Source organism: Nicotiana tomentosiformis, chromosome 1 (assembly GCF_000390325.3).
Source record: "Nicotiana tomentosiformis chromosome 1, ASM39032v3, whole genome shotgun sequence".
NCBI classification, from domain to species: domain Eukaryota; kingdom Viridiplantae; phylum Streptophyta; class Magnoliopsida; order Solanales; family Solanaceae; genus Nicotiana; species Nicotiana tomentosiformis.
This window is the reverse complement of record NC_090812.1, coordinates 40556881-40628969: the sequence shown is the minus strand read 5'-3', so window position 1 is coordinate 40628969 and position 72089 is coordinate 40556881. Positions and strand designations below refer to the sequence as shown.

The 72089-nt window shown below is 38.8% G+C and overlaps 2 protein-coding genes across 5 annotated transcripts; one reads left to right on the top strand and one right to left on the bottom strand.

Annotated features, from left to right (window-relative positions):
• Window positions 1-22794: 22794 nt before the first annotated feature.
• On the top strand, window positions 22795-26011 carry LOC104101448 (uncharacterized). 3 transcript variants are annotated; one of them, XR_011409853.1, is made up of 6 exons: window positions 22815-23075; window positions 23188-23285; window positions 23395-23494; window positions 24675-24899; window positions 25038-25230; window positions 25724-26011. XR_011409853.1 is itself a non-coding variant. In XM_009608889.4 (5 exons), exons 1-5 carry the CDS (start codon window positions 23019-23021, stop codon window positions 25844-25846), a joined length of 561 nt encoding a protein of 186 aa, XP_009607184.1. In that variant the 5' UTR covers window positions 22795-23018; the 3' UTR covers window positions 25847-26011. The 3 variants fall into 3 exon arrangements, 1 of the variants encoding a protein (XP_009607184.1); XR_001970277.3 differs by having other exon boundaries at window positions 22817-23075; window positions 24675-24857; XM_009608889.4 differs by lacking the exon at window positions 25038-25230 and having other exon boundaries at window positions 22795-23075; window positions 24675-24857.
• Window positions 26012-27069: 1058 nt separating this feature from the next.
• LOC104101449 (protein unc-13 homolog) lies at window positions 27070-52417 on the bottom strand. Of its 2 annotated transcripts, XM_009608890.4 has the most exons (27): window positions 52160-52417; window positions 52024-52056; window positions 51656-51831; window positions 51471-51535; window positions 50836-51178; window positions 49557-49623; window positions 49329-49482; window positions 48016-48183; window positions 47740-47850; window positions 46195-46404; window positions 43185-43286; window positions 38737-38967; window positions 37019-37093; window positions 36762-36842; window positions 35121-35306; window positions 34864-35019; window positions 34489-34581; window positions 33484-33555; window positions 32381-32498; window positions 31624-31802; window positions 31291-31372; window positions 29498-29599; window positions 29224-29330; window positions 28440-28517; window positions 28264-28359; window positions 28023-28118; window positions 27070-27565 (listed from the first exon to the last, which is right to left on the bottom strand). In XM_009608890.4, exons 2-27 carry the CDS (start codon window positions 52029-52031, stop codon window positions 27392-27394), a joined length of 3330 nt encoding a protein of 1109 aa, XP_009607185.1. In that variant the 5' UTR covers window positions 52032-52056; window positions 52160-52417; the 3' UTR covers window positions 27070-27391. The 2 variants fall into 2 exon arrangements, with proteins under 2 accessions (XP_009607185.1, XP_009607186.1); XM_009608891.4 differs by lacking the exons at window positions 51656-51831; window positions 52024-52056; window positions 52160-52417 and having other exon boundaries at window positions 50836-51168; window positions 51471-51528.
• Between the last annotated feature and the right edge of the window lie 19672 nt (window positions 52418-72089).

Genomic DNA, 72089 nt, shown 5'->3' with positions numbered 1-72089 from the left:
GAAGTATGGCATCAAGTAAAGGGAAGTGTGTGTTGAAGGCATATGCTAAAGTCTAATTGTTGCTATCAACCATAGTCATAAATATGGTGTGTTTCGGATGTGCTAAAAGAAAATAAAGTACTCTAGGTTAATGTGAATTGGTGCTTGACTCGACGACGAGCAACATTTAAATGTGAGGTGGTAATGTTCGGCCAAAATGCTATACTTTTAGTACATTACTCGCCCTATATTTTGTTGGTTTAGGGATTAATTGTGCGACATTTGAGCTAAATTGTGTTGCTTTATGTGTAGGGGCATCGTAAGAAAGAGTCGAATAAAAAGAGGACAAAAATGCAAGAAAAGAGAACAAAATCACCAAGTACCCAAGCCGTGCTACAGGCCAAGCATAGACAGCTCTATAGCCTGCTTTACCGTGCTACAGACCAAGTATATCCAGTTTGACCGCGCTATAGGCCAGGCGTAGCCAGCTCTGTAGCCAGGCCGACCACGCTATAAGCCTGGCCTCGCTAGGTCTATAGTCCGGTGATTAAAAGTTGCGGGTTAAAAGACTCCAACTCGGATTTGGACTGAGCGATTTCGACTCTAACATATAAATACTCCCCAAACGAGTTGAGAAAGGGTTGGACACTATTTTTGGAGAAGAAAAAGGCTACAGAGCACTGTGCAGCAAAAATCAATCGAGTTTCCCTCCGTTTATCTCTTTACTTTGTAGTTTAATGTCTTTGAACATCATGATGATTGTTTATACATTTATGAGTAGTTAAACTCTCTCATCTACGGTTTGATGGAACCTATTAAAGGATGATTTTTCACTACGTTTAATATAAATTTGCGGTTGATCTTTTTCTACTTGTTCAACTATATTTTCGTCGTTGTTGATTGAAGAGCTCTCAATTGACTCTGCCTATTTAGTGTGTATATTGCTCGAGAGAGAGTACACATTTAGGTAGTTGTCGAACAACACCACTCCTAACATATGTGAGATATCAATACGGGTGGTTTAAAAGCGAGATTAGAGATAACGAAACCTTGATACGATCGTAGTGGGCGATGAATTAGTACCAACTAGCGTAGTTCGAGAGAATATATCTAGTAAATTATGATAGTTTCTCAAGAGAGAGCTATAACACCTGATCACGCCCAACTATGCCTTATAAAAATGACTAAGCGGTCGTTGCAAATATAATCCGGTTTACAAGTCCGGAGTCGAATCCCACAGAGAACTAAGGCTTAGCTACAGTTGTTCAATATTGCTAAGAAACACAAGTCCAAACAATTTCCTAGTTATAAAGATTTGATTTTTATTTCTACTAATTAACTAACAAATATTATAAAGTAGTAAAATTATCAACTAACAATGATGAAATTGGAGACAAGCCTAAGGAGGTCTAGAGTTATAATTTCCTCAATTGTCGGAATCCTTCCCGCTACGCCTTCTATAATTTCGCCTAAGTATTCTCTAATGATCGTGAGTACTTTGGGTGTAGTAGCTCTCTCTCTAGAGCAACTACCATAATTTACTAGACATATTCTCTCGAACTATGCTAGCTGGCATTAATTCACTGATCACTACGATCGCACCAAAGTTTCGTTATCTCTAATCCCACCTTTAAACCCTCTGTATTGATCTCTCACATACATTAGGAGTGATGTTGTTCAACAACTACCTAAATGCGTACTCTCTCTCTCTCGAGCAATATACACACTAAATAGGCACAGTTAATTGATGGTCATTCAATCAACAATAATAAACACGTAGTTGAACAAGTAGAGGAATCCAACGGATCAATTATATAAAAACATAACAAGAATTTATCCTACAAAAGGTTCTATCAAAACTCTAGATAATAAATTAGCTATTCATAATAGTATGCAAAACTACAATACTAGAATTCATAACCAATAATGAAAATAGGAAGTATGAAGTGAAAAACTCATAGAAGAATTCGCCTTCTTGCATCCTTAGGCCGAATCCCATCTCCAAAAACGTCATCCTTGGTGGAGTCTGACCCTAAAAAACGCCTCTCCTGTGTTTGGTAGCCTTTTTATTCTCCAAAATCATGTCCAACCCTAGAATAACTCATTTGGGGAGAATGTATGTCAATCCCCCGGTCCAAATTCGGGTTTGGATCTTTTAACCCGCGACTTTTAATTACCATGCTATAGACCTCGTGAAACCTGGTCTGTAGCGCTGTCTAAACCTCGCGAAGCCTGGTCTATAGCGCGGTCAACCTGGCTATAGACCTCGTGAAGCCTGGTCTATAGCGCGGTCAACCTGGCTATAGACCTCGCGAAGCCTGGTCTATAGCACGGTCAACCTGGCTATAGACCTTGCAAAGCCTGGTCTGTAGCACGGTTTGGATACTTGATACTTTTGTGCTCTTTTCTTGTATTTTTGTCCTTTTTTGTGCAATTTTTATTTGATGATTCCTTTCGATGTTCCTACACATAAAACAACACAATTTAGCTCAATATCGCACAATAAATCATTAGACCAAGGAAATAAAGGGCGAGTAATGTGCTAAAAGTATAGAGTTTTGGCATCACATCACCACCCCACACTTAAATGTTGTTCGTCCTCGAGTCAACCACCAATTTCTAGAGCACTTTTATTTTCTTTTAGCACATCTGAAGCACACCATACCTATGACTATGGTTGATAGCAACAATTAAACTTTATCATATGTCTTCGACACACATTTCCCTTTACTTTATGCCATACTTCAAATCTTTATTCAATAAAAGGACAACATGTTTCTAACAATCCTAACCTCACAAACCGACTCAATATCACAATGCATTCATGGCTTGAACACTTAACATCATAGAGAAATCTAATAATATCTCCTATCTTGTCACGTCCCAAACCTAGGGAGGCGTGGCTGGCACCCGGAGCCGTACTGGCCCGAGCGAACCACTCTGTAACCTTTTTTTTCTTCTACTATCGTGGGCCAACATGGCCAAAACTCGTAACGTATAACTATAAGTGGGCAAGCGTTGTATCAATGAACCATCGTTCTTAAAACATGAATACATATGGGCCATCAAGGCCTCTGACATACTGTACAAAATGAACCTCTATCTACAAAGCCTCTAAGATTATGCGACATCAAATGGGACAAGGTACTGGCCTACCCATAAGTCTTTAGCAAAATTCTGACACGATGACTCATAGACTCGGCTACACTTCGAATGAGGTGGAGTCTTACCGATCCTTCGCTGAATTCCAATCTCGTCTACTATGAGGGCTCGTCAAACTGATTATCTATACCTGCAGGCATGAATGCAGTGTCCCCAACAAAAGGACATCAGTACGAATAATGTATTGAGTATGTAAGGCAGAACTGAAACATAACAATAAGTCAACATTTATTAAAGACATATAAGAATCAACCTGAATCTCTGAAGTGCCACCGTATATGCATACTTATTATACTCATATATATACAATGCTTCTCATTAATACTATTATCCATATCGTATGATGCATGACTGCCCAACTGATTAGTGGTAACTACCCGACCGGCCGTAGCTCGGTGGTAAATGCATAACTGTCCAACCGGTGGTAAATAATAATACATAACTGCCCAACCGGTGGTAACTGCCCGAGCGGCCGTAGCGCGGTAGTAAATATATAATTGACCAACCGGCCGTAGCACGGTGGTAAATATGTAACTGCCCAACCGGTGATAACTGCCCGACCAGCCGTAGCGCGATGGTAAATGTATAACTGCCCAACCGGCCGTAGCACGGTGGTAAATATGTAACTGCCCTATCGGCCGTAGCACGGTGGTAAATTAAGATGCATTTATCACAATACTATTAATATTAACATCTTTATCAAATACCTCAACAGGAAACTAGAAACATGCTCAGACATGCTTGAATATCGCTTTACAGAAATGAATAAGGTAGACATCCTTAACTGCTAAGAGTAGAAACACTTATGAAATAGCATTACGTTTACGTATCGTTACTTGGATCATGCCAAAATTAAGGATTAGCCTTAACATACCCGGAGTAGGGAAAAATCCGTATGATATTCTTGGAAGAGGTTGCATCGTACTCCTATAGAACTGCAAAATTCCGTTGCTACTATGCAGTATAATTTCATATGAAATTTTTTCTTAAGATCGTTACTTTACTGAATTCCTATCCATCTCTCTTAATTCTATATGGAATCAGCATCACTCGTGGTATGGTTTTACATTTCATTTTTACTTCTTGAATGCAAGTATTGTAGTTGCTCTTCATCAATGCAACCATGTGCAGAAGAGGGATAGTTACAATTCAGCATTTTGCTAGTGATTGTTAATTCCATAATAATATAGAGAATATTGGTATGTAATATGTAGGAACAAAAATAGGATCTTTTTAAGTCTTGAATTAGGAAGAAGGTATAAGATCTCTCACTTGATTACTTTAAGTCAAAATGAAGCCAAACATCTACGTAAGTGTCATATCTACATTACTTTAGATGGCAACCTAATAAAAAGGGAGTAAGAGTCATTTCTTTGGTTTAGTGGCTTGCTGCCACGTGGGGGTGGGGTGGGGATATTAATCTTATCCAATAATTAATTAATTAATTAATTAGGTAATATCCCGCTATCCGGTAATTAACCAATTACCCACATAATTAAGAACTATCTCAAATTACTTAAAATACTACCCACTTTTAAGACACTTTATATATACCCTACTATCGTGGTCATGTGATACCATATAAAATCAATACATACACTATTATTTTATTAAAACATCCATGTAACAATACATATATTTTCTCAACTTCTAATTTTTCTAATCTCATAGAAAGAGTACAAATTTTCGTACGCTTAATTCTTAAAATGGTAAAAAGATAACCTCCTTTTCTTGTGAAAAAAAAAATTCTATCTTTACAATAAAGAAAATCTCATAAACTTTCTCATATTAGGTGTATAATTTATCATATCCGAAAATAGTAATAATAGTAACTATCCAAATTTATACTTATAAAACTTTTACTAAAATACTTCACTTAAAAGAAAATAAAACACTAACATAATATCTAACGGCATCAAGGTTGTAAACTTATAGGGTCTCATAATAATAATGTCTTAAACCCTCTACAACCTCCTAATAGACATAATCCCTTCGAACTTATGTGGATTTACTACGGCACATCCTAATGCTAAGGTACGGGATATAACATATCCCTTGCAAAATCATGTGCCCTCACAACAAGAACAATAGAGTAAGTTGAATCCACACATTCGAATCAAATGCTCAAATATATTTTAAGGATTCTCATATATTAAAGAAATTCCTCACTCTCACAAAAAAGTCACATGCATGCACAAAGTACCATAGGCTTGCCCATTTGTAATGACCCGGCCGGTCGTTTCGAGAGTTATAGCCATGTTCCCCCATTTCCTGCTTCTTTTTGTGTACTTCAGCTATATTATGATATACCGGGATAGTTGATTTGGGTTTGGAGTGGTTTCGGAGTGAATTGAGACACTTAGTCTCTTTATTAGAAACCTAAGTTGGAAAAGTTAATCGGATGTTGACTTATGTGTAAACGATCTCGAATTTAAACTTTGATAGCTCTGTTAGCTTCGTTAGGTGATTGTGGACTTAGGAGCGCATCCGGAATGTGATTTGGAAGTCCGTGATAGAATTAGGCATGAAATGGCGAAAATTAGAATTTTTGAGATTTTGGTCGGCAGTGAAAATTTTGATATCAGAGTCGGATTGGATTTTTGGAAGTTGGAGTAGGTTCATGGTGTCATTTCTAACTTGTGTGCAAAATTTAAGGTCATCCGGACGTGGTTTGGTAGGTTTTGACATCGTTTGTGGAATTCGGAAGTTTAGAAGTTCTTAGGCTTGAATCCGGGCGTAATTTAGTGTTTTGATGTTGATTTGAGTGATCCGAAGGTTCGATTAAGTTTGTATGAGCTTATAGGATATGTTGGTATATTTGGTTGTGGTCCCGAAGGCCTAGGGGTGATTCCGGGTGGTTAACGGAAGGTTTGGAGTTGGAAAAGTGTAGCGGAAGCTGCTGCTACTAATGCTTTCCGTACCTACGGAGTGGGAACCGCAGGTGCGAGGTCGCAGGAGCGAAGGAAGAGCCGCAGGTGCGGCTAAGGAAGACCTGGGCTCAGACCGCAGGTGCGATGGAAATCCCACACCTGCGGTGGTCACAGAAGTAGTTTGGCAGACGCAGGTGCGATTTGGGTCCCGCATCTGTGATGACTGCAGATGCGGTCATGTGATCACAGGAGCGGAGTCAGGCTTTTAATGAATTTTCGCAGAAGCGGAGCCTGGTTCACAGATGCGGTTCCGCAGGTGCGGAACTAGGACCGCAGGTGCGGTTTTAACTGGTCAGAAAACCCCAGCTCGAGGCTTTGTCTTCCATTTTAAATTTTAGACTTGGGGAGCTCGGGAGAGGCGAATTTTTGAAGGTTTTCAAGGAGGACATTGGAGTAAGTGATTCTAACCCGTATTGGTCTAATTTCCGTGAATCTATGGCTTTGTTCATCATTTAATTAGTGATCGGAATTGGAAATTTGGGGATTTAGGGCTTGGGAATAGGAAAGTGAACTTTGGGATTTTGGAGTGGCAATTGAGGTCGAATTTTGGTAAATTTGGTATGACTAGACTCGTGAGTGAATGGGCTTTCGGGTTTTGTGATTTTTGTTGGATTTCAAGATGTGGGCCCAGGGGGGCAGGTTTGAGTCGATTTCGGATTTTGGCTATAATTTGGTTTTTTTTTTCTTGTGGAATTGATTCCTTTAGCCTATATTGATCGTATTGTATTACTTGTGACTAGATTCGGGACGTTCGGAGGGCAAATTGAGAGGTAAGGGCATTCCAGAGTAGGACTTTGCTTGGTTTAAGGTAAGTAACATTTTCAAACTTAGTTCTGAGGGTTCAAAACCCCAAGTTATGTGTTATGTGATTGGTATTGAGGTGACGCACATGCCAAGTGACGGGCGTGCACCGTGAGAATTGCGACCTGGGTGATTCCGTGGCACCATTTAGTGACTCTATCCTGTTGATATCCATGTTTTCATCATGTGATAAAGTAGTTGAGCTGTAAATCATGCTACATATCGTGTTTAGGCTTTGTGCCGGTATTGTTTGGACCCTTAACGGTCGTTTTTTCCTATCATCTCACTAGTTTTCATTTAATATTCTATCCTCAATCATGATCATGCATTTTTTATATCATATCTCGGTCTAAGTTATTTATTGATTCATCAAATCATTGTTCTGGGTTATTTTCATGACATTGTGAGCCCGTGGTGAGACTGGAGAGGTTGATGACTGAGTGAGGTCGAGAGCCTGGTTATGAGTGACAGTTATGAGATCAGGTTGCATGCTGCAGCGGTTATATTGATGATTATGATAGCTCTTGGGCTGTAGGAGCCCCTCCGGAGTCTGTAACACACCCCCAGTGAGTGCGGATGATATTATTGAGGGATTAATTTCCTTGGACATGGATTTGTCCAAAGTACTTGATACCTAGAGATGGATTTCTCCACAGAGTTGGATTTCCATTTTTCCTCGGTACTGGTGACTTATATTCAGTGTTGTATATGTTCCGGGGTGGATTTCCCTGGGCCGGATGGACATATACAGTACCGAGTGGTTGAATACTTGAGAGTGGAGCACATGGTGCATTTCATACAGTCTGTGCATTAGCATGTAAAGATAGCTGAGTTGTAGATCTTACACTGTTCAGATCTGTATTTCCTTTACTGTTTGAGCTGTATATTTGATTTGAAAGCATGCCTACGTTTCTGCACATTTATTTATGTTATACCTGTTGAGTTTGAGTTTGTCACTACCTTTCAGCCAAAAGTTTGGACTTGTTACTTATTGAGTTGGTGTACTCATGTTACTCTCTGTACCTCGTGTGCAGATCTAGGCGATACCGATCGTAGAGGCGATTACTGATTGAGGATCCTAGAGTTTTGGAGATTATCAAGGTAATTGCACTGCGTTCGCGGGCCTTGACTCTCCTTCTTTATCTTTGTCGTACTTTTAATTTATATCTCTAGACACTGTAGTAGACTGTATTTCTGATCTAGATACTCATGTACTCAGTGACACCCTGGTTTTGGGCTGGATTGTATCACTTTGGGATTTTCTTAAGTTTCAAACAGTTTTTCTTTAAAGTTAAATGCTTCTGTTAACGTTTTCAAACTTATTGTTGTTGGTGTTGGGTTGTTGAGTTGAGGCTGGCCTAGTTCCACAATAGGCGCCATCACGACGGTTGATTTTGGGTCGTGACAATTAGGTATCAGAGCCTAGGTTACATAGGTCTCACGAGTCATGATCGGGTTTAGTAGAGTCTTGCGGATCGGTACAGAAATATCTGTACTTATCTTCGAGAGGCTACAGAACCCTTAGGAAACTCCACATTCTTAAATTCTTGTCGTGTGAATCTGTTGATTCTAGTAACTAAGCATCTGTTGTTTCATTCTCTCACAGATGGTGAGGACTTGTACTACCGGGCAGGATGGACAGCCACCAGTACCACCAGCCAGGGCATGGTAGGGGCAGAGGTGCAGTCCGCACAGCAGCTGGGGCATTACCTGCAGATCCACCAGTTGCCCCATATCAGGACCAGATTCTAGTTGTTGATGCACCAGCTCAGGCACCACTTGTGCCTATTATGATCCTAGGCCTTAGTTCAGATTCTGACCACGTGTACCAGTCTTGCTCAGGCGGTCTCTGTTCCGGCCGGGGGAGGTGCTCAGACTCCCGCTGACCGTACACCAGAGCAGGTGGTGCATGGATTTCAGACACCGGGGGCACCACCAGCCCAGCCGGTTACAACTACTCAGGACTATGTAGTTCCTGCTATGCCTGAGGATGAGCAACGTATATTAGAGAGGTTTGGGAGACTTCAGCCTCCATTTTCCAGTGGTGCAGAGGGAGAAGATGCACATGGTTTCTTGGACAGGTGTTAGAGGATACTCCGTACAGCAAGTATTCTGGAGACCAGTGGGGTCTCGTTCACTACCTTTCAGTTCTCTGGGGCTGCATTCAATTGGTGGGAGGCTTACGAGAGGCGTAGGCCAGTCGACGCAGTGCCCCTTACCTGGCAGTAGTTCTCCTTTAACTTTCTGGAGAAGTTCTCCTTTAACTTTCTGGAGAAGTTCGTGCCTCAGTCCCGTAGAGAGGAGTTGCGCAGACATTTGAGCAGCTTCGTCAGGGTGATATGTCAGTGATGCAGTATGAGATGCGATTCTCGGAGTTGTCCCGTCATGCTATCTGGTTGGTTCTCATAGATAGGGAGAGGATCAGGAGGTTTATAGATGGCCTCACTTATCAGCTATGATTGCTTATGACCAGAGAGAGAGTGTCGGGTGCTACTTTTGATGAGGTTGTCGACATTGCTCGTCAGATTGAGATGGTTTGCAGTCAGGAGAGGGTTGAGAGGGAGGGAAAGAGGCCTCGTGGACAGGGAGGATTTAGTGGTGCTCCTTCTAGGGTCAGTTATAGCACGGTAGAGGTCGTCCTTTCAGGCATGCTCAAACGGCTCGCCCAGTGCACCGAGGTGCATCATCCAGTCATGGGCCCCATGGTTATCAGCAGGGCCAGACATCATTCAATGCGCTACCAGTTCAAAGATCATCGCATGCACCATCAGCTCAGGGTTCATCTTTGTCAGGACCTTCTAGCGGTTATTCTAGTGCTCGGGATTCCCTTTAGTCACCAGTGGCCGGTAGAGGTTGCTTTGAGATGGGCATTTGGGTCATATCAAGAGGTTTTCTCCCCGCATGATGGGAGGTTCATCTCAGAAGAGGAGTCAGCCTTCGACTTCAGCCCTAGTTCCTCCACCACCCGCCCAGCTAGCTAGGGGTGGAGCTCAGTTAGCTAGGGGCCGTCCGAGAGGGGGAGGCCGATCAGGGGGCGGCCAGGCCCGTTTCTATGCCCTTCCAGCCAGACCAGATGCCATTGCTTCAGATGCTGTGATTACAGGTATTGTTTCAGTTTGCCACCGAGATGCCTCAGTATTATTTGACCCTAGGTCCACTTATTCATATGTTTCCTCGTATTTTGCTCATTTTTTGGATATGCCCTGTGAGTCTTTAGTTTCATCTATTCATATATCTACTCCTCTGGGTGATACTATTATTGTGGACCGTATATATCGGTCATGTGTGGTGACCATTGGGGGTCTGGAGACCAGAGTGGATCTTTTGCTGCTCAGTATGGTCGATTTTGATATGATATTGGGAATAGATTGGTTGTCTCCATGTCATGCTGTTCTATATTATGACGCTAAGATCGTGACATTGGCGATGCCGGGGTTGCCGAGGGTTGGGTGGAGCAATTCTATAGACTATGTTCCCAGTAGAGTGATTTCATACTTGAAGGCTCGGCGGATGGTTGAGAAGGGTTGCCTATCTTATTTGGCTTTTGTGAGGGATGTTAGTGTAGAGGTCCCTGCTATTGATTATGTTCCTGTGGTACGTGATTTTCCGGATATGTTTCCTGTAGATCTATCGGGCATGCTGCCTGACAGGGATATTGACTTTGGTATTGATTTGGTGCCGGGCACTCAGCCCATTTCTATCCCACCGTATCGTATGGCACCGGCAGAGTTGAAGGAGTTGAAAGGATAGCTTCAAGAACTCCTTGATAAGGGGTTTATTTGGCCTAGTATGTCACCTTGGGTGCACCAGTTCTATTTGTGAAGAAGAAGGATGCTTCCATGAGGATGTACATTGATTACAAGCAGTTAAACAAGGTCACGGTCAAGAACAAGTATACTTTGCCTCGTATTGATGATCTATTTGACAAGCTTCAGGGGCGAGGGTGTTCTCCAAGATTGACTTGAGGTCTAGGTATCACCAGCTGAAGATTCGAGATTCGGATATTCTTAAGATAATTTTCAGGACTCGATATGGCCATTATGAGTTCTTAGTGATGTCTTTTGGGCTGACCAATGCCCCAGCAGCGTTCATGCATTTGATGAACAGTGTATTCCAGCCCTATTTGGACTCATTCGTTATTGTATTCATTGATGAAATTCTGGTGTACTCTCGTAGCCAGGAGGAGCATGCCCAGCACCTGAGGATTGTGTTACAGAGATTGAGGGAGGAGAAGCTTTATGCAAAGTTCTCCAAGTTTGAGTTTTGGCTCGGTTCAGTTGTGTTCTTGGGGCACGTGGTGTCCAGCGAGAGTATTCAGGTGGATCCGAAGAAGATAGAGACGGTGCAGAGTTAGCCCAGACCATCCTCAGTCACGGAGATTAGGAGCTTCCTTGGTTTGGCGGGCTATTACCGTCACTTTGTGGAGGGGTTTTTATCTATTGCATCGCCCTTTGACCAAATTGACCCAAAAGGATGCTCCATTCAGGTGGTCGGATGAGTGTGAGAGAGCTTCCAGAAGCTCAAGACTGCTTGACCACAACTCCAGTTCTAGTTCTGCCATCAACTTCAGGTTCTTACACCATATATTGTGATGCTTCGAGGATAGGTATTGGATGTGTTCTGATGAAGGAGAGTAGGGTGATTGCCTATGCCTCGCGCCAGTTAAAGACCCATGAGAAGAACTATCTTGTCCATGATCTTGAGTTAGCAGCTATTGTTCACGCCTTGAAGATTTGGCGGCACTATCTGTACGGGTTCATTGTGAGATTTACACTGATCATCGGAGTTTACAGCATCTGTTCAAATAGAAGAATCTTAACTTGCGTCAGCGGAGGTGGTTGGAGCTTCTCAAGGATTATGATATCACTATTTTGTACCATCCGGGGAAGGCCAATGTGGTGGTCGATGCTTTGAGTCTCCAGTGGAGAGTTTGGGGAGTTTAGCATATCGTCCAGCAGCAGAGAGACCTTTGGCATTAGATTTTTAGGCCTTAGCTGGCCAACTTGTCAGATTGGATATTTCGGAGCAGAGTCGGGTATTGGCTTGTGTGGTCTCCAGGTCTTCTCTTTATGACCGTATCAGGGAGCGTCAGTATGATGACCCCCACCTGCTCGTTCTTCAGGACAGGGTTCAGCGAGGTGATGCTAAAGATGTGACTATTGGTGATGATGGCGTGTTGAGGATGCAGGGCCTGATATGTGTACCTAATGTGGATGGGCTTCGAGAGTTGATTCTTTAGGAGGCCCACAGATCGCGGTATTCCATCCATCCGAGTGCCGCGAAGATGTACTAGGATTTGAGACAGCACTACTGGTGGAGGCGGATGAAGAAGGATATATTTGGGTTTGTGGCTCGGTGTCTCAATTGTCAGCAGGTTAAGTATGAACATCAAAGACCGGGTGGTCTACTTCAGAGGTTAGAGATCCCAGAGTGAAAGTGGGAGCGGATCACCATGGACTTCGTAGTTGGGCTCCCACAGACTTCGAGGAAGTTCGATGCTATTTGGGTTATTGTGGATCGGCTGACCAAGTCCGCGCACTTCATTCCAGTTGGTACTACTTACTCTTCAGAGCGGTTGGCTGAGATTTACATCCGAGAGATTGTTAGCCTGCATGGTGTCCCAATTTCCATCATTTTAGATAGGGGCACTCAGTTTACATCGCAGATTTGGAGGGCCGTGCAATGAGAGTTGGGTACTCAGGTTGAGTTGAGCACACCCTTTCACCCTCAGACGGACGGACAGTCCGAGCGAACTATTCAGATATTGGAGGACATGCTACGTGCTTGTGTCATCGATTTTGGGGGTTCATGGGACCAGTTTCTGTCACTCACGGAGTTTGCATATAACAACAGTTATCAGTCGAGCATTCAAATGGCTCCGTACGAGGCTTTATATGAAAGGAGGTGTAGATCTCCAGTAGGATGGTTTGAGTCGGGTGAGGCTAGGCTCTTGGGTACAGACTTGGTCCAGGATGCGTTAGACAAGGTGAAATTGATTCAAGGGCGGCTTCGCACGGCGCAGTCTAAGAAGAAGAGCTATGTGGACAGGAAGGTCTGTGATGTGTCTTTCATGGCTGGAGAGAAGGTTTTGCTGAAGGTATCACCCATGAAGGGTGTTATGAGGTGTGGGAAGAGGGGCAAGTTGAGCCCCCGGTTCATTGGGCCTTTTGAGGTGCTTCAGAGAATAGGGGAGGTGGCTTATAAGCTTGCCTTGCCACCCAGGTTGTCGAGTGTGCATCTAGTGTTTCACGTTTCTAAGAAGTATATTGGTGATCCGTCCCATGTTTTGGACTACAGCATGGTTCAGTTGGATAATGATATGACTTATGATGTGGAGCCGGTGGCCATTTTAGAGCAGCATGTTCGAAAGTTGAGGTCAAAATATATAGCTTCAGTGAAGGTACAGTGGAGAGGTCAGCCTGTGGAGGAGGCCACCTGGGAGACCGAGCAGGAGATGTAGAGCAGATATCCATACATATTTGAGGCTCCAGGTATGTTTCTAGACTCGTTCGAGGATGAACGTTTGTTTAAGAAGGGGGATGTAACGACCGGGCAGGTCGTTTCGAGAGTTATAGCCCCATTCCCCTATTTCCTGCTTCTTTTTGTGTTCTTCAGCTATATTATGATATGCCGGGGTAGTTAGTTCGAGTTCGGGGTGGTTTCGGAGTGAATTGAGACACTTAGTCTCTTTATTAGAAGCTTAAGTTGAAAATGTCAACTGGATGTTGACTTATGTGTAAACGATCTCGGATTTGAATTTTGATGGTTCTTTTAGCTCTGTTAGGTGATTATGGACTTAGGAGCGCGTCTGGAATGTGATTTGGAGATCTGTGGTAGAATTAGGCTTGAATTGGCGAAAATTAGAATTTTGGCCGGCAATAGAAATTTTGATATCAGGGTTGGATTGGATTTCTGGAAGTTGCAGTAGGTTCGTGGTGTCATTTCTAACTTGTGTACAAAATTTGAGGTCATCCGGACGTGGTTTGGTAGGTTTCGGCATTGTTTGTGAAATTCGGAAGTTTAGAAGTTCTTAGGCTTGAATCCGGGTGTAATGTGGTGTTTTGATGTTGATTTGAGTGATCCGAAGGTTTGACTAAGTTTGTATGAGGTTATAGGATATGTTGATATGTTTGGTTATGGTCCCGAGGGCCTCGGGGTGATTCCGGGTGGTTAACGGAAGGTTTGGAGTTGGAGAAGTGCAGCTGAAGCTGCTGCTACTGGTGCTTTCTGCAGCTGCAGAGTGGGAACCGTAGGTGCGAGGCCGCAGGAGCGAAGGAAGAGCCGCAAGTGCGGCTAAGGAAGACCTGGGCTCAGACTGCAGGTGCGATGGAAATCTCGCATCTGCGGTGGTCGCAGAAGCGATTTGGGAGGCGCAGATGCGCAGATAGATCGCAGGTGTAGCTCGGGTCCCGCATCTGTGATGACCGTAGATGCGGTCACGTGATCGTAGGAGCGGAGTCAGGCTTTTAATGAATTCCGCAGAAGTGGAGCCCGGTTCGCAGATGCGGTTCCGCAGGTGCAGAACTAGGACCACAGGTGCGGTTTTAACTGGGCAGAAAATCCCAGCTCGAGGCTTTGTCTTCCATTTTCAATTTTGGACTTGGGGAGCTCGGGAGAGAGGCGAGTTTTCGAAGGTTTTCAAGGAGGACGTTGGGGTAAGTGATTCTAACCCGTATTGATCTAATTTCCGTGAATCTATGGCTTTGTTCATCATTTAATTAGGGATTGGAATTGGAAATTTGGGGATTTAGGGCTTGGGAATTGGAGAGTGAACTTTGGGGTTTTGGAGTGGCAATTGAGGTCGAATTTGGTAAATTTGGTATGACTAGACTTGTGAGTGAATGGGCTTTCGGGTTTTGTGATTTTTTTGGATTCCGAGACGTGGGCCCGGGGCCGGGTTTGAGTTAATTTTGAATTTTGGCTATAATTTGGTATTTTATTTCTTGTGGAATTGATTCCTTTAGTCTATATTAATCGTATTGTATTACTTGTGGCTAGATTCGGGACGTTAGGAGGCCGAATTGAGAGGCAAGGGCATTCCAGAGTAGGACTTTGCTTGGTTTGAGGTAAGTAACATTTTCAAACTTGGTTCTGAGGGTTCAAAACCCCAAGTTATGTGTTATGTGATTGGTATTGAGGTGACGCACATGCCAAGTGACGGGCGTGTGGGCGTGCACCGTGAGAATTGTGACCTGGGTGATTCCATGGCACCGTTTAGTGACTCTATCCTGTTGATATCCATGTTTTCATTATGTGATAAAGTAGTTGAGCTGTAAATCATGCTACATATCGTGTTTAGGCTTTGTGCCGGTATTGTTTGGACACTTAACGGTCGTTTCTTCCTGTCATCTCACTAGTTTTCATTTAATATTCTATCCTTAGTCATGATCATGCATTTTTTATATCATATCTCGGTCTAAGTTATTTATTGATTCATCAAATCATTGTTCTGGGTTGTTTTCATGACATTGTGAGCCTGTGGTGAGACTGGAGAGGTTGATGATTGAGTGAGGTCGAGAGCCTGGTTATGAGTGACAGTTATGAGATCGGGTTGCATGCTGCAGCGGTTATATTGATGATTATGATAGCTCTTGGGCTGTAGGAGCCCCTCCGGAGTCTGTAACACACCCCCAGTGAGTGCGGATGATATTATTGAGGGATTAATTTCCTTGGACATGGATTTGTCCAAAGTACTTGATACCTAGAGATGGATTTCTCCACAGGGTTGGATTTCCCTTTTTCCTCGGTACTGGTGACTTATAGTCATTGTTGTATATGTTTCGGGATGGATTTCCCTGGGCCGGATGTCCATATACAGTACCGAGTGGTTGAATACTTGAGAGTGGAGCACATGGTGCATTTCATACAGTTTGTGCATTGGCATGTAGAGATAGCAGAGTTGTATACCTTACACTGTTCAGATCTGTATTTCCTTTACTGTTTTAGTTGTATATTTGACTTGAAAGCATGCCTACGTTTCTGCACATTTATTTATGTTATACCTGTTGAGGTTGAGTTTGTCACTACCTTTCAGTCCAAAGTTTGGACTTGTTACTTACTGAGTTGGTGTACTCACGTTACTCCATGCACCTCGTGTGCAGATCCAGGCGATACCGGTCGTAGCGGCGGTTGCTGATTGAGGATCCTAGAGTTTTGGAGACTATCAAGGTAGCTGCACTGCGTTCGCAGGCCTTGACTCTCCTTCTTTATCTTTGTCGTACTTTCAGTTTATATCTATAGACACTGTAGTAGACTGTATTTCTGATCTAGACGCTCATGTACTCAGTGACACCCTAGTTTTGGGCTGGATTGTATCACTTTGGGATTTTCTTATGTTTCAAACAGTTTTTCTTTAATGTTAAATGCTTCCGTTAACGTTTTCAAATTTATTGTTGTTGGTGTTGGGTTGTTGAGTTGAGTCTGGCCTAGTTCCACGATAGGCGTCATCACGACGGTTGATTTTGGGTCGTGACACCATTATATAAACCTCTACTAATGTAAGATTGCTCGATCTAAAATCAATTAGGACTTTTTATGGTTGTAATATTGGCTTAAGGACGGGTAGGATAAATTTAGGAATAGTGACTAACCCTCTCAAGCACTTTAACACATCACATAATAAACTTTAAGCCCAAATTCTTCAACTTCAATTTCACAAACATTATCACCCCCAAAAATATTTTCTCTTTCGTTAAGCACCACATTAATTCATACACACTAGCAAGGACAAGATATGCTTATTTTCCTTTGCTACATATTTTTTTTTTCTTTTCAACAATACTTTTTTTTTTCTACCCTTCCTTCTAGTGTGTATTCCTTATAATACAAGTGCACCTTTATTTCTTTCATTAGTTTCACTCAAAAGCCACCCAAGTTTCATCGTTACTTCTTTTACCACTCATTTTACAATTAATGTTTTTTAAGAGGGAAAAGGATCAAAACAATGATAATTAATAATAATGGGGTATAGGCTTGTAATGTGGTTGCCAAATAAAAGTTTATAGGCTCAAAAGGATTGACTAGGGATAATTTTTATTATGGTAAGCATTAAGCTCAAACAAATCAAAGAAAGCCTAACATCATTTTTCAAACCGAGCAAAACCTAAAATTTTGCTTCAACTCACATGTCGGGCAAGTTCTATACTCTAATGCAATGACACAGACTAAATAATTTCTCACACACATGGCACATGACTCACTAAGGACGGTTCCATTCCAATTCTCAAATAATTATAAGTATTCACGGAGCCACAAAATATTAAGCATTAAGCACAAAGTGACACAAGCCAAGAAAACGAGACATAGGCATTAATAAACATGATATCTAACTCAACAAGGCATCATAAGCAACTTCAAACTATAGGGAAGTTAATACACATGCTAGAGCCTAAATATGCTACAATCAAACAAGTCAAAAGGACGCCTAAAAATTTCATCTTCCTTCATTTTTTTCCCTAAATCCTAATCTACTCTAAAAATATAAAAAATAAAAACTACTACCCGGTCCAATTACATCTCGTGGAAAAGAACCGAGGCACAAAGAAAAACCACGAGGGATTATTACTACCTAAAATAATAAAAAGACATATTTTTTTTGTTAGACTTAAGTCCCTCAAGAAAACTGCCTAAGAGATCCATCGTCGGGAAAAGTCCAGTCATTTTTCTTTTTCTTTTTCTTTTTTTTATAAAGGGAAAGACGAAGCTAAAAAGTAAAAAAAAAAAAAAAAAAAATTAAACACACAAACTAATTAGTTTATCTAATATTTACAAATGGCAGAGAATACCTTCCACCCCACACTTAGTTCATGCATTGTCCCCAATGCATATATAAATTCATACGCACCAAAAAAAAACATGCAAGGTGGTAGGAAAAACTACCCGATCATTCATCGTTATAGCCCTCATCGCCGAAGGCTCCATTTGTAGTTGTCCACTCGTTAACCGCTGCTAACTCCGCAACATCATCATCCGTACCTACATAAGTGAACGTTCCTCACTGATAAAGCATATGAATCAATTCAAAACATGGTCTTGCGACCCCATACTTAAGAGTTCACTACATGATGTTCAACCATTTTGAGGCTACTCGGACTTCACCTCTTTATTTTAGCATGCGAATAAAGCAATGGCAAAATGGTGTTTACTATAATTGCGATACATGTAACTACTGTTTAGCCCACATAAACTTGCAATATGGAGTGCTGCAATGCAACATTGCATTAGTCATTACAATCCTGGAGAGAAGAACTCCATTTTGGCCAACAATGCCTTTGAGGCATTTTGACAAACACTTAGCGTGCACTAGTATTGTCAAAGTGGTTGTAGAGATGAGGGATTGCCTTACCCTCCCCAAATCGGCTTGGGGATTTCATGTTATCACCCTTATACCCAACAACAATACCAATCCTATGGGGTTTGTGGGTTTAGGGCGAGCAAGCACATTGTTGCTATGAATATATACCCAAAAGTGATGGAATTGCATTTCTTAACTCAATTAGAATATTTGATAGAGGAAAGAGTTAGAAACATACCTTAGATGCTTAGGAGGATTGAAGTGTTCTTCAATTGATGTTGTAAGTGATTGAAGGAGTGAGGTGAATAAATTTTTTTAATGGAGTTTGTGTGTGAGAGGGAGGGAGATAAGACGGGCAGTGGATTTTGTGTAATAAAGTGTGTGTGTATGTGTGGTGTAGTGTTTTAATAGAAATAAGTTAGACGGCAAAACAAAAACAAAATTAAAATATCACGTTACCTCGCGTCGCGAGGTCTGCCGCGAGGTGGACCTCGCTTTACCCTCGCGATGCATGCTCAAACGCGAGCTGAAAACCTGGTTGGGCGAGCTTCATAGCGAGCAAAGGACTAGGCGAAGCGAACTCTACAGCGATCTTGGAGGCTAGCGATGCGAGGCTACCGCGAGATTGGTCTCGCTATAACCTTCGCTGGACAAGTTGTATAGCGTATTGAAGACTGGGGGACGCGAGCTGGAAAGCACGCTGGGCAGCAGGCGATACAAGTTGTGCCGCGAGGTGAAATGTTTGCGATGCGAGGTTTGCTTCCAGGTGCGCTGTGCATTAAACTGGGTGACACAACGTACACAACATTGTTTGGAGCATACGCATGTAATTTTTATTTCGTTTTGTGAACGACTCCAAGCACCATGACTTTCCAGCATGCTCCATTACCTGTTCAGACACCAAGATTTAGCTAAAAACTTGTTAGTGCATAAAACAAACAAAAATTTATAGTTAAGTTAAAATAAACTATGAATTGGGTTGCCTCCCAACGAGCACTGATTTAACGTCGCGGCAGGACATGAACTACTTTTTGCCTCCACTTCGAACTTATAAATTGGACCCCAAGTTTTGCTTCAAGCTTATGATTATGCTCCTGGGATGGTGGAACGAATCTAACTGACCCAAGGAAACAATGTAGTAGTCTGCACTTTTTGGCCTTTAGATGAGGCGTGTAATCCCAACTTTCTGGCAAGAAGAATTTCATAATGTAGTCACCATGTTCCTCATTCCTTGGCTCCTCAAGTGGCTCAGATGACTCTATTTCTATATCATCATCCAAACACAATGTGAAAAAATTCTTGGAGTGTGGACCAATGCGCTCAACTACTGACATTGGGAATGATTATATCCTCAACACCAATGACACTAGAGTCAACTAAATATGTATCCTCAATATCCTTGGTTGACTCTAGTATCTCTTCTACAACATCGTCATCCTCAAATTCTAGTTTGATTGATTGTTGGTGTTCTACTCTGACCTCCTCCATTAGAACCTCAATTTCGGTATCTAATCCATGCTCTTCTTGGATACTATCCATAATATTGGCTTGTTAAGCATTAACTGTTTCAACTAGTTGACTCACTTGTGCCTCCAAGTTGTGAATAGTAGCATCTTGCCTTTGTATGTGCAGTTGTTGCTCATTATTTTGTTCCATAAGGCACCTTAGCATATCGTTGATCTCTTTCAAGTTCTCATACCTAGGTTCTTTGTTCCTATTAACTTCACAAGAAAAAGAAGAACTATCAAAGTAAGGGGTTGGGGGAAGATAAGAAATATAAGCACAACCATGAAAGTGACCATCTTGACCACCACACATATCACACACATTCCACATATAAGATTGAGTTGGTGTACATAACTCGCTCTCGGAAATATTTTGACAATTGTTTCACAGGTGGTTTCCTCCACAATACACATAAGGAAGATCAACAATAGAATTAACAATATTAAAACTCCCATAATTCCACGATGTCATATTTCTAAAATTAACAAGTAAAACAAAAACTAATAAAATCAAATACAAAAAAACAAAAATAAAAGTTCAAACTTGAAACCTAGCAATATGTACACGTACAACTACACCGTTAGTTCCCCGGCAACGACACCAAAATTTGATCACGCCCAACTATGCCTTATAAAAAGGACTAAGCGGTTGTTGCAAATATAATCCGATTTACAAATCCGGAGTCGAATCCCACAGAGAACTAAGGCTTAGCTACAGTTGTTCAATATTGCTAAGAAACACAAGTCCAAACAATTTTTTAGTTATAAAGATTTGATTTTTATTTCTACTAATTAACTAACAAATATTATAAAGCGGTAAAATTATCAACTAACAAGGATAAAATTGGAGACAAGCCTAAGGAGGTCTAGAGTTATGATTTTCCTAATTGTCGGAATCCTTCCCGCTACGCCTTCTATAATTTCGCCTAAGTATTCTTTACCGATCGTGAGTACTTTGGGTGTCGTAGCTCTCTCTCGAGCAACTACCACAATTTACTAGACGTATTCTCTGGAACTACGCTAGCTGGCACTAATTCACTGCTCACTACGATCGCACCAAGTTTTTGTTATCTCTAATCCCACCTTTAAACCCTCTGTATTGATCTCTCACATACGTTAGAAGTGATGTTGTTCAACAATTACCTAAATGCATACTCTCTCTCGAGCAATATACACGCTAAATAGGCACAGTTAATTGATGGTCATTCAATCAACAACAATAAACACGTAGTTGAACAGGAAGAGGAATCCAGCGGCTCAATTATATAAAAATATAACAAGAATTTTTCCTACAAAAGGTTCTATCAAAACTCTAGATAACAAATTAGCTATTTATACTAGTATGCAAAACTACAATACTAGAATTCATAACCAATAATAAAAATAGGAAGAAGGAAGTGAAAAACTCATAAAAGAATTCGCCTTCTTGCCATCCTTAGGCCGAATCCTATCTCCAAAAACGTCCTCCTTGGTGGAGTCTGACCCTCAAAAACGGACCTCCTGTGTTTGGCTGCCTTTTTCTTCTCCAAAATCGTGTCCAACCCTAGAATAACTCATTTGGGGAGTATTTATGTCAATCCTCCGGTCCAAATTCGGGTTTGGATCTTTTAACCCGTGATTTTTAATTACTATGCTATAGACCTCGCGAAGCCTGGTCTGTAGCGGGGTCTAAACCTCACGAAGCCTGGTCTATAGTGCGGTCAACCTGGCTATAGACCTCGCGAAGCTTGGTCTATAGCACGATTAACCTAGCTATAGACCTCGCAAAACCTGGTCTATAGTGCGGTCGATCTAGCTATAGACCTCGCGAAGCCTGGTCTATAGCACAGTCAACCTGGCTATAGACCTTGCAAAGCCTGGTCTGCAGCACGGTTTGGATACTTGATGCTTTTGTGTTCTTTTCTTGTATTTTTGTCCTCTTTTTGTGCAATTTTTATTTGATGATTCCTTCCGATGTTCCTACACATAAACGACACAATTTAGCTCAAATATTGCACAATAACTCATTAGACCAACAAAATATAGGGCGAGTAATGTACTAAAAGTATAACATTTTGGCATCACATCAACACCCAAAGTACTCACGATCGGTGGAGAATACTTAAGCGAATTTATAGAAACGTAGCAGGGAGGATTCCAACAATAGGGGAAATCATAACCCTAGACTTTTTCAAAGCTTGTCCACAATATTTGCTTTGTTAGTTATAAATTACTGCATTTTAATTACTTTGATCTTAGTTAGTAAACATTCAAATCATCATTTAATATTTCTGAAGGTTGATTACTTGAATTCGTGCGAAACTATTGGTTGTAATTAGTAGGTTAATTCTCTGTGGGATTCGACTTCGGACTTGTAAACCGGATTATATTTGCAATGACCGATAGACCTCTTAAGAGGCATAGTTGGGTGTGATCATGCTAACTCATGCTTCAATTGCAGTTAATACGTTCATATCGAGAATCATGAGAAACTTTATCGAAAGATCCTCCTCGCACCTTACTATTTGGATTCCATTGAGATATCTCTGCAAGTTACAAAGAAAGTACTATATGCTTACATAGTTGTACTTTGCCTAATGAGAAAAGGGTAAAATGTGTGATAATAATAATATATGCTTATATACTTGACAAGTCGATTTTTTCTTCCTACATGTGCATCTATGGTTCAACAATTTTAGCGGTGTGTCGTTTTAAGGGAATATAAAAAATAACAAAAACACATTTGTAGAATGCGACTTAAGAATAAACCTTAACGGAAAGAATAGACGAAACCCGTTTATGACATATGACTTGTCGTAGTTGAAATAAGTCGTACTTATAATTGCATTTGACTGGGGGCGGAGGGAGAACATTTGGCTGGGGCAGAGGGAGAACAGAACCTACGGGTTCGGCAGAACCAAGTAGCTTTAGTCCAAATTATGTATTTGTCTTAAGAAAATTTATTGAATAATTATAAATTATTAATTTAGAAACTAGTAACTTAAAAAATTTGTAATTCTGAATCAATAAACTTCAAATCCTTGATTTTTACTAGTATTTGACCATAAATCGCAGCAAAGCATTTGCATTAGATGAATGGACTTAGAAACTATAAATTGTGATAATATGATTTATAAATCAGAATTTGAGAATGTTAGTTACAATCGGCAATTCCAGACTGATAAATCGCATTCTTAAATTGCGATTTATAAATCGCAATTCTGAATGAAACTTACGATTTACTCTCCCAATAGTCCCACCTCACTTTTATTCTTCAACTAAGAAATCACCCAGCACCCAGTTCTATAGGGAGAGAATTCTCGCTCTAAGATAACAACATTAACCGATCACAGTAACAAAGGAACTCCCATGGCTCCTGTGGCACCCAGATCTGGAGACGCTATTTTCGCCAATGTTGAACGAGTGGTATACAGCAAACACAATTACGATCGTGCTTTTTATTATTTTGAATTTCCGTTCGTTTCAGTATAAACTGCACACTAATTCTTATGCTATTTTTTTTTTTTTGGTGTGAAAGAACGCAGAGCTTTTCACTCTAACATACGGAGCAATCGTGCGCCAACTGCTGACTGATCTAGAGGAGGTTGAGGAGGTCAACAAACAACTTGATCAAATGTAATACTACTCTTACCCTTTTATTGATTTTATTTTAATCTAGGTTTCTTGGTAGTTCTATATATAGAAGTGTCAAATGCATTAAGTTGAAGGCTCACTAAATTTGCAGGGGTTATAATATAGGAATTAGGCTGATTGACGAGTTTCTAGCAAAGTCTAATGTTTCAAGGTGTGTTGATTTCAAGGAGACTGCTGAAATCATTGCCAAGGTCTCTCTCTCTCTCATTCTAAAGATCTATATCTGTATATTTTGCCATTTAAAAAAAAGACTTATGTGTATGTGAATTTTATGCTGTTTGAGCTATGGTTTCCTTAAGTTTATTCCTCCTATTAATGTTTTTCTCATAGTCATTCTTTCAAGTGGTTCACAAATCATTAACCTTGTTTATTACGTTTCACGTACTAAATAGTGGATGGTGTTTCTTTTTCACAAAAATTTGCAGCTGCTGCTTAATTATCTGCCTCTCTGAGTGATAGTATCTATGTAGCTTTGCTGTTGAATTTATGCTCTTGCAGAAAAAAAATTGCGTCAGTCATTTCTATTAGGTTACGCAAGGATAATTAACGTCACATCACATTTGAAGTTGAATATATCGACAACTTTCTCTACTTTACAGTGAAATTTAGGTGTAAGACAACAATGAACAGCTTTCATATTCAACAACTGTAGTAACATTACTAGTAGTTATTTTTAGTTGCCAAGAGCTGTTCTATCATTGTCCTAGCATTCAGCTTATAAATCAACAGAAAATGAGATAGAAAACAAACAAGAAAAGGAGAAAAAGAGTCATTGACAGCAAGAGAGAGTAGAAGAGAAAAGCAGAAGACTAGCTTTGAAAGAAGAATGAGTCAGCTTGAAGAAGAAAACAATAAGAAAGAAGCAAATAGAAGAAGAAGAGGGGACAATAAAGAGAGCTTTGAAGCATATCTGGAGAGGAATCCTAGTATTTATATGATGAAAGGCCCTTCTTATCTATTTCCCTCCTATCTTCATCTTGTAAAGCCAACGTCAAAGAAGCGACTGCTTCTCGCTTAGATCGTTTTGCGCCTTGTTGTCTGAAGCACATGCTTCTCCGGAGTTGCTTCACTTCACGCTTGTGAAGGGAGGACCTCTTGCTTCGCATCTCTTCATTGTTTTAAGATGGAATAATTGGGGTGTGCTAGAAAGTTAAGAGCCTAGGCTTCTAGTTGATATTGTGGAATGAGGAGATGCATTGTACTTCCCCCTCAATGTGCATGAACTGAAAACCTTAGCTGAAAAGTACTTGGCGTAGAAATTTGGTAGTGTTTATTTAGTACTTCAGTGACGTTATACTTTTTGGGCCTGTAGATGTCAGTGCTTAAAGTGCTTATTGACCGAACATGGTTTCTTGTTTCTCATGTAAACAGGTTGGTCTCAAAATGTTCCTAGGAGTGACTGCATCAGTGACAAACTGGGATGTTGAGGGAACAACGTGCAGTCTAATTTTGGAGGACAACCCCTTGGTAGACTTTGTTGAGCTTCCTGATACCTGTCAAGGTCTATATTATTGTAACATCTTAAGTGGAGTCGTCAGGGGAGCATTGGAGATGGTAAGCTTGGTCTCTCGATACAAACTGATTATCCAATTAATGGTATAATTTCTTGTAATGAACTGTCCTGGGCATGACATGCATAGCCTCAATGTTTTTTTCCTCTCTCCTGAAATGGAGAGTATTGTGTGCATGATCGTCTTTATTTTTCTTTCCTTATTTTATTCCTCTTTGGTGCAGGAAGATTTTTAATTTTACGAAATATGGAATGAACTAGCATGCTATTCAACCTGCTCTTTCTCACATTATTTTACAGCGTCTTGGTGTTTCATTCGAATCACTTAAATTTTGCCATTGCCATCTGGTCGGTATTGTATCCATGCTACAGTGGATCCACATGAAATTTGATTTCATTCTATTGCTTTGCTATGTGGTAAGAGTAAAGTGGTTATTTTCATAATCTGTCATGAACATAGCTCTCTTTTAGAAAAAGATGTATTAGTTGAGAAGTAGTTGCTCCTCATACAGGATGTATTAAAAAAAAATAGAATCGCTAGGCTTATACATGATTCTCTATAAATTGTAGCCAATCATCTATGCTTACTGGAATATTAAAGGTGCTCCGGAAGTGTCAAAAAAATTAAGAAACAAAGAGATTTCTCTTTAATCCATACATTTTTCAACTCCCTCAAACGCTCTTCTATTTCTAACCCTCCAAATTGTCCCCTTAAGGCCTATAGGTGCTATTTCCCAAGGAAGCAATCAATGGAGTCAACACATTGATATGAGAAAGAATAATATTCTGTGCAAACTTCCTGGGTTTATATGAATAACTAGGATCTGTTAAAATTTTGAGATTGTTGAATCTGCTTTAGACTAAAATTTGCTGCAATGACAATCTTTATCTCTGTTATCCCTGCGCTCAGGTGTCAATGAAAACAGAGGTCACATGGCTTCGTGATATGCTTAGAGGGGATGATGCATTTGAGTTGCAGCTGAAGCTTCTGAAGCAAGTTCCTGAGGAGTACCCTTACAAGGATGACGAGTAACATGTTTTTTTGATGCTTGATATTATGCACATGCAATATAAGAAGAATCCTTTCCAGGCATGCGTTAAAAGTATTTTGTGTTGCTTTAGTGTCTCTTCCAAATTTTCCATTGCGGTAAAACAACTTATTTAAGTAAAATCTCCAACTTTGGCTTGGTTCACCTAAGGTTCTTGCCATATTCCTCTTATGCCTGTTAACGGGTTGAATAGTTATATTGTCATCTCCATTCATCTTCCAAACGTGTACGTGGATGTGAATGTCTCAGTTTGAACGTTCATTTTGCCTTGGTTGAACAATAGAATAGAGAGCTGCTTTCGTGATGTTGAGAATTTATTATGGAGAATTAAGACGGCCTTCTGTTAATTAGTACAATTTTAGGAGTCTAAAGATACATTCTTAAATCTTATTGGGCAATTGTGCCTAGCACTTAAAAGGGAACTGGAATTCTATGACAATCTCCAGCGGAGGCCTCCTTGTGCCGACTAGGCTTACTCCAACTCTGTAACATGCCGATCTCTGCCTCTATATAGTGTGTGATCAAGTATGAGTTACGTGCATAAGTTCTACTGTTGAGTTTAGTGTTCTGAACGATTTTCTAGTTCAATTTCAGTTGATGATATGTGCTTTGTAAATTTGAGAATTATCTGTATGTACCAGATTGGAAGATCTCTCATTCTTGGCTTTTAAAGCTCATTAATTTTTTTTCACTGTGCTGCTTCTAAAGGTCACAATATACTACAGTTTGCTTCCTTGCACTTGACATGAAACACAACTTTCGAATTGAGATGAATATATCTAGTTTAAGATCATGCGATCATGGAAATGATTTGAAGACAAAAAAAAAAAAATCAAGAGTCTTGTCTGTGCCTCGAAAAGTTCCATCAAGTGTTACCAGCTTTCCAACAATTCGTCATACGAAATTGACACTTTGTTAAGTGGAAGTGGAAAAATGAAATAGCCACTTTGAGCAGGTTTTTTGTGTTACTAAAGGGAAAAGGCAAGCAAACTACTAAATAAAAACTCGTTTTTGCAATCTCTTTGCAAATGAATGACCACAGAACGGAGAAATTGTTAGATATTTTTCCCACTGGAAGGCAAAAAATTACTTTTGCTTTTCCTTCTTTCATAAACCAAATGTCATAGTTATATCACCAGTAATTTGCTAAATCTAGAAAAATAAATGGCATATGCACCCCTAATCTTTAAAGTCACTTACCGAGCAATAGAACTCAATTTCAAAATCTTAGAAATAGAAGTACAAATGTATTCTCCCACGAAAGGAGAAATTATACATATACATGCCTCCAAAACAGGTTTTAAGATGGCAAAAAAATGCACACCAAACATATACATGGACAGAACAAAAAGAAAAGAAGCTATGCTTTAAGTATATGCCTTAAAGAAAAAACTCTGCCGCAGCAGATTGTTCTCATCGACGAATGAGATCATGAAAAAATAAGAAGTAAAAGAAAATTGACAGTGCCTATATTACAATCTCATGGAGGATTTTGCCAGGTCCACTAAAAAGTATACAGATCAAGTACACTAAGCTCCAGATTTGGGGATTTTGAATTGCTTTTTGACAAACTGAGAGGCCTCTGACTCTCCTCGATGACACAGAATCCTAAGTAGGGTCTTGGTATCAGCACCTAACTTGCCTCTTCCGCCCTGCATTTCTAACTCACTTGCGGATCTCAAGTCTTCTATTATTTCCCTGGTCTGTTTACCATAAAAAAACAGGCGTTGTACATCAACCATTTAACATATTGTCGTAGAGAAGGATCACAATAAAATGTGATATATAAAGACCAAATAAGATCATCTTAGACGTACTAGAATTAGTGCAAAATATGGCCTTAATAAACAGTCTTTGAGGAGCAAGCAGATTTTTAAACGTATACATACCATCGCTTTTTCTACAATTGATATTAGTGTTACAGCATCTTTGACCAATTTTACATGAATAAATCTTTGTATCCGTTAAGATAGTGCTACATTTACACATTGTTATTGGGGGCAATAAAACAAGTATGAAAAAAGTGCATATTGCTCAGACAATAATTTCATAATAGAGGCATGGAAAAGCGAGGTACAAGCATCAGTAACCACAGGTACCAAAGTTTTTATGCAGTCAATTCTGCTTATCTTAGTACTTCATGGTGGTTGCTGAACTAACCTCATAACCATGCAGCTTTACCACCTGCCGAACACGTGCAACTTGATTTTCAACTACTCCACGAGGTAGCCCGTCCCCACCCGAAATGAAGAATTCCTTAAACAAACAACAAGCATAGGTGAGAAATAATCATATTGTAGGTCCACTAATTCAAGATATCAGGTAGAAAAAAATTAGCTTGGATATCTTCAGGTAGATAAAAAATTTCTCGGGCATATCCAACAAAAACCAGTTTGAATACCTTCAAGATCTCTAGATCCTCCTCCAATAGCTTAGCATCACCCAGGGAGAATACACGTGATGGTCCTCCATCTAATATGACTCTGAGTAGGCCATCCTGGTGAAATACGATTTCCAAAGAATTCAAAAATTACTGCAGTTAAAAACAGAAAACCAAGCAGCAGTAAGTACACAGACCAGTGATGCTTGAAGCAGTCCTGTCACAACACGATCACGGAGTGGCTCCATTATCACATCACAAAGTTGATTAAGAACCTGCAAATATTGGAAGACAGCTATACCATCTGTGCTTCTCTTTTTTCTGAGTATATATGAAAAGTGGGAGGCACATTCCAGCTCAGCAAAATGGATTGATGCAAGCAAAAACCATATTATGTTTGTATCACTTTTACAATTATCTAAATCAGGGATCCAGATGACCAAATCATTTTGCTCAGAAGGTTGAATGCAGATACTGTCTCTCACATTTCAATATTAGTTACAAGCCTAGGTGTTACTATAGGTCATTTATGCCGTTGTAGGAAAAAAATTCTCAACTCCAGTTTCTAACGATTCAAAACCGGTGCTTCATAAACGAAGTTCGGATGGGATTTATGAATCAGATTTCTATTGCAGCAATTATAGTTCAACCTTCCACATCCCAACATTTCATCACAAGAGAAGTTTGAACAAACATTTAAGACCAAAAATTACTAAGCTGTACTTTCTTTCCATCACAAGAGGGAGATAAGGTGCAAAGAGCAGCAGATCAAGGAGCAACAGAGGATGTTCATCAGTGTTGGAATTTCATGGGATAGTTACTCTTTGCTGTTATTCTTCAGACTCAATTGCATCTTAAATATCTACAAGTTATTTATTTTTCCCCTTTCTGGACTTCATCAAAAGTTAATTCATTTCCCGTTTTCCACATTTATACGATGTTACTTATGTATAGAATAGTCTCAAATATAAGACGCAATACCATATCAAGTGGATCCATTACTGATTCCAACCTAGACTGAGAAACACTGGGTTTATAGAGATTCTCAATGAATGGTTCTCTTAAGTCCCAGAAAATGATTTTTGTTCCTGCAAAAATTGACAAAAATGAGTTAGGAATTATTTGCAATGAACCCCAAAAAAGTAGAAGACAAAGAAGAAGTCTCTCGCTAGTAAATCCACACATCCTTGAAAGTTATATTATTTGCAGAGAACCCAAAAAAGAAAAAAACAGAAGATAAAAACAAAAGTCTCACCAGTAAATTCACACATTCTGTCAATTGCGGCATTAATATCCTTTCTGCTTCCATCAAATGAGTCCTTCTGTAAATTTCTTGCAGTCTCTTCAGCTGGGCTCTCTTTGTTAGGAAAAATATTGAAATTAAGTTAATCCTTTTCCAGAAGAGGAAAGAGTACCACTACTCAAGTGGCATTCATCATGATAAAGAATTATATCTAGATTCTATAGGCTAAAAGTCCCAGCTGATATTGATTATACAGCAGCTATGCTTAATGGTAAATAGATTTCAAGTCAACTATCTCCCTCGTCCCCTTTTTAATTACAAGTAAGAAAAACAGGTTTGCAGTTCTTTATTCATATTTTTGTTTTCCCCAATTTCTTTTGCAAAACATTCCAAGCACACCAAGGCATAGGCTTTACCATACATAGTCAAAGCTTAAGTGCTCAGTACATGAAATAAGAAAAGTTTTGTAATTCTCGGCATTCCTAATTATGACATAATTTCCAAGAATATTCTACGCAATATTCTTTTTAATTCTCTTGACTAAGTACTAACATAATTCTTAGTGATTCACTTGAGTTTCAACGCGCCTCTTCAAACTCAAGGTGATGAAACAACTTAAGATTGCTTATTAGTAAACAAGAGTCACTGGAATCGTAAACAATTCCTTGAATCATCACCAGAAAGAAATTAGTGTTAGATTTTTTTTCCCCGAAAACTCACTGGCAATTGCACAGCAGAAAAAATTGCTTCTTGCAATGGCTTGAATTGGCAGCTGACGAGTACCAAAAAGTTGTTATAACAATGATCACAAATTTCAATATTTTTCTATCTAAGAAAAAATCAATTTAGAGAATAGACTAAATACTCAAACTCTAATAACACAAAGAAAAAGAAGAGAAAATAACTTGTGACTTCAAATTAAATGTTTAGAAGAGAGATCTAAATACACTCTTTGATACCATAAAAAAAGAGGATTTTTGCTTACCAGTAACAGAAAATTCACTGTTTAGACTTTAGAGGAAGGAATCAAGATCCAAATTCTAATACCACGAAGAGATAGAAGAGAAGAAACAAGTTTTGGGAATTCTTTCTTGAAAGGTTGCAGGACGAATGGCCAGACGTGGAATGACAATCTATAAGAGGTGCATTACGGCCGTAAAAGTCGCCGGAGGTAAGAGTGGTGCCGCTAAACGGTCAAAGGAATGAAATAAGATAGTGAATTTATGGAAAGATGGAAATATTTTAGTTGGGTAGATATTCATGAGTAGGGAAAACTACTCAAGTGTTTACCAAATTGTACACTCTGATACCATGTGAAAGAGGAAAAGAAGAGAGAAAAAACTTATAGAGATCAGATGGTTAACTACATACAAGAGAGCTCCTTATATAAGAATCTTGAACTATATGAATTAAGGACAGTTTTCTAATTCTTAATATTCTTAACTTTTATTTACGCAATATTCCTGATGGTTTTCCTGGCTTACAACACATCCATCCAACTATTTCTGTAAAACAGAAATCTAAAATAGAAAAGTAGTCTCCTTTTCTCCACCTGCCGCCATGTCTTCCTTTACTGTTCTTTTTTCTGTCTACCATCTTTGCAGTCTGTAAGGAGATAATTCCAATTGTCCACTTTATATAGAACGATTAAAGATGGAGAGCACCTTTTCAAGACGACAAATACTTCTTAACATTACTCAAAATTGTTAGAAAATATTTTTAGCTGCAAATCTAGAATTACATACTAAGAGGAGATAATAAGATAATATCAATATATTCCAAAGTCAAAAGGAGTTGTTCCTTACTTATCGATTTATCGTGATGCTTTTTCCTCGTCCACCGCTCCCAAATGCTGTCTTCCAATTTATTCAGTTGGCTAATAGCATACTGTAAGGATAAACGATGAGGTAAGCCTTAGAATTGCTTAAGACAGAAACACAATATCACACAGGTTACAAGTTGATTTAAAGTCCAGCTTCAAGCTAATGAAACTGGCCAGAGCCATGCTTTTCCAATTCAACCAGTGTAGATACACCCTTCAGATCCAATCAAAAAGGGGAAAGTGAAACAGAGAGCAAATGATTAACAGCTTGAGATCTTAATCGTACAAAAAGCGGGAAGGTAGAAGTTTAACTCACATGAAGGCTATTCAACTGAACACAAAGCGTTGATGTGGCCACTACGTCAATTTCAACAGACTTCAGGACATCCGGTATCCTTGTATCCTTCAACTCCTTCTTTACAAATGCCTTAATTCCATGTTCCCTTGAGTATCTTGTCAGAATAGGCACAGGTGGAACAACATCTTCCTTATTAGCTGCACACATATGGTAGCAAGTTCACGATGAAATATATATGTTTGAATTAGTGGGAAACAGTTCTGCAGAAACATATGCAAGATATGAAAATGCAAGAAGAAATAAAGCATGGTACAACTTTTGAATGCCAATAAAAAGAGAGCCACTAAACATAAGCTTCAAAGCTATTTGAAGATTGAACATGTTAAATCTTGTCGATGAAAAACTGGGCTGGTGATGAAGGGTTGTCAAACGGGTAAATTGGCAATTCATCCATAATGTGAGCCAGAAAAGAGGGAAAAAATAAAATGGAGGTTTTCCAATTATTAGTTACTAGGACAGAATATTTACAGCTCCAGTGGGAAGGATAGCTTCGAAACTGTAAAGAGGTACCCCTCCCTCCCTACTGTGAAATGGATTTGAATAACGCGGTAACGGAAGATCTAATAGTCCGTCCATCCATTACTATGATATATCATTCATCAAACCATAGTGCAGGATACAAAATGAACTGGGAGGATAATTAAACTAAAACAGCAGGTATATAAGTTTCAGTAAAGAAGAATTCTTTAAGATTGTGCAGAAAGCAACAATATACCAATCTTGTCTAAAATGGTCTTTGCATATACTTGAAATGCATTATCAATGCCGCGAAAGAGGCTACCCAGTTCCCCTGGCCTCATTGGAACTTTCAAAGCAAAGAACTGATCAACCGTCTGCAGTGACAAAATAGTTCAAACTCATTACAAAATTTGGTATCGTATAAAAGCATTTGTAAATTACTGTGAGCATATCAGAATCAAATGATCAAAGCAAAATGTCCACAGTCTGGCCACTTTTTAAAGTTCACTTCCTATATTTTCTTGTTGTGTCCCCCCTCCCCCCCCCCCCCGGCGCTAGATAGGGAACCGGAGCTTCAGAAGCCTTTAGATCTACAAGTGTATGTACTCCAAAAGCTAAGTATTCTCCACTTAAGTTTCACCATATTAACCAAAACTAAAAAGAAGCTAGGCTGCTAGAGATAACATGGACACGAAGGACACACAAACTTCATCTTGTAGCTGAGAGCAGTTGGTGTCAAACTTCGCTCTGAAGCACAAAAGTCTAGAGGCTAGATATGGCTTATTTCATGGAGCATTATGCTTTCATGGGATACTATTTCAAAGTCCGGTTTCCATTTACAAGTTGTTTGCCTGACATATATTAAGATAATCTTCAGCTGTACATAAAACAAATCAATAAAGAAATAAATTTCGTTGTTGCTGACGCAATTATTGAAACTCTTCTTCCATATTACTGTGATTCCAATCTGTATCGGTCATATCGATATGCTTCTGGATTCTCTGCTGTTTAAAAGCTATATTAAATAAGCTAATCATTTGTTTTTCTACATCTATGAAAGATCCGTGATACATCTACTAGCATATGCAGTCAAGGGTAAATAAAGACTGAATACTACTACATCATCCTAGATTCTCACTTATGGATTAAACATGGACATGTAACATTAAAGTATCCACCCATATGTTGCTGAAAACAAGTTTTCAGACAAATTCACCATGTCTGTTTATCAATTGATGCCATAAAGAAACACGATAAACTTAAGGCGTGGAAATCAGAATTCTGATAGAAAATTGATCCTGGGAAAAACAGAAAATTGCGAAACACATAGATGCAAAGAACAGAGTATAATTTTTGAACCTCTTCCACAATCCTGTAGACTTCAACAATTGAACTTCCATGCCTTTGTTGAGGGGAAACCGGTGTCCACCGCTGAAAACCCACAAAAAGGTAATTAAATTCATATGCTAAAAGCCGAGTCTTTGTTTAGAAGGAAGAGCTCAATTTATTCTTATTATCATATCAGTGAATTGAAAAGGGGAGATGCCCCATTTAACTTATACTTCGGAAAAAAAGGATATAAGACATAACAACAACAACAAGCTCAGTAATTTCCTACAAGTGGGGTCCAGGGAGGGTAAGATGTACGCAGTCTTACCCCTACCCTGGAGTGGAGGGCAGAGAGGTTGTTTCCAATAGACCCTCAGCTGGAGAACGGATGAAAAAAGAAAAGGTAATTGCAACAAGTAGGAATAACAACAAGATAAAATAAGATCGAATCCAAGAAAGCAGTTAAACTCTAAGTAGTAATAGCAATCTATGAATAACAGGATGTCATACTAACACTGATACTAGCGAACTGAGTAAGACAAAGAGGAGAAACAGTCGACTACCTACTAGCCTTCTACCCTAATCTTTGACCTCCACACCCTCCAATCTAGGGCCATGTCCTAGGTCAGCTCCAGCTGCACCATGTCCCGCCCAATAACCTCTTCTCAATACTTCTTAGACCTACCTCTACCCCTCCTGCTACCCACCGAAGCTAACCTATCACACCTTCTAACTGGGGCTTCTATACTTCTCCTCTTAACATGCCCGAACCATCTCAACCTCGCCTCCCGCATCTTATCCTCCACAGGGGCCACTCTCACCTTATCCCGAATAACTTCATTCTTAATCTTATCCAACCTGGTATGCTCACACATCCACCTTAACATCCTCATCTCAAATGGTAGAAAAATCTAAAATGGGAAATGATATATGCACAGAGAGTAGAAGGATTATAATGACCAAGGCAAAAAATTAAATGATATAATTGTTCAATGAAACACAATCAATAGAATCAGCAACTCCCTTAGTTATTACCTCCTGCTGAATAGCCCGGTCAACCCAATTCAAAATCCTTGCAAGTTGTGAATTCACCCATCGTAGTACCAATGTCCCAGATACAGTTTCAATCTAGAAAAAATCAAGAAATAAGCTAAGAAAGTCACCAAATTCATTATGAAAATATTAAGCATGATGCATGGCAACTTTATCAGCAAAACTGTCATACCCCAACCAAAACAAAGGCTCTGAGCATTTAGAATGCCGAGGTCAGAAGACAATAAATCCAATAAGCTTAATTTACTGGCCATAAGTCTTTCAATTGGAACTTCCCCATATAAATTTGGCAAAACAATGTCACCCTAAGTTAATCTAATATAAAATATATAAAGAAGCCAGGAAGAGTTTCCTAACCTTGAACAAATTTAACTTTCTGCAGTAAGCATCTGAAGTTCCATCAGCACAAGTAGATACGATAACTTGCATTATATACTGCTCAAGACTGTCAGCAGCAGGAAAGACAGCTATAGTATCCTCAGTCAGATGTTCCGCATTTTCAAGGAATGGTCTCTGAATGATTGACATTCACTCAAACCCCCATAATAAACATATTACCATGAATAATTCAAGCTAAACTAGAACTCCGGGAGATAAATTAATCATTAACATACCAATTTGATACCATAAAGCTTGTGAAGTATGGATGCAGAAACAGCAGCAGCTTTACGATGCCTTTGAGATAATATAGGCATGTAAATAGCATTATCTCTTTGCAAGAGTTTCTTTGTGTGTTCTGCAAGCAATGCTAGAGGATGTTCATTTGTTGCATGAGCTATTGCCTCAACATCTTGTATCATCTGCATAAAGCGATTATTCATGACGAACAGGGAAATTTCATTCATGGCCAATCTAGAGGAAACACGGAACTGAATAACAACACCCAAGAACTAGCTATGATGTATAGAGCATTCTTAGATGCCCCCAACAATGAACTCCGCACTCTAGTAAGAGGGGAAGTCCACCAAGCAGGGGGACAGTTGGTCTACTTGTGTTGTTAGAACCATAGGAAGCAAATCAATCAAATGTAACTTCTGGATGAACTTGCAAACAGTCATTTGTCGGGAAATATGAAACACCATGTCCTTTCATGTAAGAAGCGTATTCAACAGAAATGCACCATAATCTCACGAGATTCATGACATGTTAGCTGTGAAATAGAAAGAGAGAAGACCTGGACAAGTGCACTTGGACCTTTCTGATCCCTTTATGTTCTCGACTATTTTAGTATACCATTATCGTAAAACTACAGTCTACGTTAAAATATGAGTTTGTATGTTCTTGACTATTTTAGTATACCATTATTGTAAAACTACAGTCTACGTTAAAATATGAGAAATTTGTATGGACTGTTTAACTGGTCACAGAACATATGAAAGTGACTACTAATTTCTTTTACTGAAACTTTTATTTTTTTTGATAAGGTAAATTGTATTAATCAAAAGGGAGAAAAAACTCCCGCATACAAGAAGTATACAAAAAGTAGAGAATTTACATCAGAACATGACTCCCTACAAATGACGCCCAATCTTCTACACAAGTAGGGGCTACATGTGTGCACCAAAAAGCGATCAGAGATAAAAGACTATTCTTAAAATGTGAAAACGAAGACTCAATCCCCTCAAAAACTCTCCTATTTACTGAAACTTTTATTAAAGGGGACATGCCTTCTACCTCTAATACGCCATGCTGGTCTGAGAGACTTTGAGCTTCAAATTCTTTGGACATTTGGCATTAGAATGGAATAAGTTAGTCATACAGTACAGAGATTGTGTTATATGATCTGAAGGCTAGACACAGTACATCAAATCCTCCTCTTGAACCAGTCATGCCCATCCCTTAACATAATTCATTATTGGTACATATAATGTTATTCGAACAGAGAAGCTCATTAGGCTGTATAGAATGAAGATTTTGCAATGACATTCATATTTAGCTACGAAATAGAAAATGAAGATAAAAGAATAAAGAAAAGATTTTAATGACCTAACAATGCGAACGGAAGTTCATAGTTAAGGTCCTCTACAATCTTAAGAAACTAATCTAACCAATCATAGAACATGCACTCTACAGTTAGGGTCCTCTACCATCTGAAGAAAATAATTTAACCAATCATAGAACTTGCACTTTACAGTTAGGGTAATTTAACCAGTCTTTGGACTTGCACTTCAAGCCAACAGAGCAAAAGGTTTCAATAGCAGTAATTATATTCAGAAACCAAGTATAGTTTCTTTTTCCAACAAGTAACAATTTACCCTTGTAAACGCATTTTTGATTGAAGATGTCACATAGAACTCTATCTGCTCTGTATCTGATATTGTTGCATATTCCATTGCCTGCACAAACATCAAATTTTGATACGACATTATTATTTCTAAGCGTCAATGTATGCAACTCTTATAGTTTATAGTGAACGAACAGACAGCACATAAAACATATGATTCTATTTCAGCCAGAACAAACATAAAATATTTCACCAGAAACAGGTAATCAGTAGGTAACTCAGACATACCGTTTCAGGTTCTTCTAAAAGAAGCCTTCGAACAAGCATAGCAACTGCCACAGTGTTTTCCATCATTGCTGACCCCTAAACAAAACTAAGATGTGAGCACATTCTTGTTTTTCTTTTCATGTCAATATGAGTTATTTCCGCTTGATGAACTCTCTCAAACCTATAGGAAAGGTAACTATCAAGTGAAACACGTCAGCAAACTGAGTCTTTTTTGAACTACAAGGTATCTTTTCGCTCTAAAAGAAACAAACAGCCTTTGAAGGGACTAAGATGCATTTTCACAAATTCCTGGAACCTTTTCTCCTTTTTTGGAAAATTTTTGGAGCACATATGAGATTCCAATTACCACAAATGCTTGGTTGCTTTTCCTAGAAAATCATATCTTTCATTGAGGTACCCAATGTTTACACCTTGTACACGGGGTTTTACCCCCTTTTACTTTCATCAAAATAACCATTACTAAACCAGAAAATATATCTTTGAAAGTTATGTTATATAAACAGAGAATAGCATATTAAAACCTCTGCAGCTCTGAACTGCCAATGGTGTATGACGATGAAAACAATTGTTGCACCACATACGACATGAAACATAGGTCTATATAAGGAAACATTACACAGACATACAAGATATTGACTAATCCACCATCACTAACTAGCACGTAATTAACTCTCTCTTTTTTTTGGGGGGTGGGGGTGGGGGGGGGGGGATAACCGTGAGATCCCCGAGTGGCAGTGGTACACAGTTCAAAATTCAGTTAATAATTGACTCTTCCCCTCTACCCTTCCACACTTAAATACCAGACTTTCATTTGCGGCAGGGTTCCAAGCCCTGATTAGCACGTAAGTAACTATATTGACTGTGTCAAAACCACAGATTTTTCTCAATTTCCTTTACATCTAAATTACAACTGGCCATGTTTATTCAGACTAGCTGCTATTCTTTTTCTCATGATTGTGTGCTGAGACAGAACGGAAATTGATTCTAGGTTTGAATTCTTTAATTTTTTCCTGCGTATGCTCTCTTGTCTTTCATTGTCCCACCCCACCCCCCGGCAAGGGCCTGGAATAACCCAGAGGATTGGGCCTGGGAAAGCAACAAACAATTATAGACATTTTGTTTCATTTCACAAAAATCTCAATTGCTGATCATCTGAAGGAGGGGAGAATCAAAAGCGGCATTGACAAGCGAAAAACAAAATGTCCATATTGTTTCCGCCCAGAACAATGCGGAATCCATCAAAAGTTCACGTACCTCACTACATGAAACTCTATCTCTCTAATGAGATGTCTCACATCTCAATGATTTGTTGATTATAGTCCAGACAGTTTAACTAGGGAGTCCTTTAAGGTTTTGACTACTTAAAAAATTTGACAAAATTTTTAGACACAGCTTTTCTGTAATGTAACTTAAATAGAAGTAAATAATATCCTAAATGGAGTTAATTTCAACAGAAAAGGCAGAAAATTTGACATATTGGCAACCATTATTCATTGGAAAAGTGTAATTTGGAAGTTAGTTTCTTATCTTTAAAATAAAAAACGAGATTTATATCATATGCCACAAGCTCTAAGCTGATCAGTATATGTATTACCACAACACAAAAATTCAAAATAGGAAAAGACATTCATATAAATGCATAAGTTTAAAAAAAAGACTTAGCATGGGCAAAAAATTTGCAATCGCCTGATCAAAGTAAAACAGATTTGTTCACTAACCTCAGCATAATTGAGATGGTAGTCGCCCAACTGCTTATCAGCCCATTTTGATATAGGCAACAAGAAAGACTGCAAGAAAGTCAACTCTTGAAATCCCTTTTCAATTTCAACTCTAGAATGCAAACTCTTCAAGTGCATTCTCTCTTGTGGTCCCCTTTGTTCCTTTAATGGTATTTTCTTCAACTGTTCAATGACATATTGCAAGATCCTTTGCTCCCCTGTGATGACAAACTGCACAACACAAGGGGCACAGATCGAAATAGGACCATCAAGCACCAGACAATAAGCAAAGAGGAATTGATGGAACCATTGGATTCAACCAAGCAACCACATTTGAAATAAGGGTAACCAAGCAAGAAAGAAATTGTTGCAACGTGTCCGGACTTCGATTTTACAAACAGTTTGACTAAACAAGATGGAAGCAATTGCCTAACAATTCCCAACAACCTATCGCTGATTGGGACTGAATTTTACTTAAAACTGCAGAAGTTAAATAATGTGGAAAGAGGAGAGGATGAGGATTTTGTATTTCATAAAAAACCATAGTTGCCGGTAGGTGAAGTTCAGTGAGTTTTAATTGGACCATAATAGCACATTTGATTCAATGAAAAACAAATTTCGTTGAATAACACGAAGAGATGAATAGGAATTGAAGAATAACATTGGACCAAGAAGATTATTTTCACTTTAATAAAACATGCATTTCAAGTAATCACCTAAATTTGGCTATAATAAGTTAGAAACATAAGTGACTAATCATAGACAGTAGTCAGGCTACAAAATCATCAATTAATTTAACCAAGGGTATTTCAAAATGGTGGGTAGTTTGGTCTTCTTTGGTAGCTTCACCAAGGAATTGTTAATACTTGTATTAATAAACCCATAATACCTAAGGTCAGAAAACATAGCGTGTGGTATTTTTCATACAAAGTACTGTTATATTTTACTAGGAAAATCCGAAAATGCAATCAAAATAATTAAAATCGGGTTCCTATAGGTTCCATAAACGGCGTACAAAATGGCCACTAAGTAGGGAGCAGCAAGTACAACATCACACTTGATGCATCATTAGTTTTACAAGAGGATGAACCATCTGATCTGACCAATCAATACTCAAGAAGGTCATCCCAACAAACGAGAAAGTGAAATGATGGCAACTCTTGGTCACCCCCAGATTCATTTTATGCAAAAAAGTAAATTGACATTGAATGTTAACAAAAGACAAGAAGTACTCCAAGAGGATATCAGCAAGGGAAAAGGTCCAAAATTGCCCCTCTACTATGGTACTACTATGGTATATAATTTAAATTTGTCCCCCGTTATACTTTTCGTCCAAATCTATCCCTACCGTTAACAAAGTTTGCATAATTGCCCTCAACCCTAACGTCCCTCCACTGTGGCACCCAACCCCTCTAATATTTTGTCCATGTCAGCAACCAAGTCAGCAGGTCCCACTAATTAACCCACCCCTTTTCTTATTAAAATATTCTCATCTTCTTCTCCCTCTCTTAAGTCTTAACTCACAGACCTACACACTCCAAAACCTCCAAGTTGAAGTTGGTCGCCGTTCAAGGTGGTTCCGAACACACTTTGCAAAATTAGAATCATATATCTCCATCCCTATGTCAAGAAACATGGGCCTACGAAAATACATCTCAGAGAAATATATGTATTACCAGTTTACCACCATGGATTTTCCGACGAAATCGGCCTCTGACGACTTTTGGCCAGAATGGCCAACGCCAAAAAATGTGTCAAGTATCACAACCCCCTCTCTATCAAAGTTTCTAATAATTTTGAATGCCCCAATTGGCCGAATCAAGCTTTGAAGAATAGAGCATTGTTCCGGCGGCACCACCAGCTCCACACAGTGAACTACAAAGAAATTTAACAACAATTTGGTGTGCAACTTTGAATTTTAAACCAACAGATGTGAACTTTCGAACACCCAACATCGTAGGTTCCCAAAATTCACTATAGTGGACGAATCCAAATCTCATTTCAGTCAGAACACAAATCGATTCTCAAAAATCAACTTGTAATATAGCCATTCAATTTCAGCAACCATAATATAAAGTTCGGAACTGACGAACTGGAGTTGTAGGTGTAATTTTGTCAAACTGCTGAATTTTCAGCTCAAAAGTGGTCTAAATCTTCACGAATCAGCCCCAAAATATGGATATGAACTCTACAAAACGTTTCTGATTGTTTGGAACAATATCCAATCGAAATAGCTTCGATTTGCGGAAACCCGATTATTGGATTCGGAGTTTCAAGCTTCGTTAATGGCTGTTATGGAATTTTCGAATTTCAGGTTCTCCCTCAAGCTTCTCAACTTAGTGTATTGCACAACTCACCAGACAACATTTTGATCCTATAGATGGAACTCAAACAATGATTCGTTTAATCGTCAAGCCGAATATTTTCTACGCCAAATGCGCAAGCATTTTTGGGGTTGTTCTCAATTGTGTTATTATAAGTCGATTGCCCAGTTGTTCTAACTTCGATTTCTGTAATTTTCTTGTTGATTGGGCCAACCAAAGTTATATGGTTTGAGGTTTCACAAATGGGGTCTCGGATAATTCGAGGTTTCATAAGATTGAGGATGTTTATTAAGAGTTCCATGGCAGAATTTCTTATTTTTACATCTTGGCATACGACGGGTTTGGGGGGTCTATGGGGTTTTAATTTGGTGGGGTCGAGTGACTTGGCAGCTGACATGGAAAAAATTGAGGGGGCCAGCTGCCACGATATAGATCTGTTAGGGTTAGGGGCAATTTTTAAAAGTTGATTAACGGTAGGGGCTAGACTGGACGAATAGTATAACGGGTGGTAGAAGTAAACAATATAGTATAGTTGAGGGGCAATTTTGGACCTTTTCCCTACTAGCAATGCTAACTAGCATAAAAAGATCGAAGCCTTCCATGTTTTTAGCAACTCATTCAACTAGAAGGTACATGATTTTCCTGGTTCTTCAAGCATAATAGATTCAAGAAATATCAGGTTCTTTTCTAAATAGGAAATTGTAGGCTATGCCACAATATTCCATAGAGGTTGTGGTCCATTTTTTTTTATAAGGTAAATTGTATTAATCAAAAGGGAGAGAACTCCCGTATACACGAGGTATACCAAAAAACGTAGAGAATTTATATCAGAACATGATTCTCTACAGAAGACGCTCAATCTTCTATACAAGTAGGGGCTAAATGAGTGCACCAAAAAGCGATCAAAGATAAAAGACTATTCTTAAGATATGAAAAAGGAGACTAAATCTCCTCAAAAGCCCTCATATTTCTCTCCCCTCATACGACCCATATGAGAGCTAACGGGGCGAACTTCCACGCCTTTTGCTTTCTTCTTCTACGGAAACCGGCCCAGCTATATAACATTTCCTTTACAGTGCTTGGCATCACCCATTGAACACCAAAAAGATTCAGGATTGCCCTCAACAAAGCAGAGGACACAGGGCAGTGCAACAAAAGCTGATCAACTTCTTCCTCTGAGCTTTTACACATGTAGCACCAACTAACAAGTGTAATTCATCTCTTTCGGAGATTTTCAGCAGTCAAGATCACTCCCCTCGCCGCTAGCCATGCAAAAAAGCACACATTCGTGAGCGCCCCTAGGAATCCAGATCGAGGAGTATGGAAAAGTGGCCTCCTCTCTCACCAACATACTCTAATAAAAGGACTTTACGGTGAACAAACCATCGCCACGCAAGCCCCATCTCCAAGAGTCGCAGGATGGCTGGGGCCTGTCTTGCCCGTATAGCAGTGCCAACAAATCTTGGAGCTCCGCAATCTCCCAATCTTGCATGTTCCTTCTGAATGAGAGGTCCCATACAATCCCCTTCCATGCTCCTTACGAATCTGTTGGACCATCAGTTCCTTCTGGTTTGAAACTCTGAAGACGTAGGGGAAGGAGACCCTCAGAGTATCCTCTCCACACCACCTATGATTCTAAAAGCTGATTCTCCTTCCATCTCCCATCCTGTAGGTGATGTTGCCACTGAATGCTTCCCAATTCTTCATGATGCTCCTCCACATGCCACACCCGAAAGGTGTTGTGATTGCCTTGGTCCTCCAACCCCTCCCGTGGAATCGTACTTTTCTACTACGACCTCCCTCCATAGCGCATGCTCTTCTACCCCGAATCTCCACAGCCACTTTCCCATTAAAGCTTTGTTAAATATCCTAAGATCTTTCACTCCAAGTCCACCCCACTTCTTTGGGGAAGTGATTGTCTGCCAATTCACTAGATGAAACTTTCTAGTTCCATCCGCCGCATCCCAAGAGGTTGTGGTCCATATCCGCTCTAATAATTAATAATGAAAAAAGTAGTCCAAACTCCAAACAATTGGTATACCATCAGCATGTTAGTAGTCAAGCAAATGCTAGTAACGTTTTAAGCAACTCTGAATAAAAACCAACAATTTTGTCATTTTATACCTGTCGAAATAACACCCAAGCATAGCAAGTGTAGTGGATGGTTTCGGTGATTCCCAAAATACGCCACGTAGACTTAAGAAGCTCCAAAATTTCTTCAACTTCCTGGTGAGAAGAGATGAAGTTCATAATTAGTCATTCACACCTACAAATGGATTTTCAAAGGAATGTACTTGCATTATATCATTTCTTGCACTACTATTTAGTATATTATCGATAAAACAAGTGAATGTGTTTCACATAAAACAACAACAATTTTCGCCTCAATCCCAAGCAAGTTCGGGTCGGCTACATGATCCTCACCAATGATGTTGTTCCATTTAAGCACCTTAGCCCCATGTTATCAATAATCAATAATAATAATAATAAAAGGTACTAAAAGTTCTATACAAGAAAATGCATATAAATCTCAAATAAGATTAAAAGACCCCTAGAAGACATAAGACCTAAAGTAACCATACTAACATGACGAAAATATAGTCCCAACTAATAGGTATTGCCTAATTAAATCCTTTCTGTTGTCCCCTATTTTTCGCTATGTCTGCGTGGATTCCAGGAGATTATAGATTTTTCGAGACAACTTCCTTTCGTGTGATTGGGGGTATCATCCCTTTTAACACCTTCACTCGCCATGTCCCTCTATTATTAACGTGCATAACTAGACCGCAAACCAAATGACCCCTAAAAATATTACCTTCTTCCTTTTCTTGAGAAAGGTAATAACCTAAGAGAATTACTTTCTCTTATTCTATAAGAGAGTTAAGCAGGTCTCCGTCAACATGCCTGCTTATGCTCTGAGGGTATGTTGGTTATTTTATATTACAAATGTGCATTATTTGGCTATTCTCTAGGCTTTAATGCTTTCTTGTGGATTGCAAATGACGAAAAAAACAGAAATATTCAGCTCACAAATCCGCAGCCTTTTGCAATATGGGCCCGAAGAGTGTTTTCGTAAATGTGTTTAAACGGAGCAAATTAATTGGCCAAATAATTTAGTGTCTTGACCAATTTACCCCTTGGCTTATCATTCTTATTTACGGTATTTCACGTGGACGTGTCCCCTATCCCATTAATTAGCTCTGCATTTCTGTTATTTTAACTTACTCCTGCTGATTAACATATCGGCTTTCTTCTACAGCCAACAAATCCAAAATCGAGTTTCCTACCTTTTTGCTTTTTTGCAATTTCTCTGTTAGTACAAGGAAAGGATAAAAAAGAAAGTAGTACAGAAAATTTGAAATATTGTTAAAGATGTGTAATGAAATCCACTTGGTTTTCATCAACAATTGAGTTAAGCAGGTCTCCGTCAACATGTCAACATGCCTGCTTATGCTCTGAGGGCATATTGGTTATTTTATATTACAAATGTGCATTATTTGGCTATTCTCTAGGCTCTAATGCTTTCTTGTGGATTGCAAATGACGAAAAAACCAGAAATATTCAGCTCACAAATCCGCAGCCTTTTGCAATATGGACCCGAACAGCGTTTTCGTAAATGTGTTTAAACGGAGCAAATTCATTGGCCAAATAATTTGTTGTCTTGACCAATTTACTTGGCTTATCATTCTTATTTAAGGTATTTCATGTGGACGTGTCCCCTATCCCATTAATTAGCTCCGCATTTCTGTTATTTTAACTTACTCCTGCTGATTAACATATCATCTTTCTTCTACAGCCAACAAATCCAAAATCGAGTTTCCTACCTTTTTCGCTTTTTTGCAATTTCTCTGTTAGTACAAGGAAAGGATAAAAAAGAAAGCAGTACAGAAAATTTGAAATATTGTTAAAGATGTGTAACGAAATCCACTTGTTTTTCATCAACAATTTTATTTTCACGAAAAGTTGAAGTCACTATATTTACATATAGTCTTACTTTTAGCAAATTCACATATGCTTTTGATCGAGTTTTCTACTTCTAATGAGTTTTAACTTTTAAATAAAAAATTTACAGAAGAAATGCCTAATGATTTTTGTTCGCTAGCTAGATAATGAAGTAGATTTTATACAAGCAATTCAGTGTCGCCGAGTCCACGAAGGTACCTACTTGGACGTACATTAATCAAAATATTATTCAAGGTCTGATGTGCTATACAAGAGGAAGAAGGAAACAGAGTTAACAAAAGTAGGAGTAGTGAGAGGGGAAAGAAGTAGCTGGGAAAAGATAGCGTGTAACCACGAGGCTGGAGGCAGTAAAGAGGAAAAACTTGGAGCTCTATTTGAAACCTAAATGACCTTGAAATAGACCTTAAGGGAATTAAATCCCTTGATATTTATTGAGATGCCTAATATATAGATAAGAACAAGGGTAAACGTGGAGTATTTTTGTGTTATTTGTTACACTGAGATAGCATGACATATCCATGACTTACAAATTGCACGAGGATGTGCAGTGATTTATTTCTACATTGTATTTGTATTCACAAGTAATTGCTTGATGCCCACTTTTAAGTGGCAATCAATAAAGAAAGCACAGAAGATACTATGATTTTCTGCTATGTGTATTGTCTTTCCATTTATTTATTCATTGAAGCACCAAGCACGACCTGTTGCTGGTGCAAATTAGGCAAACTGGAGAGGTGAATTTATTTTCTTCCAAGAACATTTGCGGCTAAATCAAGTCATTTTTCAAGAGACCTTTGTTAAACTGCCATACATATGGATACAAATTATAAACTGACTAGCTAAATTTTGTATGTATTTTGAGCTAACAACAACACACATACATAAATAGGTAGAGGGTAGCATTTACGATTTTTCTTTCTCTAATTCTTCGAGTCATTTTAAATTAGTTTTGTATTGTATGATTTTTCTTGAGACTATTGTTTATCTCCGTCAACCCAATTGTTATTGGGGCCGTGCACAGTACTGGTTATCCTAACTAGTTCTAATATACAAGAAGCATGATGGCCATCTTTATCCTGGCACCATAAGGCATAGCAAGAATGGCAAGAAATTCTATAATGGAATCCCAAATTGTTAAGAGAGAATGACCTTCAAGTGGGTTTTAACTGACCTCTGTAAGCTTTCCCTCATCTAAAACATCAAAAACACTGAGAAGTAGTTTCTCGTATAATTTGACATTCAGGTGATAACCATCCGCCCAGTGGCATACTTCACCAGTTAAGTCACCTCGAGCTGGCCTTTCTGCCAGTGGATTAGCAATCTCTCTCAACGATTTTAAACATTCTGTCCTTTGCAGCTCAGCCGCAGGAGGAGGAAAAGACTGAAACAAGAAAATAATAAACTTTATAGCACATCATATGGTATAGCATAACAAAGCACTTTTTTCTTGTAACATTGTTTCTCCGGACACAGGTGTTCATAGTATATGAAATCAAAACCTTAGTTTGAGAAAAAAAAAAGTGCACAAACAATGACAAAGAGAATCAAACAAGCAAACAAGAACAACATCAAAGACAGCATGTCACTTGAACTACTTCCATTGGTCAATAAGATTTTTAAAAAGAACGTCCTTTTGAGGAGAGTACCAAACAAGAAACAAGAATAAATATAAGTACCAGAAGATAAAACGTGTCAGTTTACAATTATAGACACGTCTTTATAACCGAGAAACTAAATGGATTAGCGAACCTCCAATCTAAAAGATGAAAACCCTCTTACCATTTCTAATTTTTATTCTAAGCAATTCTATAATTTGGCATATGATGATCAAGCTTCAAAACCAAACTCTCAAGTAATTTGTTTGAAAGAAGTGCCATGACCCCACTTGTGGGATTTCACTGGGTTGTTGTTGTTGTTGTTGTTGTTGTTGAAAGAAGTGGCATGAATCCACAGTTCCAATCCATCTATTTACTATTTAAGATACTTAATATTTTTTCAGTAATAAATTAGCAAAATGAAATCCAACTAGGGTTGCCACAAACTTACATTCATTGCGTCGACCTTTAGGCAACTTGGTTAATCATGATATTCCCCTATTGACAAGAACGATAGTTTCAAAAATAATGTTGTTAGTTTGTTGTTTGTATAGATGATAGAGGAACACGTGTTTCCTGGCTCATTCTTTTTATTTTATTAGGTAAATATAAGAGATCAATAAAATTAATCAAATACTGAAGTTTTAAAACTGCACCGAGCCAAAGTCATTTCGGTTTGATTGGTTTCTTTGTTTGCGAACTAAAAGTCGATTGGAAACTAACTAAACCAACTGAATGCATAATGTTACTCAAACTCGGTGGCATGGTGTACGTTAAAGATGTGCATGCTCCACCTTCAAATCCTAAGTCCGCCACTGAGACTAGAAAGTAAGTAGGCATTTGGATAATATTTGAGTTGAAGCTGAATAAAAGAGTATTTGATGTTCAAGTTGAAAAAATAAAAACTGTGGAAGTTGAAGATTTATGAGTAGAAACCAGTATTTCCTTGAAATATGCATTCAGACCACTATTTTAATATTTTATTTGAAGTTCAAATATTAAAGTTCAGTTATTGCAAGTGCTCGTGGCCAAACTAGTATTGTAGATACTTAAGTTCAGTATATATAATTAAACCAGAAATATGTCTTCACCAAAAGTAGGACAGAAAGAAAAGTACACACCTCAGATTCCTCAATCTTAGCCAAAAGAACCCTTAGCTCATTTGCTTTTCGCCCAGATTCCCCAAATCCTACAGCAGGATAATTTATGAGCCCCTCCTCCAACATGTTTAACTGAACTGACAGAAAAGGAAATATGTAACAGAAATGTTAAATACATTTCATACAAATTTAGTCCCATAAATTAACAACTTTGCAAAGCCCATTACAGTAATTAGGAAGAAAAGGAGGGGAGAAAAAAATTGCATCTTTATAGTGAATGAGAAAGACTGCGCTTACTTGTCTTTTTTGCCACTTGATATACGACTTCTTGTCGGAAAACTCGGTTCGTGAAATACAACATAACAATTCCAATGGGATCAAGATTGTATCCATCCTTTTACCCACTTTTCCGATCATCGCATTAAGGAGCCCAAGTCTTGTCCTGACGTCCATGGCCTCAGAAATCTGTACATAATAATCAGGTAAGAACCCATTAAGTATGAGACTGAAATTTCTAAATAATAGAGCGCTGCATAATAATTTTTTTAAACGTTGGTTACTCCTCAGTTCAAAGACATTATATCAAACTTTAGTAACTCCATTCTACCGTTCTCTTTTAGATCTACGAGTTTCACTCTAAGTCAAGCTAAGAGTGGTAGACCTGCCTTCACAAGATTAAGACATAATTAAATAAATCTATAATCATGGTTTAACAGTTTTCTCACTCAATTAGAAAGCGCTCCCTCTGCCCCCCAACGGAAAAAAAAGATCAATGGAACTTGTAGCCATCGTCTTTACTTTGCGGACAGTGCCCTATTAATGGATTGTAGAGTCCTAAATAATGTGGTCACCATGTAAAGAGTCCCAAATTTTTCACTCATTGATGATAAAAAATGCTAGAGGCAGTCGCTTGGGCAACTGAGACTGTTGAATTATACCAGAGAAACTGGCCTAAAATTGGATCACAGAATGAAGGCACAAAATTATGCACCCAAGTCTCGGACTAGCCATTATGAAAGTACAACTAATTTGTACTGCCATTAGCTTTAGGATCACTTCAATGATGAATATCCCAAGTGTTGGACAAGCCATTACCTATATATTAATGTCAGAATGTTAGTGACTAAAGTAAAGTACTTTATACATCCCAAGTCCTTTTTCCACTCTGGGACTGCTCATCATTCTGTTACTTCTGACAGAGTGAAAATTTTGGGACTCTATACATCAGAGTTCCCCTTTCTTTGCATTATGTCACTAGATTGATTCCAACTGTCTCCTTTCTCTACGCAATTAGTGATCTATTTCACATCATCTTCCCAAAAAGACCTCCCCCTGTTTCCGGAATGATATTCACTACCTTCTACCTCCCCTAGAAAGAGACCACTCTGATATATCTCCCATACATGTTAAATTTTGGTAAATAACATGTGTAAAGCTGACTTTGAGAAATTCCATTTTCTGCATACTTTTCCCTTCTCTAAGCTTAAGTTAATCAGTGACCGTGATTAAGCCTACAAAGTACACTGATCTTTTAGATAGAATGAGCATTTTGATTAAGAATGTGACTACAAGTACAGATAAAAAAGTAACAAGTTCATTTATTTTCCTACCTCCATCTGGACACGCATCGTCTCCAACAAACTGACCAGTCCAGATAAATGCTGGGACTGGGTCATTACATTTTCACTCTTACTCCGGCCCAGCTTCCTCATCAATATAGATTTCTTCTCCTTCTTTTTGTCCTTTGATGGTACAATAAGGCCCCTGTGCATACATAACGCATATTAAATACCTTTAATTAATGAGATGGGAGAAGTTGCAAGCAACGGCAGAAATACCCTGAAGCTCCTGCAGCAGCCAGGAGGATCTCATATGCTGTTTCACGGAGGTCATCATCGCCAACACCTACGAAAAATAGAGGTATAAGTATTTCCTATCCATCCGCGTAAAAGCAAGAGAAGAGAACAATTCAAAAAAAGATATTAAATTCTACAAGTCAGAAAATCTACAACAACAACAACAACAACAACAACCCAGTATAATCCCACTAGTGGGGTCTGGGGAGGGTAGTGTGTACACAGACCTTACCCCTACCCTGGGGTAGAGAGGCTGTTTCCGATAGACCCTCGGCTCCCTCCTTCCAAGAACTCCCCACCTTGCTCTTGGGGTGACTCGAACTCACAACCTCTTGGTTGGAAGTGGAGGGTGCTTACCACTAGAGCAACCCACTCTTGTCTAGAAAATCTAGAAAAAATTAAAAGCTTGTTAAAGGTCAGAAATTCATTAACGTGGCATCAAGGGAGTGCTAACTCTTTCTAATCTAGAAAAGTTAAAAACAAATATAGGATTTGCAGCTAAATTTTTAAATAACTCCTATCAGCTAGACAAAGTTAGAATATCAAAAAAATCACACAAGTCTGCTGGAGACTATGGTGAATTTCTTATGTTCCTAGTAGAAAGGGGACATATATTGTCCCAACATTAAACCACTATAAAGTATGCTACATTCATGGCCGAGGTGCATTGCTCGAACTGCAATTAACATGGATGAGAATTGAAATCCATAATTGGTGGGTGAAAATTGTTTGCCTTGTGTAGTTGCCCGCAGGGTCAGCTCAATTGGCAAAATTGAGGGGTTTGTGTCTAATGTCACGAGTTCGAACCCTGCAACAAGCGAACTAACTCTGGTATTTAAGTGGAGAAGAGTAGAGGGGCAGGCCCATCATCCCTGAGTTTCAAAGGTTGTGGTTGGCCTAAAGGGTCAGTTCCAGATGAATTTTTCGGTCATGGAAAAAAATTGGTGGATGAAACTTGCACACTAACCTAGAGTAGTTATATGGTACATCAACATCGACGCTATTAATGGTTTCCTAGTCACGTGTCAGCCTCATAAGCACAAAGTAACAAGCAGTACAAATATAGCATCAAAGAATGATCTCGAATTACTGACTCTCCTGATCTTCTTTATTTCTCTGGTATAACCAACTACATGCATAGCACCTTAGAGCTAAGAAGCAAATAAATCTCAACCCAATAATGCAAAAAATGGCCACAAAATTATGGAAGTGGAACAACCAGTCCACCATATGCATATACGCCTAAAATAATCATGCTTACCGGTGGCAAATGAAGGCAATCCAAGCACAAGATCAGAAGCATCATTGAGAACTCTTCTTGAATACCTTCTATTGTCAACTTCATCTAGATCGTCAAAGTCATCAAAATCCTCAATGTCATCAACTGTCAACTCTTGTTGTTGTGTGGAATTGAGAGACATGGATTTGGATAGACTAGACGGCTCTTCAAATGGTTCAGTATCAACGGACTCTGACGTTGACAGTGTTGCCAAATTTGGTAATGGCGTGGCAACAGGGACAAGAGGGGGTAACCTTCTTGGAGGCGAACCCGATAATTCAGGATTTGTAGCTAGAAAGAATTCATCAGTTGAACCTGCATTACTCTTATACCAAAAGGAAATCATTGAATGAAAATAAAATTGATGTGCATAGAAGGCCTGAAATAGTGCTTTGCAATAGGCAAAAAGTATTGCATAACAATTCCCTAATGGAATAATTATAAGCTATAATAGATCAACCTCGGGAACTGGAACATTCATAAATAGCAGAAATTAATGTAGAAGTGCTGTATAACAATCCCCTAAGTGGAATAATTATAAGCTATAATAGATCAACCTCGGAAACTGGAACATTCATAAATAGCAGAAATTAATGTATATGAAAGTTCGAATTTACCATATGAGGGAACAGAGTGCTGTCATGGTAATCTCTAATAGCTTCAGATAGTTCAAGGAGTCCACCTACAAAAAAAAAAAAAGGAAACAAAAAATAAAATAAAGCAACTAAACTAGTTGAATAAAGTGAACTGCTAATGTAATAACTAGAATTCATATATGTAGAGTATGTATCTTGTTCCGTACCTTTTCTTGCACAATTGAGGACGAAATCAACGCTCACTTGATCAAGATCCACGTCATCCAAGGAAACAGCCCCGGGAGGCATTACCACCTTCTTGATTAAGCTTCCTGAAAGTATAAAATTCAAGAGTATCCGCCTGTCTCGCCGGAATCTTTGCAGCAGCTCTGTATCATTCTCCCTACATAAAAAATTAAACTCTCTACTATTAAATCTCCTTAAAAAACCCAGAATCCTTAACCTTGGCTGCCAAAGGACTTTAGATTTAGTTATTTACTTCAAACCAACTATAGGATCTATATATGATTCTTATAAACACTAGCAAAACGAAAAAAGAGCGGATATCAAAGCCAAGATTTTAAAGATTACTTACTCTTCCATGGCAGCTCACACTTGCATTCACCAACTGAAGGGGGGGAAAACAAAAGCCCGAGTTTAGAATTAAATTACCACAAGATTAAGTGAAATTTGAACGAGCCAAAAAGGCAATTAGTCTTTGAAGTAAGTACCGAAATGCAGAGGGATTCAAATGGGTTAATTGAGAAGAGCAAGAAGGAGTTCAAGACTGAAAAGATCTTAGGGAATCCAAAAGAAGTCAAGACTTGAGAAGAATCCTTCAATTCAGGTGTGAATGTGAAGTGTCTATCAGTGATGCTGATGAAGATGGCTGTAGTGAGAATAACCCCCTAAGGCTTGATTGGGAAAGCTCGGTCGGATTCCAGATTTGTATGCCGTAGTCGCAGCGTTTTATATTTTTTAGACGCGGCTCGTCTATTCAATAATTTTAGAGTGAGATTTCTGATATTTATAAATACTAATAAATTCATTAATGCGATTTTGCGTTTTACTATTTATATAAGTAGATTTGATTACTGAAAACTTTTTTAAAAGAATTCTAAATTGAATCTTCAAAAGTAAATATAGTAACATAAATCTGTATGTATATACTATATTAAAAGTACCAAGTCACTTAGCAAAACATCGTTAACCTTTTATACCCTTTTAAAATAGTCTTTACAATAGACAAAATTATAATTTAATTTTTATTTTCTTAATATTTAGAACTTTAAAATTAACTAAAAAATTCTCTTATTAAATCTTTACTTATTTTGAATTCAAATTATTATCTTAATTATATTTGAACTACTATCCTTTTGTGCATGACTACTTATTATGTAAGACTTGTTCGTTTCTGTAACAACCCGACCGGTCGTTTTGCTTTTTAGATCCTCGTTCCCCTAAATAAATATCTCTGTATGTATTTTTACCATTTTATGACTAGCGAGGATAGTTAGTTCGGGATTTGGAAAGGTTCGAGTTGAAATTGGAACACTTGGTTCCTTAAGGATGGTTAAAATGGGATAAGTTTGACTTTGGTCAACGTTTTGAGTAAACGATCTCGAGACTGAGATTTGATGGTCCCGATAGGTTCGTATGATGATTTTGAACTTGGGCGTATATTCTGATCGGTTTTTGGATGACCCGAGAGCGTTTTCTGCGCTTAATATTGATAGTTGGCCTCTTGAAGGATTTAAAGTTCTTTAAATTTGGTTTGGAGTAAGTTTTGATGTTATTGAGGTCCGTTTGGGATTCCGAGCCTGGGAATAGTTCCGTATTGTGATTTAAGACTTGCACGCAAAATTTGGTGTTATTCCGAGTAATTTAGGTTTGGGTTGCGATTCTTAGTTCTAATGTTGTTTTCCGCGTTCCGAGGGTGCGAGCGTGTCGTTTTATGTTTACAAACTTGTTGGTATGTTTGGACGAGGCCTTGGGGGCCTGGGGGCCTCGGGGGACATCCGTACGATGCTCGGATCGATTTAGAGCATAAAAAGGGTTGTTGGTGCACCAGTTCTTGTGTGCCCGCACCTACGAGCTTTTGGCCGCAGATGCGAGCTTGTGGCCGCAGATGCGACTTTGGGGCGTTTGGCTAGTGGCCACAGAAGCGGAGAACCATGCGCAGAAGCGGCCTCACTTCTGCGAGGAATAGCCCGCATGTGCGATGGGGCCGCAGATGCGCTTGGCCATCCGTAGAAGCGGAACCGCATAAGCGATATTCCGCTCTCATAAGCGGCCATTTCTGGACCTGGGGAATTCCGCAGAAGCGGACCTACCTCCGCAGAAGCGATGCCGCAGATGCGACCCAGTGACCGCAAGTGCGGAAGTCCTTGAGGCAGTGAGGTTTATTTAAGTCGGGAGTTAAACCATTTTGACTAATTTTCTTTCATTCATCGGGCGAGTTTGGAGCTTTTGTAGAGGGGCTTTCACCTAGCACTTTGAGGTAAGTAATTTCTATACAATGTGAGTTAAAATACGTAGATTATGGGTAGATTTTAACATGTAAAAATTGTAATAATCATGGGTTTAGATAAAAAAAAAAATATAGGTTTTGATAAAAATGGGATTTAACCACGAAAATAGTTATGGGATTGAGTGAAAATTTTATATTTGAGTTTGTGAGGTTATGGGTAACAACTTTCTTCGAAAATTCTCGGAATCCAGGCACGTGGGCCTGCGGATGAATTTTAGGAATCTTTCAATTGGGGTTGGGTAATCGCTCTAATAGTTGGAATATGAACTTTTGAACGTCTATTGGTTAATTTATATAACATTTGACTAGTTTTGGATTGTTTGGCACCGAATTGAGGCTTTAGGACGAAATTGTGACCGGAAAGTGAGTCTTGAGACGAGGTAAGTCTCTTGTCTAACCTTGTAAGGGGGCTACGTACGCACGAAGTGATAAGAGTGCGTGCGTATCTACTATTTGTGCTTATGTCCGGGTAGTTTAGGACCCAAATCATGAATTACTTGTAATATTTGCACCCTACTTGTTAATTTAAGTGCCTAAATTATATTAGAACTTGTTAGAGAAATTGTAAAAGACCGAATTTGTAACATCCCAAAAAATTTTGAAGTGTTTTAAGACCATTAAGAAGATTGGCGGGTGCTAATTATATTAATTCATGTATGAACAAGACTGATAATTTGAATGATATTAATTGATCATGATAATATATGTATGATGTGTATTAAGAATGGTTTATGGTCTAAGAAGAGCCCTAAGGTTAAGTCAAGTTGAAAATTATATGATGGAATAAAGTTTCAATTGAGTTCGCACAATACCTAATTTCAACCTAGCATAACTATCAAGATATGAAGCGTTACATGGTGTATAACCTATCTAATTAAAGCTCTTTGAGTCTAGTTTCCAACTCATCAAACCGTTCGTTATTTGGATATGTTTATGGAAAGTTATGGCCATTTTGCTGGACATGTGTCATATACGCGCCCAGATGCAAGGTCGCGCATGCGACCGCGCATATTTGAGAGTTTCTGCCTCAGGTGCGCGGCCGTGCACGTAGAAACCCATTAAATACACATCCGCACACATAGGAACTCATTAAATACCCCCCAAGGCCGGGTAGAGAGAGAGCTAAGTCATTTCTTTGAGCTAGGGCTTGCATATCAAGGGGAATCTGTCCAACACCTCCCTCCCATGAACCAAGGTAATGTTTTTGGAGTAATTTTGAGTTGATTACTATTTCTAAACACCTGTATTAACAAGGATTAATCTTGAAAATCCATAGATTTCCATTTAAATCCCCAAATTGGTCAAGAACACTACAAGTTGGGATTCTCAAGAATTTCACTATAAGAGGTATGTCTACCATCTCTAACTAATCTATGGTGATTATTTATGTATGAAATATGTGACAAAACTTATGGTATGGTGATTGGAAGCCATAAGTTTCCGATTTAAATACATAACCATTGTAGAGATTGAAAGGTGATTATTTAATGGAATTTTGTTGGTTGGGTGAGAATGGTTGGTCACACATGTGATGTTAGGATTATAAGTTGTTAAAGAATGATGGTGGGATGAATTGTTGGTAAATGGTGGTAGTTGGAAGAACTAATTATATGGTTAAGAAATGTATAAATGTATGCCCGCTAGGTATTTGATAAATTGTCTAAATGGCATAAACTATGGAATTGGTTACTAATGTTGGTCCCATTGGATGTTGATATTGTAGATTGAAGTTGCTTAGTATAGTAGATCGTTGTAGTATCATTAAGGGGTGAATTTCAGTTTCGGATCGTTGGCATTGAATTGAGGAGACAAGAAGGCATTCAAAGATGGATACACGTGGAATGGAATTTCCTGAGTATTGATTAGCTTGCTTGGCGTTGGGTTCATCTTGTTGAGGTAAGTAACTCTTCTAATCTTGGAGCTGAGGGTATGAACCCTGAATATATGTATTGTGTGAATTGTTGGGAGGTGACGCACGTGTTAGGTGACGGACGGGTAGGCGTGCACCATGGAAATTGTGACATAATTATTTCCGTGGAATTTTGTAGTTAAATAATCTCGGCATTTTCTATGTAGTTTTATGTGCTAAATAAATTGAGATGAGGATCATATTAAAAATCATGTTGAGGCTATGTGCTAGTATTATTGGGACCCATAGAGGTTATATTGCTGTGAATTATTTCTTTTAAATTGAAAATTCATACTCAGTCATATTCATGTCACTACATATCATATCATCATTTACGGGCTATTTTCATGATATTGTGAGCCCATGAAAGAGAGACCGGAGAGATTGATGACTGAGTGAGGCTTAGAGCTTGATTGTGAGGATAGTTATGGGATCGGGCTGCACGTCGCAGCAGGCCATATTGGCTTTATATACTTTATTATTATGGTATCGGGTTGCACGTCGTAGCAGGCCAGATTGGCTTATTATAGCACGTGAGTTGTCCCTGCGAATACATATATTGATACTATAGCACGTGAGTTGTCCGCACAGCACATGAGTTGTCCGTGCAGATTATAGCGCTTGGATTGAAGGAGACCCTCCGGAGTCTGTACACACCCCTAGTGAACGCATGTACCTACTGAGTGCGAGTGCGAGTGATTTGGGAGGATTGAGTGACTGTGAGGCATGAGTGACTGCGAGGATTGAGTGATTAGGAGGGCTGAGTGACTGAGAGGATTGAGTGACTGGCAGGACTGAGTGAATTGATACTCTGAGAGTATGCATATGGTTTTATCACTATGTTGCATTGCATTGGCATGCACATTGACATATAGGCATAGAGATGTACTTTCCTCATGCCATTTGAAAATGAAATTTCCTATTGTGGAAGAAAGTTTTTGGAAAAAATCACAGTTTTGAGACTTACTCATATTTTAGTGATTTCCGTGAAAAGAATTGAGTTTTACTATTATACTTGAAAAGAAAATGTTTTTTTTTTTTGGAAACTGTGAACGAGCTGAGCATTTTATTATTGAGTCATTCTTTGTGTTGCCTTAATTTTATTGTTATGAGATGTTACTGGATATTGGTGTGGACCATGACCTTTGTTCCAGCTCGTCACTACTTTCAACCTAAGGGTATATTTGTTACTTATTGAGTACATAAGGTCGGTCGTACTCATACTACACTTCTGCACCTTGCGTGTAGAATTTGGATGTTGATGCTGCTATACTTGGCGGAAGCTGGATCTGAAGACGTACATGTATTCCAGTCATTGCTGCCTCTTGTTCATGGTAGCCTTAGATTTATAAAAAAATCCGTTTATGTACATTTCGAACAGATGCTGTATTTGCTTCATACCAACTTTGTAATTTCCAATCTTAGAAGCTAATGATTTGTACTACAAGTGCTTGGGGAGTGTATTAGAGTCAGTTAAATATTAATTGAATCGTACTGTTGTTATTTGGCTTACCTAGCAGGTGAGGTTAGGTGCCATCACGTCTAGTCGGATTTTGAGTCGTGACAGAATTTCACTTACTTGATTTTTTAGTGGATTACTTGACCGTTAATGGAAATTTTATTATATTGTGTGTTAGCCTTGTTATAACGTTTAAGTCAAATGCTTATAAAGTATCATCTCTTCTTGTGGAGCGGGCCGAACGCCTCAGCAGTAGATAGATGCTTCTATAGATTGTGCCGCACATCACTCAGCAATGTACACGTTATTCTGGATCGGGCCGTACGACCTCGGCATAAATCGTGCTTAGCAATACTCGGAGCCTAATCATACTTGATATTCTTTTGTGACTTATGAGGTTACACTTATTAATGACAGGAATTTATTTGGGATTTATTGAATTATGAAAGAATTATTTGCTCTTACTTGTTAATGAGTTATTTGTTATAAGAAAAATCAAATTATGGTGGATGTCTACTCTTCCTCCATGATCTTCTCAAATGCTTAATGACATATTCAATGACATATTTTTCTTCACTTTTCATGCCTATATAAAGGCCTTGTAATAGATAAGAAAATACACACAATTGAAGAAGAAAATCTCTTCCTTCTCTCTATCTATATTTCTTGTTCATGTTTTACTAAATTACTTTTATTTCATAACAACATGTCTTGTTCATGTTTTACTAAATTGCTTTTATTTTATAACACGTTATCAGCATGAATTGCTCATTTCATGATCTTCTACGTCAAGACTATGTAAATTATAAGCAGACAATAAGATCAAGTACAATGAAAAATGTCTTGGATGATAATACAAAGATAAGTTTTACATCCATCTAAACCCATTCATACTTTTTTTTCAATTGTATCCATTGAAATAAAGAACCGGAAAGGTATGTCTTTATTTGCTACATCTCTTATAGGACAAATATAATATTCCAACGTATATATATGTTCTAACCTTTTACATACTATGATAGATAATTATTAAGGTAATTTAGTAATAATATTTTTACCATCACATGATGTATTTCATTGAAAGCAAAATTATCACATATGTAGGCGATTTTACAGTACCTTGCAAATTTGGCATTGGAATATACAGCCAATATAAACTCATTATAGTTATAATTTATAATAGTCACGGTTATGCATTAAGCCTTAAATATTTTTGCTGGAAATATAAGGCTCATTCCTCCGTATTGAATTTTTTTGGTGAAGTTCTTATAGTCTTTGAAATATACGTGGTTATAGGTTATCTGCACCTTTCCCCTAATTAATTTATTAAAATATAAAAGTGATTGTATCATTTTTAAAAAAATGGCATATATCCTAACTAGCATTTTTGTTGCAGAGAAACTGTTTCAAGATTGAAATAGTTATATATGTCTTCTTTAAAATTAATTTATGTATGCTTATAATTATGAAGTAATAATATTTTAAAGGTTCGAGTGCGAGTCCTAGTGACTTTTGGCCTATTATGCAAAAGATTGAGGGTAAGACGATGGGTTCAAGTCCAAACGCACTATGTTGATGAAAAGACGTTGGATTCAAGTTCCAACGCATTATGACCTAACATACCTTTATATGGGTAAGGCATTGGGTTTGAGTCATAATGCACCATATTGATAATAATAATAATAATAACTAAAAAAATAATATATTTTTCATGAAAAAGTATGAAGCTTGTCCCACTTGATTTGCTCCATTCTTGAAGTGAATGTGATAGCAGTGCATGATAAGTCTAAATAAAGACAAGTGGTTTAAAAATGAATGTGGCGTGCGAAAGGCCAAAATAATAATAGTTATCACTACGGTAATTATAAAAAGGGAGAACAAGACAATGTTTACCATCAAATGGGTATGGAAAAAAAATATAGCACATTGTATGATTATACTCCATTATTTGAAGAGAATGTGACTTGTGATAAATATTGAGAATGCATACTCATTCCTGAAAGTGAATGTGAAAATATATATATGATATAGATTATGCATAATAATGTACATGTGCATGGTTGGATAAATACTACAACTCACCTCTAAGGGAGGTTTGAGACAAAGAAAGATAATGAATATTATTGTGTAGTTACATGAATATATCATTGGTCGCATACATGTGATACGCTAAATATTTTGTCAAGCCTTATGAAAGTTATTAAAAGCAAAATTAAAGCAATAAATTATTTTGCTTATGATGATTTTGAACATGACAATTATTATGATATGGTTTTCTTTGTGAAGGAGACATTCGTTATATGGATGGTGTGACAAAAGATCTTGTAATACAAAATCAGTTAAGAGATCTGAAAGAACTAATTTGTTACTACCCGAATGAATGAAATTGTTCATGACATTAATCTTATAGTAAGTCTCAAAAGAAACATTTTGATTTACGAATATATTAGCCAAAGTGGTTGGCATATTGAGACTATAAATGAAAAGAAGATTGAATATCTTTATATTACTATAATCATACCGGGTAAATATGAAATGTTACCTGACTTTTCTTCTATCTGTACTACACAAGTATAAGAATGATGATGCAATCACAAGCCACAAATAAACTAGAGGTTTACTGAAATAAATATTAGTTGGCATGACCGGTTGACCATCTCGGTTCAATTATGATGCGAAAAATTAATTGAGAATTACATTGGCATATATTGAAGAAATATAAGATTCTTCAAGAATTCTCTTCTACTACTTATTCTCATGATATACCAGTTAAGATTGGGATTGAATCCCTTGATTTATGGAACGAATAAAAGGTGATAAATATATGGGCTCAGTCACCTTCCATGTGGACCGTTTACTATTATATGATTTTAATAGATGCATCTATTATATGGTCACATGTGCATTTGTTATCAACTTGTAGTTTGACTTTTGCAAGATTGATTGCTTAAATTATTAGAGCACAGTTCCAGAATATAAATTATGATGATTTATCTTGATAATATCAGTTTAAATCCAAGTTGGTTTAGCATAAATTGTATGTCTCCAATTATATCTAAACCATTGGTTATGAGAACATAATTGCCAAAATAAAATTTGGTATGTGATGTATTATTTAATATACAACAACACTTGTACGCATCTAGCCAAGTTATGATAAGTTCTCCCTATCACAATCGGTTCAGGGTCAGAAATCAAATAATTTCCATCTAGAAATATGAATGTGCTATATGATTTAATTGTTCCACCACAATGCACAAAGATGGATCCCCAAATAAGGCTAGTGATATTTATTGGTGATCCCAATAATAGGGGAAGAAAATGGGCAGCTGAAAAAGTAATACATGCAATGAATTATTATGAGTACATCTAGATCCTCGTACGAGAAAATGTGAACTTGAAGTTCAAGTGATAATTCATTTACAAAATATTGCCAGGCGTATTTGCTGACCAAAAACTAAATGTCATATTCAGCTGCTAATGCTCCAAATAAAATAAAGTTCATAATGAATATAGTCTATGGAATGCATGAAGCATAATAGACTAATCGGTTCCAAAGATAAAACTCCTTGAAGAAGGAGAGGAGCAAATGTTCAAGATGGTCATAATAAGGAGGCAAGTGCTCTAGAAGAGCACCATGACATAACACTTCATAAGACCTCATAAGAGAGGCTCAGGTACCTGAAGATAATAAGATAAAGAGATCTCAATAAGTTATGTCTTTATTGGGTAATAGTAGAACCGATATAAAATGATCGTTGATGATATTGTTAATATAATATAGCGCTCAATATTATTAATATTGACGAGGATCTTGAGCTCAAATCTGTCATGAAATTTGGACAGATAAATGATTGGCCAAATGAAAAATATGCAATGAAAATTAATTTCACCTGAAAAATATGAAGTTGGACGGATAGTCCCAACATCTGAAAGTATAAAGCCAGTGGAGGTATAAATGCGTTCTTGTGCGAAAAAAAGGTCAAGTCGATAAACATAAAGACGACTTGTGTCACAAAAAAATTTGTAAATATCCTGGCATTGATTATATAGAGTCATGTTCTCTTGTGGTGGATGTCGCCATTTCAGGTTTTAATCTGGCAATACAAGAAAAATATGATATGCGTATAATGAAAATCATTGAAGGATTTAAATTGTTCTGAAGCATATTAAGGTTTCCAAGAAATTTATTAAATAAAGCTTCAAAAATCCTTATACGGATTGAAACAATCAAGGCGCATGTGGTATAATCGCCTGAGTGAGTACCTGTTGAAAGAAGGGTACAAGAATGATTCAATTTGTCCTTGTGTCTTTATAAAAAGATCTGGATCTAAATTTTTTATAATCATCGTGTATGTTGATAATTTAAATATAATTGGAACTCCTAGGGAGCTTCCTAAAGCAGTAGACTAATTAAAGAAAGAATTTAAAATGAAAGATTTTTGAAAGACAAAATTTTGTCTTGGTCTACAAATTGAGTATATGAAAGATGAAATTTTTGTCCATCAACCAACATACACTAAAATGATTTTAAAGCGATTATATATGGATAAAGCACATCTATTTCGACCTCATGAAAATAATGAAGAGCTTCGTGGTCCCGAAGTACCATATCTTAGTGCAATTGGTGCACCAATGTATCTTTCTAACATTACAAGGTCTGACATAACTTTTTCAGTTAATGTATTAACAAGATATAGCTCTGCTCCTACAAGGAGACATTGGAATGGAATCAAACACATATTGCGGTATCTAAAAGGGACTACCGATATTGGATTATTTTATGGTAATGATTGCAGTTCCGATCTTGTTGGTTATGCCGATGCTGAGTATTTATATGACCCACACAAGGCTCGATCTCAAATAGGCTATGTGTTTACATATGGAGACACTGCCATATCTTGGCGATCTACTAAACAATCAATCGAGGCTACTTCATTTAATCATGCTGAGATAATTGCTATTTATGAAGCAAGTCGAGAATGTGTATGGTTGAGGTCTATAATACATCTTATTCGAGACAAATGTGGTTTGAAGTGTGACAAACTACCCACAATTTTGTATGAAGACAATGCAGTATGCATAGCCCAATTGAAGGGAGGATTCATAAAGGGGACAGGGCAAAAACAAATTTCACCAAAGTTATTTTTCACACATGATCTTCTAAAGAATGGTGATATCAATGTGCAACAGATCCGTTCAAGTAATCATATGGCCGATCTGTTCACCAAATCTCTACTGACATCAACCTTCAAGAAACTAGTGTACAAGATTGGGATGCGAAGGCTCAAGGATGTGAATTGATACTCTCATCAGGGGGAGTTAATACGCATTGTACTCTTTTTCCCTTACAAGATTTTGTCCCACTGGGTTTTCCTTGCAAGGTTTTTAACGAGGCAACCAAAATGCATATTTCTAAACATGTGTACTCTTTTTCCTTCACTAGGATTTTTTTCCCATAGGGTTTTTTCTTAATAAAGTTTTAACGAGGCACATTATCTATGGACATCCAAGGGGGAGTGTTATAAGAAAAATCAAATTATGGTGGATGTCTACTCTTCATCCATGATCTTCTCAAATGCTTAATGACATATTCAATGACATATTTTTCTTCACTTTTTATGCCTATATAAAGGCCTTGTAGTAGATAAGAAAATACACACAATTGAAGAAGAAAATCTCTTCCTTCTCTCTATCTCTATTTCTTGTTCATGTTTTACTAAATTACTTTTATTTCATAACAACATGTCTTGTTCATGTTTTACTAAATTGCTTTTACTTTATAATATTTTTATAATTATTTACATAACTCATGCTTATTTAGAATTTCTGTATTCATATTGTTAGCCCTTAATAAGTGTCGAAGCCGATCCATCGTCACTACTTCTTTGAGGTTAGACTAGATACTTACTGGGTACATGTTGTTTATGTACTCACTCTACACTTCTGCAGTAATCGTGCAGGATCTGAGACAAGTACATCGGGCGGTCCTACCGGCGCGCATTCCAGATATCTCGAGGCCTAGTGGTGAGCAGCTTCCTGAGCCGTTCCGCAGCACCTAGAGTCTCTCCTTTGCATCTATTTCTGTCTATTTTTATTTCAGACAGTAGCTAGAGTTTTGTATAATCTATTAGTGCTCATACACTTGTGACACCAGGTCTTGACACATACACTAATAGTTATATGGTTTTGGATGATTCTATTGTTATGATTGCACTCAGTTGCTTTCGTCTATTTATTTAAATTTGTTGTTTCTTAACCTTTTAATTAATGGAATTTATTCACTTGAAAACTTATTAAAAGAGAAATTACATGGTTTAATTCACTGTTGGCTTGCCTAGCGGTAACGTTGGGCGCCATCACGGCCTATAGGAGAATTGGGTCGTGACAACATGGTATGAGAGCACTAGATTCATGTAGATATCACAAGTTATGAGCAGGCCTAATAGAGTCTTGAGGATCGGCGCGGAGACGCCCATGCTTATCTTTGAGAGGCTATAGGGTGTTAGGAAACTACTACTTCTTCATCTCCTATCGTGCAGTTGATGTGGTATTATGTATTTTTCTCTTATTCTTTCACAGATAGTGAGAACGCATGCAGCGGATGTTCCAGACCATGGAGGAGCTGCTCCCCATGTTGTTAGAGGCCGAGGGAGGGCTCCAGCCCATGGTAGAGGACGAGGACGTCCCAGAGTTGCTCTAACTATTCCACCAGCGGATCTAATAGAGGATCCTATCATTGAGGAGTAGGGAGAGGTGCCTACAGCAGATCCACCCCCCATCGGATTTCATGTCTGCGCCAGGTTTCCAGGAGGTCATGGGTCGTAATGCTACGGTTCATGGATACTATGACCCATGCTGGTTTATTTCCAGCAGACCTAGAAAAATCTCAGGCGGGAGGGGGGCACAGACTCCTACCGCTCAGGCTCCGGAGCATGTAACTGTCGTATATCATACCCAGGCACACTACCCGTAGGTGGAGCTCGGCCAATTGCAGCAGCTATACCTGAGCCCAGACCAGCTGTGACCGACGATGCGCACAAGTTATTGGACAGATGGACCAGGCTTCATCCTCCTGTATTTGGAGGTGAGCGACATGAGGACCCCCATGACTTTATTTATCGGTGCAGGGACAAACTATAAAACATGAGGATATTGGAGTCCCATGGGGTGGATTTTTCTACTTTCCAACCGGAGGGCAGGGCCCGTATGTGGTGGCAGTCATATCTCCTCGGCAGACCAACAGATTCACCTCCCATGACTTGGGATCAGTTCACCCGTATTTTTTTGGATAGGTATATCCCGCCCTCTCAGAAGGAAGAGTTACAGTTTCAGTTCGAGCAACTCCAACAGGGTCAGATGTTAGTGACTGACTATGAGGCGAGGTTCTCTGAGTTGTCTCACCATGAATATGATCATTCCCATTGATGCAGAGAGAGTGCAGAGGTTTGTTGCATGTTTGCACACTGGTATTCAGGACACCATGGTCCGAGAGGTTGAGATGGGGACTTTTTACGAGCTAGTTGTAGAGATAGATCGGAGGATCGAGGGTGTATGTCAGCGTAGCCGGGAGCAGGCTACGAGGGATAAGCGGTTTCGGTATTCCGTAGTGTTCATAGGTGCCCCGATGCGGGGTAAAGGCCAGCTTGTGAGGGGTCAGTCTAACAGGCCCACATATCCAGAACTGCCGCCTCCTCGGGGTGCTCCAGTGCGATCTTATTTCAGCGCCATACCAGAGAGTTCTTACCACCCGCCAGCTATTCAAGGATCCTCCAGTGGGTATTCAGGCTATCAGGGTCAGACTTTAGGTCATCAGTCCACCATACCGAGAGCTTATTTCGAGTGAGGGGATCTTTGTAACGACCCGACTTGTCGTTTTAAGAATTTACGCCCCGTTTAGTGACTGAAGGTCTCGAGCAGCTTCGCAATATGTATTATGACCCGTGGGTGTAGTCGAGTTTGATTTACTAAAGATTCAGAATTAAATTAAAAGAACAATCCCTAATTTGAAGCTTAAATGGAAAGAGTTAACCGAAGAGTTGACTTCTGAGCAAACGACTCCAGAATGGAATTTTGATGATGTCAATAGCTCCATATGGTGATTTTGGACTTAGGAGCGTGTCCGAAAAATTATTTGGAGGCCCGTATTGGAATTAAGCTTGAAATGCCGAAAGTTAAATTTTTGAGAAGTTTGACCCGGGGGGGGGGTGACTTTTTGATATCGAGGTCGGAATACGATTCTGTAAATTTGAATAGGTCAGTTATGTCATTTATGACTTGTGTGCAAAAGTTATAGAATTTGAAAGTTTAAAGTTCATAGATTTTGATTTGGGGTGCGATTCGTCGTTTCGATATTATTTAATGTGATTTGAGGCTTCGATCAGGTCCGTTTTATGTTATGGGGCAGGTTGGTATGATTGGACGGGGTCCCGAGGGACTCAGGTGTGTTTCGGGCCAAATTGGAGTTGTTTGGACTGTTGTTGCTAAAGTATGGTTTCCTTCTTCGCGAACATGAAGGGAATCCCGCGTTCACGAAGAGGAATTTAAGGGACTGATGGTTTGTCCTTCATGAACGCGAAGCTGTGGACACGAATGCGAAGAAGGAGCAGGGCAAGCCTTCGTGAATGCGGCCAAGGTAACGCGAACGCGAAGAAGAAAGGAAAATTGGGGCCTGGGGTCGTTTGGCCTTCGCGAACGCGAAGGAGTTGGTCACCTGGTCATCGCGAACGCAACGAGGAGTTTGCGAACGCGAAGAGGAAATGATGGGGCAAAAACAGTTGCCTTCGCGAACGCGACGAGGAGGTCGTAAACGTGATGAAGAATTTGAGGCAGTAGGGTTTTGGCCTTCACGAACGCGAAGCAATGGTCGCGAAAGCGAAGAAGGCCTATCTGGGCAGAATTAAAAGTCCCAAAAACGAGAGTTTGAGTTCATAACTCAAAATATAATTGGGAGCTCGGTAGAAGGCGATTTTTGGAGAGATTCTTGCGCGGTGTGTGGGGTAAGTGATTCTTATCCAATTTTGATTAATTTTCATGATTATGTCTTTGAATCCATCATTTAATTCAGATTTAATGGAGGAAAATCAAGATTTTGGTAAAATCTTCTAAAATCGAAAATTTAAGATTTAGAGGTCGAGTTGTTATTGGAATTCGATAAAATTGGTATGGTTGAACTCGTATCAGAATGGGTGTTCGGATTTCATGAATATTATGTAGGGTTCCGAGGGACAAGTCCCGCGTTGACTTTTGGAATAAATTTTGAAGTCGACATATTATTATCCGAAATTATTTTCGATGAATTTTAATGAAGTTATACAATTAATTTGGATAGATTTAAGCTGTCCGGAGGTCAATTCAAGCAAGAAGGCTATTTTGGAATATCGTCCTAACTTCAAAAAAAGGTAAGTGTCTTGCTTAACCTCGAGTGGGGGAATTACCCCTTAGGCATCGAGTCTTATGTACCATTTGTGAAATGTGAAAAGCTGTGTACGCAAGGTGACGAGTACGTACTCGGCTTATATGTGTAAATTTTATTGAGTTAAAGTCCTGAGCATATTGTGTGATAAATTGGATAATTGTTAGTATATATTTAATCATCTAATTGTCGTGCCTAAATCCTTGTTATTGTTGAATCTGTCGTTATATGATAATTTGATGTGATTGTTACTTGATTATTTATGTAATTCCGTGAATTTGTTGGTTTGATAATTATTAGAATTTAATTTCATTATGGATTTTCCCTATGCAAATAATTAATTAAATGAGCTTAAGAAGAGGTATTTATATAATTATCAAAAAATTGAATTTAATGAAGACTTTGCTTTATGTTGAGTAATTTCTATCTATATTGATTGTTTTTGGGTATTGTACACATTGTGTGGAGCTTTTGGCTATTTGTTGTGAAATTAATTGACTTGGTTGTAGCTTTGAAATTTGGTTGTGGCAATTGGGCAAATTGTGATATGAATTAATTTTGTTATGTTGTTGTGATAATTTTCCGTGCAAATTATTGTGTTGTGTGAGTTGTTATTTTGGGGAGATAAGGGTGGCATTTCACCGTTGATACTATGTGGTTATAAGGGTGGCGTTTCACTGTTGTGTTTGTTGGAATATTGTCTGGGGGAAGCGATAAGGGTGGCTATAGGAGCGATAAGGGTGGCTATTGGTATTGTCTGAGCGGAGCGATAAGGGTGCCTATAGGAGTGATAAGGGTGGCAATAGGAGCGATAAGGGTAGCTATTGTCAGGGACGATATGTGATGATGTGGGGTTGTGGTGTTGATAATATTCATGTGATGTTGTAATTTTCTTGTATTTATTTTTATACCTTGTGCAATTTGTCTTGTTGTTGGTAAATTGATAACAATCTGATTTATGTTGAAATTGAGAGTATGTGGCTATGGCCAGGCGGATTATAAAAATGAAATATGGGCATGAGGTGCCGTGAGTAAATAATGAGGTTATTTGGCACGTGAATTGTCCGTGTAGTTGAGATATGAAATGTGGGCACGAGGTGCTGTGATGAAATGATAATGATATTTGGCACGTGAGTTGTCCGTGCAGTTGTGATATGAAATGAGGGCACGGGGTGCTAGGAAAATATGATGATTTAATTATGGGCACGAGGTGCCGTGGGAACATGAAAAAATGGGCTGAGACCCGTGTTTACGAAAAATATAAAAATGGGCTGAGACCCGTATTTTTATGATTTTGAAATGAGGTGTCACATGGTGACTTTAATCGAAAGAATTATATTTAAAATATTTATTTGAAAGGATTTTTATTCAAGAAGAATTATATTTGAAAGATATTTATTCGACAAAAATATATTTGAAAAAGAGTTTTATTCGTAAGAATTATATATGAAAGATATTTAATTGAAGAATTCGATTTAACTGGGTGTAATTATATTTATTAATTGTTTAGCGATATTAAATGGTGATTTTATTGTCTTACTATACATATCGTTGGTTATTTTATGTTGCCCTTATAATTATTTATTTCCTATTATTTTGTATATTATATTGCACAGGTTATTAGACTAGTGAGTGTCTTGACTGTACCTCGTCTCTACTCCATTGAGGTTAATCTTGATACTTACTAGGTATCGACCGTGGTGTACTCATACTACACTTTTGCACATTTCTGTGCAGAGCCAGGCATTGAAGATATCGGACTTGAGCAGAGTTAAAACGGGATCGTAAGGATTCAAGGTAGAGCTGCTTGGCCGTCGCAGTCCCTTGGAGTCATTTCATTTCATTGTACTGTTAATTTGTAATCAAACAGTATTGTATATTCGGTCCTCGTGATCATTCCATGTATTCAGTTAGAGTTCGTGACTCAGTACTACCAGTCTTGGGAGGTTGTATATTGTAATTATTTCCGCTGTTAGTTTAAAAAAAATGGCTTCAAAGGGTAATAAACATCGGCTTACCTAGTCTTAGAGACTAGGTGCCATCACGACGCCTATGGTGGGATTTTGGGTCGTGAAAACCCTAGTCATGTGCGGAGGTTCTGCCCTAGGTTTCAGGGCAAGACAGTGCAGCAGGGTCAGCAACCTATGATTCCAACACCAGTTGCCCCACCAGCCGTCCGGCCGCCTCCAGAGGCGGAGGACAGGTGGGTAGGGGCCATCCTAGAGGTGGAGGTCAGTCGGGTGGCACTCCAGCTAGGTTCTACGCTTTTTCTGGCCAGACCAGATGTATTAGCCTTATATGTCGTGATCACAGGTATTATTTTTGTCTACGGTAGGGATGCCCCAGTACTATTTGACCAAGGATCTACATATTCATATGTTTCATCTCAGTTTGCTCATTTCCTGGGTGTTCCTCGTGAGTCCTTGGGTACTCCTGTCTATGTGTCCACCTTGTGGGCGATTCTATTATTGTGGATCGGATCTACCGATTTTGCATTGTTACATTCTATGGTTATGAGACTAGAGTAGATCTTTTGTTGCTCGATATGACTGACTTTGAGGTTATCCTGGGCACAGACTGGTTATCTCCATATCATGCCATCCTTGATTAACATGCCAAGAGTGTTACCTTGGCAATATCAAAGTTGCCTAGATTGGAGTGGAAGGATTCGTCTGCAAGTGCATCTAGCCGGGTTATCTCTTTTCTGAAGGCTCGGCATATGGTTGAGAAGGGTTGTTTGGCTTATCCAACTTATGTTGGAGATACTACCGCAAAGACTCCGGTGATTGATTCAGTGCCCATGGTCCGGGAGTTCTCCGATGTGTTTATTTCTGACCTACTAGGCATTCCACCAGATCGTGATATCGATTTCTGTATTGATTTGGCTCTAAGTACCCAGCTTATATCTATTCAACCATACCACATGGCTTTGAAAGAGTTGAAGGAACAACTTGAGGAGTTGCTAGCAAATGGGTTCGTCAGACCGAGTGTGTCGCATTGGGGTGCACCAGTGTTATTTGTGAAGAAGAAAGATGGGACTATGCAAATGTGCATTGATTACCGCCAGCTGAACAAAGTTACCATCAATAACAAGTACCCGTTGTCGCGTATTAATGATTTGTTTGACCAGTTGCAGGGTGCCAGGGTGTTCTCTAAGATTGACTTGAGATCGGGGTACCATTAGTTGAAGATTCGGGATTCAGATGTTCCGAAGACGGCTTTTCAGACTAGATATGGCCATTATGAGTTTCTAGTGATGTCCTTTGGCTTGACTAACGCCCTTGCGACGTTTATGGATTTGATGAACCGGGTGTTCAGGCCATATATTAATTCTTTTGTCATTGTCTTTATTGATGACATTTTGATCTACTCACGTAGCACGGAGAAGCACGAGCAACATTTAAGAGTGGTGCTTCAGACCTTGAGGGAACAAAAGATATATGCTAAGTTCTCCAAGTGTGAGTTCTAGTTGGATTATGTGGCATTCTTGGGGAATGTTATATTAGGTGAGGGTATTAAGGTAGACCCCAAGAAGATCGAGGCAGTTCAGAGTTGGCCTCGTCATACCACAATGACTGAGATCAGGAGCTTCCTGGGGTTAGCATGTTATTATCGTCGGTTTGTGGAGGCTTCTCGTCTATTGCAACACTTTTGACTAGATTGACCCAGAAGGGTGCTCCGTTCCAATGATTGTGAGATGAGCTTTCAGAAGCTCAAGACCACATTGACTTCAACACCGGTGTTAGTGCTACCTTTCGGTTCGGGAATGTATATTATGTATTGCGATGCTTAGCGCGTTGATTTTGGGTTGTGTATTGATGCAGGAGGGGTGGGTTATTTCATATGCCTTGCGTCAGCTGAAGCCCCACAAGAATAATTACCATGTACACGATTTGGAGTTGGTTGCGATTGTTCATGCACTTAGGGGCTGGAGGCATTATCTTTATGGGGTGTTCTGTGAGGTTTACATCGATCATCGTAGCTTGCAGCATTTGTTCAAGCAGAAGGATCTCAATTTGAGGCAACGCAGGTGGCTCGAGTTACTAAAAGATTATGATATTACCATCATTTATCATCCGACCAAGGCGAATGTAGTTGTGGATGCCTTGAGCAGAAAGGCGGAGAGTATGGGTTGGCATTCATTTCAGCGGAGGAGAGGCCACTAGCTTTGGATATTCAGTCCTTGGCTAACAGACTTGTGATGTTGGATATTTCATAGCCTAGCCGAGTTCTTGCATGCGTCATCGCTCAGTCTTCATTATTGGAGCATATTAAGGCTTGCTAGTTTGATGATCCACACTTGTTGGTTCTTAGAGAGACGATACTACAGGGTGGTGCCAAGGAGGTTACTCTCAGTGAGGATGGTGTTCTGCGACTCCATGATCGCCTATGTGTTCCTAATGTCGATGGCTTGAGGGAGAAGATCATAGAAGACGCACATAGTCCTCGGTATTCTATTCATCCAGGTGCTACGAAGATGTATCGTGACCTGAGGCAATATTATTGGTGGTGGCGTATGAAGAAGGACATAGTTGAGTATGTTTTGGGTTGTCTAAATTGTCAGCAAGTTAAGTATGAGCATCAGAGGCCAGGTGGCCTACTCCAGCAAATGACTATACTTGAGTGAAAATGGGAGCGCATTACTATGGACTTCGTAGTTGGGTTTCCGCGGACTTTGCGGAAGTTTGATGTCTTTTGGGTCATTATTGACATGTTGACCAAGTCGGTACACTTCATTCCGGTTGTGACCACGTATTCTTCAGAGAAGTTGGCCCAGATTTATATTCAGGAGATTGTTCGGTTGCATGGTGTGCTTGTATCCATCATATCATATGGGGGCCCTCAGTTTACTTCACATTTCTAGAGGGCAGTACAAAGTGAGCTGGGGACTCGAGTAGAGCTCAGCACAGCCTTTCATCCGCAGACCGACCGACAGTCGGAGCGGACAGTTCAGATCTTGGAGAATATGCTGAGAGCATGTGTGATTGACTTCAAAGGGCAGTGGGATCGATTCTTACTTTGGCCGAGTTTGCTTACAACAACAGTTATCAGTCCAGCATTGAGATTGCTCCATTTGAGGCTTTATATGGTCGGCGATGTCGTTCTCCCATCGGATGGTTTGAGCCCAGCGAGGCTAAGTTATAAGGTACTGATTTGGTGAGGGATGCTTTGGAAAAGGTAAAGTTGATTTAGGAGCGTCTTCGCACAACACAGTCTAGACAGAAGAGTTACGCGGATCAGAAGGCGCGTGATTTATCATTTATAGTGGTCGAGAAGGTTCTCTTAAAAGTCTCGACGATGAAAGGATTCATGAGGTTCGGGAAGAAGGGCAAGTTGAGCCCAAGATT

Coding starts and splice junctions, on each gene's coding strand:
- LOC104101448 (XM_009608889.4), top strand. CDS start 23,019: ATGGCTCCTGTGGCACCCAGATCTGGAGACGCTATTTTCGCCAATGTT. Junction 23,076..23,187: donor TCGCCAATGTTGAACGAGTG/GTATACAGCAAA, acceptor TTGGTGTGAAAG/AACGCAGAGCTTTTCACTCT. Junction 24,858..25,723: donor TCAGGGGAGCATTGGAGATG/GTAAGCTTGGTC, acceptor CCCTGCGCTCAG/GTGTCAATGAAAACAGAGGT.
- LOC104101449 (XM_009608890.4), bottom strand. Junction 49,624..50,835: donor ATTGCCTTCATTTGCCACCG/GTAAGCATGATT, acceptor TATTTTTCGTAG/GTGTTGGCGATGATGACCTC. Junction 31,373..31,623: donor TTCAGTTGAATAGCCTTCAT/GTGAGTTAAACT, acceptor TTATCCTTACAG/TATGCTATTAGCCAACTGAA.